The sequence below is a fragment of the Rhinolophus ferrumequinum genome, chromosome 6 (assembly GCF_004115265.2).
Source record: "Rhinolophus ferrumequinum isolate MPI-CBG mRhiFer1 chromosome 6, mRhiFer1_v1.p, whole genome shotgun sequence".
NCBI classification, from domain to species: Eukaryota; Metazoa; Chordata; class Mammalia; order Chiroptera; family Rhinolophidae; genus Rhinolophus; species Rhinolophus ferrumequinum.
The window spans coordinates 82760758-82828258 of record NC_046289.1 but is presented as its reverse complement, the minus strand read 5'-3'; the positions used below and the strand labels follow the sequence as shown (position 1 = coordinate 82828258).

Below are 67501 nucleotides of genomic sequence, written 5' to 3'. Positions count from 1 at the left end.
AATGCATGAACATAGAAGGATTTATTGGGATTGCTTATAATCTAGCTGAGAAAAGATAATTTTTCACATGCAACAGATGTTTACAAAGCACCGTTGACAAGGAAGTGGTTAGACTCCGTGACTTCTAAAGTCCTATCCAACCCCGAGACTCTGTGATTCTCAACCTCACCTCCAAGCTAACATACAGCAGCACTCTGTACATTCTGAGGTATCGCAAAGCGAAGGCATGATCAGACTTGGGTATGGTTAATTCCAGAATATTTCCTAATCCAAATAGATGAACTTAAACTCCACTTAAAGCAAAGTCTCTCAATCTGAGTGCTGTTGACATTTTGGAGCTAGATGATTCTTTCTGTAGGGGGGCTGTCCTGTGCATTGTAGGATATTTAGTATCCATGGCCTCTGCCCTCTAGATGCCAGTAGCATCCCTCAGTTCTGACAACCCAAAATGCCTCCAGATATTGACAAATATTCCCTGGGGAGCAAAATCACCCCTGAATGAGAACCACTGACTCGTAGGAGGAGAATAAATTTCATTGCCTGAGGAAGAAGCTTGCTAGAGGATGCTATTAACAAAGGCACTAAGTCCGGAATGAGCATAGGAAATGCCAAGACTCTCCTGATTGAAATGGGAAGAGCTGGGATGGATAGTTGGTCAAGCTAGGGAAGAGACCTGACTTCTGTTTATAAAAGGTGGTTTGGGGGCATCAATATATATTTGAAAAATGCAAGTTCTGTGCAAGTAAAAAGTATGAAAATCAAGGGCAGCCTACTGACGAAAGAAAGTGACAAAATGAGCTCCTTGGGGAATGGGTGGTGTTCCTTGCTGGGCTGGGTGTCTCCTTGTCTGGGCTCCAGTGGCCCCCACATGACATTTCACCAGAGCAGTTACATCCAGGAAACCACCCCTCAGACGAGACCCAGCGCTCTTCAGGGCCCAGGGGAAGCTTACCCAGCAGAGCGTCTGCCCAGCACATTGACGAAGTTCATTAAATGAGCTCTTAGCTGCGCAGACCTGGGATGGATGAAGGAAAAAGCCAACAGGAAAGGCAAAAATCTAGTTTGTTGGTTTGATGTCTGTCCTATTAAGTACATAGAATGATATCAGTAAATCAGACACTTGCTTTTTTTTTTAAACAACAGTTAGTCATCGGATTTTCATACCTTCCAATATCTATCTTTATCCTAGGCTGGAACAGGAAGGAGAAGGTGATTATTTCCGGCTTAATTAGTCATGACTCTTAAGTGTGTAAGTATGACACATTTTATTGTTTTTTTTTAATCAGGGGATGATATCACTAAAATGTTCATATTTTTAAAATGACTTTCCCCCTGCAACCTCCAATATAAGTATAACATGCCACTATTTTAAAAATATTTTTAAAAAAATTTTATTCCTAATAGCAGTGACTTTGGGAAGCTGTGTGCTTATATTTTCTGATGTGATTGTTGCTAAAGTATTCTTAGAGCACTTCATTCTTTTATTTATTCCTTCAACAAACATTTGTTGAGAATTTGTTTTGTCCAGGCACTGCTGGGGACACAAAGATGAGAAGTCCTAGGGCTTGTCCTCCAGGAGCTCAATGAATGGTGACAGTGCAGTGACAGTGACAAGGCAGGTAGCAGGTGCTCTGGGGGAGAGGTGAACCAGGTGCTGTGTCCTTGTTGGGGGAGGGAGGACTGCTTGGGGTCTGAAGGAGATGGTGAAGGGAGCATGACGGAGGAGGCTGGCGAGCTGACTCTTGAAAGGTGAGCTGGAAGCCCCAGGAGGATCAGGAGTGGGGGCTCAGGTGCTTCCCAGCAGAGGGAATAACAGTTCTTTTATGTAGAGAGAAGGGAGTGAGAGAGAGTGTGTTCCACAGAGAATAGTGAATTGTTCAGGGTGTGTGGGGGAGAGACGGCAGAGCAGAAGTATGAGGAACCTTGCTCATCATGCTGAGATGACGAAAAATCATAAGAAGATTCTTAGGAAGTTCATTTTGGCATTAGTGAGGAAGGATTGTGTTTGGGGACTGATAGGTCGGCTGATAAAGGAACGTGCATGATCATGCAAGTTACGAAAGTTTATTAAGAGAAAGTCTATTGGGCTGAGCAAAAGATGGCTACAGCCTGGGCTGCACGTCTAAAGGAGACTTGCAGCCCTGAGGGAGGGGGTGAGGAGGGTTTTATTTATAAGCGCTGTGCTGACAGGGTAGCCTCGTTTGAACAGAAAATGTTGAGTGTCTGTAAGCCAGTAGCTGTGTTGTGGCGTTTTCTTTATCACAAGTTTGGCTCTGTCTGCAGGTGCAGGCCAACAGACATTTTGTTGTTTTCTTGCAGACATGGCTCTGTCTGTACGTCAAGGTCTCTGACATTCAGAGACCTAACTGGGGCACGTCAGCAAGATGAGGTAGGAAGTCAATACTGCTCATCTGCACAACCTGGGGTGGGGGGCACCGTGGGAGGTGCCTGGGAGAACAGGCACACCCCTTCCCAAATATCTAGAGGGAGTGGAAAAGCTTTTTTAACTCTCAGAAATGTGATAGAACTATCCAGTTTGTGAACCGTATGTGTACGTGGTGAAACATAGCCCGCATTTCCACATGTTCTGCCAGAACATAACAATTGAACATTTTCTATCAGGATAGAAAATGACAACCTGGTTTTCCCCACCGTCCCCCTAACCAAAACCATGTTAGCCATGCTGCACCTTTCATTCATCCAGGTGAGAATCAATAGTTAACCTGAGTGAGTGGCCAGGACAATGGAGTCATTCAGTGGCTAGGGAAACAATTGTAGACGTTGGCCAATATTTTAAGGTGAAGGTAGGGGCTGATGGAGTAGTCTGAGATCATTTTTATATTTCCAGCTTGGTCATTAACTCTTTTATTTTTAAACTTGTATTTATTTTAAGTGTGTTTTTCCAGGACCCATCGGCTCCAAATCAATAGTTGTTTCAATCTTGTTGTGCTGGGCGCAGCTCACATTGGCCCATGAGGGGATTGAACTGGCAACTCTGGTGTTACGAGCATTGTGCTGTGACCAACAGAGCTAACCAGTCACCTGGTCATTAACTTTTTTTTTTTTTTTTTACTTTATTGGGGAACAGTGTGTACTTCCAAGTGTGTGACTTGGCTTTTTTTTCCAAGTCAAGTTGTTGTCCTCTCACTCCCAGCTGTGGAGGGCGCAGCTCAGCTCCAGGTCCAGCTGCCGTTGCTAGTTGCAGGGGGCATAGCTCACCATCCCTTGTGGGAGTCGGAACCAGCAACCTTGTGGTTGAGAGGACGCGCTCCAACCAACTGAGCCATCTGGGAGCTCAGCGGCAGCTCAGCGGCAGCTCAGCTCGAGGAGCCGTGTTCAATCTTAGTTGCAGGGGGCGCTGCCCACCATCCCTTGCGGGACTCGAGGAATTGGACTGGCAACCTTGTGGTTGAGAGCCCATTGGCCCATGTGGGAATCGAACCGGCAGCCTTCGGAGTTAGGAGCATGGAGCTCCAACCGCCTGAGCCATTGGGCCGGCCCTGGTCATTAACTTTTAATATTGCCTTCTGAGTGCCTTTATAGGTCAACAAGATCAGTCCCATTATTTTTTTACTTATTCCATAGAACATGAAGGATGATTAATTTAGCTGTCCTTTTTACTTATCCTACAGAGCATGAACGAGTGTAGGAACCTACAGGAATCACTAGATTCTCCTCCAATTGCCTTTGGGATATTTACAAAAAGTGACCTACTTTCAAAGGATAAGGTGATAAGGTTTACCCCAGTAAGGATTTGCAAGAGTATATGCCCAAGCTCTGTCCTCATCTTTAAGATGTTTTCTTCTTTTCTCTGGAACTGGGAAAACATTTCGTAACGGGAAAAATTTGGTGACAGCTCTGTCTTTAACTGAGCTCGTGTGCTTGCTGTTCTGAAGAGGTCCTCCATGCCGCTGGCTCAGGCAGTGTCCTGTCTGGAATGTCTCCACCTGGCCTGCTCCTCCCCAACTCCGACTTCAACCTGGGCAATCACACACACCCTTTGAGTCCCAGGTCAAATGTCACCTCTTTAGTCTTCCTGACACCCTCACATCGCAGGCAGGAAAAATCCTGCCTCTTCCAGACTGTTTTCTCCAGTGGACTGTGTACTGTTTTCCTGCAGGCCCTGCATGCCCATCTTCGAGTCACCGTCCATCACACATCTGGACACAGCATAAGTCTGATTCATTTGGTTGAGTAGTAGAGGATTCAGAAATGTGGTCACCAATGTTCATTCTGCCTGGGAAGGCTGGCACTCAGTCCATCATGAGGAGGCTACATGGGCTGCCCAGCCAGGGGGCAGATGTCCTGGCACCTGGCAGCAGCATAGGTGGGCATCAAATGGAAGCGGGTTCAGGGCGAGGATTACATCCTGTGGCAGGTCTAGCGGGAAGAGCTAGACAGGGACTAAGACAGAGACTTGGCGTGGATTTGGTGGTGGGGAAGGAAAGGGGCTACGGGGGGGGGGGCTTAGGAGGGGTCTTAGGGACCAGAGCCAAGGTGTTACCCAAACTGTGAGAGGAAAAAAAAATCAAGCGGTGAGCCACACTGTTGGCATAGAGAGGCTGTCACTACATCTTGGAAGAGAAGGGAATCATTAAATTTGAGAAGGAAAACTTAAGCTGGGTCTGGAAGAATATGATTTGGACATTTAGAAGCAAGTGGGAAAGAAATTCCAGGCACAAAGGTGGGAGCAAGCCTGTAGCTGTTTACGAATGGAGAGGCCATTTGTGAGTGTGCGGCCAATCGCAGGTATGAGGCTTACAGCAACCAGGAGGGCTCAGTCCAACTGTGAATATTCCAGAAAGGATGCCAAAGGAGCCTGTACCAAATGTAGAAGGAAATAGGGGACGCCTATGCTTGTTGAGCAGAAGCAAGGGTGAAAAGGACAGCCCTGTGTTGGGGAGATGGTGTGAGCAGTTGATTGAAACCTGTGGATCCCGGAGTCCTAGGATTTCCAGGAGACTTTGATAATCAAGTCTGAGCAGAAGGGGAGGCTGTGGCCAGGTTTTCCAACTCGAATCTCAACTGGTGTGTGTGCTGGGGATACCTGAAACCAACATACGCAGAATTGCCATCTTCCTGGAACACTGGATTAATTTTGGGAGATTTGGGGAAAAAAATACTTACATATTGAAAGAAATGCAGATATATATTTTTGTAGTAGAATGCAAATTTAGAATGAAGTTTTAAATAAATGTTGTACCTGGGCTTCTGGCTGGCCCCTTCAGGTTATACCCGGCTCCTCGCTTCAAGGGAGAACTCACTCCCTTGTCTCTTGGGGTAACTTAATGGCAAAGGGTGAGAGGACTGGTGGAGATATTCTTCGTGGGGGTGATGGGATAAGTAAGGAGACTCACAGACTTGTCACGGCAGCAGCTGAAGGTGAGGGGCTGGCACTGACTGGGGCAGCAGAGCCAGGAAATCCCCATCTATTTTGTGCTAACTTTCCTCCCAGGGTCATTGGGTCAGGACTCCCCTAAAAGAAAAAAAGGAAACTCAACTTTGGATATCACCCACTAGTGTCGTTTTCATACCATATCTGAATGTTAATTTATGCCGCATTAAAAGCTTTCCCTACTTTATGTGTTGGAGGAATGGAAGTTTTTAGGAATCAAAAATTCCTGTTACTTAGAAGTCACACTTGTGGACCTAGAAATAGATGGGGAAAGGATTGTTGTTAATGCAAGCAGATGTAGTCAGGCACTTTTAGAGAAGCTAATTTAAAGTTTTCCCTGGATTACTTACAGACTTAGGCTGGAGTGAAGTAGTTAAAATGAGAACAATTTAAAGGGTGATACTGCAGGGCATATACTTTGTCGATGAAAGAAATTCCAAACCTAAAGAAAGAGTTTATTATGAGCCAAGGGATTTGAGGCTAGTCCCAGAAGCAAAATCTCAAGAGACTGAGAAAATGCTCTGGAGAATAGCAGTTTTACAGTTTACTTTATACATGAGAATCAAAGGAGAAGATGTAAGAAAGGTTACATGAAATCCATTGATGGTGGCAGACTAAGGAGATGGGAGAAAGCAAAGCGATGAAATCTCTAGGGTTGGATAAAAAGTAAAATCAAGACATACTTCTTCTACACTGGTGGGTGCAGGATAGTTAACGTTTCATATACTAAGTTCACAGATGTGTGGACCAAAAAAAAGGGTTTTATGGAAAGTAACCTCACAGGGTGATCTGATCATAAATTCCTAAATGGGCAGGTCGTGGTGGGTAGTCATGCCCCAGTTCTATAACTTATTTAGTGAAAGGTCTGAAGCCAGCCCTGTCCATTGTTCTTGTGCATCTAGGTTGGCACACCTTTGAAACACCAGAAGTAATAACCCTCGAAGGGAGTATTAACCTTCAAGAGAGCACATCGTCCTTTCGATCGTAGTTGTGGAGGGCACAGCTCAGCTCCAGGTCCAGTTGCCATTGTCAGTTGCAGGAGGCACGGCCCACCATCCCTTGTGGGAGTCAAACCACAAATATTTGGAAAAAGTCTTGGAAGTACACACTGTTCTCCAATAAAGTCCTGTTCCCCTTCCCCAAAAATAAAATAAAAAAAAGAAAAGAAAATCTAACCCTTATTAAAAAAAAAAGTATTAAAAAAAAACACACAAAAAAACAGAGCACATGGTCTTGTTAACTAACCTGTAATCCAATTCCCACCTTGCTTCCTCCCATCTTCCTTACTGTCCTGTCCCCTCCTTAATTTCAAATACATAAAAGAAGCTTCAAAATAGTTATTCTCCTGAGCATTCGAGGTCTTGTTCCCTGGCATATGTTGTCAGTTTGGCTCAAATAAACTGTTACAAAAATTCTTTACAGGTTTGGACATTTCTTATATTGACAGAGGTATGCAGATAAAAGATAATAATACAGAATGTTGAGGTTGTCTTGCCCTGTGCCAGGTATGGAGAACAGACCACTTTGACATTGTAAGTATGTTATTCTACTGTGTTTCCCTGAAAATAAAACCTAGTTGGACCATCAGCTCTAGTGCGTCTTTTGGAGCAAAAATTAATATAAGATCCGGTTTTACATTATATTATATTATATAAGACCTGGTCTTATATTATAGTAAAATAAGACCGGGTCATATATTAATTTTTGTTCCAAAAGACGCATTAGAACTGATGGTCTGGCTAGGTCTGATGTTTGGTGAAACACGGCTAGATGCACAAAAAAGTGGACAGGGCTTGTTCACAGTAGAGATTAATCTATCACATACACCTTAGGATGTGACTCCCCACCATAAGTCAGTTAGGATTTTTTTTCTAATGATCAAAATATTCTGGGTCGTTACTTTTAGTTATTGAGCTTGTCAAGCTTGCCAAGGTAGTCCCTTTCTGTTCACAACTTATTTTACCCATATTTTTCTAGGAACTTCAAGCTTTCTGCTCCTCTCCACTACTATTATGAATGATCACAACGGTATTGCATGTTTATAAGAAAAGCTAAAGAATGTAGAATTATGTAAAATAAAAAGTGGTCTCTTATCTTCTTCCTTCAGTCTCCCTCCCCTCAGGGTTAGTAGCTGTAACTGTTTTGTATTTTTTAAGGACACACTGGGATTATCTGAGTCACCAGATAATTTTCCAGCTTCTGGAAGACAACAGAGAACATAGTAATGTTATAAGCCTTCTAGATCTTTCTCTTTACAAACATCATCCATTCAACATATATCTGAGCATCTACTGTGACCTCCATGCACAGACCAGACAATGATATCATGGCCTATATACTGTTAAAAAAAGAAACAAGGGGCTGACTGGGTGACTCAGGTGGTTGGAGTTCCGTGCTCCTAACGCCGAGGTCGCGGGTTCCATTCCCACATTGGCCTGTGAGCTGCGCCCTCTACAGCTAAGATTGTGAACAACGGCTCTTCCTGTAGCTGGGCTGCTGCAGGCTGCTGCAGGCTGCTGTGCTGCCCTGTGCTGCCAGGAGCAGCCTGTAGCCAGCGAGAGCTGCAGTGAGCTGCTGTAAGCAGCAAACCGATGACTGACAACCGACTGCCTCAGCGGGGCTGAGGGTGTGGGGGAGGGGAGCTCAAGGCTCAAGGCTCATAATACCAGCATGGGCCAGGGAGCTGCGACCTACACAACTAGACTGAGAAACAACAGCTTGAACCAAAGTGGGGTGGGGGGAGGCAGAAGAAAGGGGAAAAAAAAAGAAACAAGAGGCCAAAATGGAGTCACTTTTGCTAAGCCGAATCACCAAATCAAAACTTAATAGCTAACCTAATTGCAGTTTCAGCCTCTCCCAGGAGTGGAATTTTAAACCAATCAATCTGGAATTTCCTAATCAACTCTAGTAAACTAATTTGCTTGATAAGACTCCCTGCCTTCCCCAAAGGAAGATGTCCTTGGGGGGTGGGGTGGGGTTGGGGTGGTGGTGGGGTGAGAGGGAGTGGGGGTGCGGGGGTGGGGAGGAGTGTCCGCGGGAATAATTCACTCTATAGTTATTCAAGTTCTTAGTTCCACCTTCTTTCTGCTTATAAAAACCTTCCTTTTTGTACATCTCACGGGACCGCCCTTCTAGCTGCTACATGGAATGCTGGCTGATTTATGAATTACTGAAAAACTAATTATATCTTCAAATATACTCAGTTGAATTTTGTTTTTCAACAAGTCTTTTCCCTGCAGCTGCACCTCTTAGACATCATTCCATTTTAGTCCAAAATGGACCTGACTCAACTCATTTCTTTCAAAAGCTAGTCCGTATGAGTGTATCTTGATTTGTCTTATCCCCTATATGTGTACCTTTATGTGGCCTGGCTTTTCACCACTACAAATGTAATAATAACGGGGGCATTTCACATTCTCAGCCGCCAATAGGAGGCGTCCTGCCTCCTAGGAAGAGCTGGTCTGGTAAAAGCCAGGCCCAGAGGGTGGATGCCAGCCTCTGGGCCTGGCTTTTTAAGATGAGCCACGAGATTTCCTAAGTAGCCACCTGGGAGGAGCCACAGTGTTGGCCAGAGGCCCAAGTGAAGAGGCAGATCTTTGGAGGATTTGCCAGTAAATGTCAGAAATGTGACGTCCCACTTCTCTTCTTGCCCACCTCAGATGAGCTGCAAAAATCCCAGTGTTCTCCCTGTGCCTGGATTCCTGGTGGAAGCCCCACAAAGGGGCGGTCTTGTGTTGAGATGGGTGCTGGTAGAACCTAAGTCAGTCTGCACGGGTGGGCCGCTTGCTGGGTCCTGTAAACAATGCTTATGGACATCTGCCTCTTGGCACGGCTTTATTTCCTTATGGCAAATTCCCACAAGTGAAATTTCTGGTTCTCAAATAGGTTGCCAAATCACCTTTTGGCAGCTATAGCAATTTATACCCCCATTAACAGTGATTCAAGTCGTTCTCCGATCCCCACCCCACCTAGGACAACAATGACTATTAGTCTTTTTTACCTTTGCCAATCTGATAGGGGGAAAATGTTATCTAATAATTGCTTTAATTTGAATTTCTTTAATTATTGCTGATGTCTAGCATCTTTTCATGTTTACAGGTTGTATTTCTTTGAAACATTTGTTCATTTCTTTTGCCCATTTGAAAACAAGTTTGTCTTTTTTCTTTTTTAGTAGTAAAGTGGGTTTTACTAAAGATTCTGTACTTTAGTAAAGTACAGAGTCAGGAGGATTTATGTCACTAGTTTACCTTTTTACCTTTTTTAGTAGTAAAGTGGGTTTTACTAAAGATTCTGTACTTTAGTAAAGTACAAAGTCAGGAGGATTTATGTCACTAGTTTACCTTTTTTATTGTTGGCTAGTAAGACTTCTTTATATATTATTAGGCATATTGGCTCTTTGTCATATATGCTGTAAGCTTGATGAAGGCAAATTATATACGGCTAAACCAGATTATTTTAATGAGTATTCTCGAGTTTCTTTTCCTTTTCTACAGCCTCTTCCACTTTCTATGTAACATAATCATGTTTAATATAGTTTTCAATAATTTAAATTTGAAATAGAGCATTATAAAGGTATTAAGTCACACTTTTCCAAGCAAAGTGTGAAACCATGAAAATCTTTCCAAATTACAGATAATCAAGAATCCCGTATTCTAACACTAGTGGGGTTAGCAAATTTACCTGCATTTAAGTTTTGCTACATGGCATTTCTTCTTTAGCAGATAAGCAAAAATAAAGGCTGCACTTTGTCAGGCTCTGTCTTGAATTCATGTGTTAAGTTATAGAAAGTCTTTAGGAACACATCCTTTGCTCAAAATGCAACAGTCCTGTATCCGAAATAAAATCTTTTAAAAAGAATTTCTTAGGAATTTCTGAAGCTTTTCTTATTTTTGAGTTTTGGGCAAAAGATTTATTTGTTTTCTTGTCTTTAGATGTATTGACACTGGTTTAATTTCAGTATTAGTAGTCAACTAGCATAAAGATTTATTTTGGGAGAGTATCAGATAGACCAATTCCTAGAACTGGTTAGGGCAATGTCAGATATTCCAGCTTTTCTTGTACGTATAATTTATAAAATTCTAATGGGATGACATAGTGTGTGACATAATGATACAGGGCCTGTGGGGCATCTGTTCCAGGTGGGGTTGGAATTCAGCTCCAGGAAGCTCAGCTTACTAGCATTAATGACAGAAAACACTAATTAGCGTTAAAAAGCAGATGTGCAATCTAAGCAAAGAGTTAGAAACCACCTTCATCTTAAGTTCTGAACGAGCCCTTCTGAGACCTTAAATAGATTTAATTTTGTGTAGATTAAGTAGTATGGATGAAAAAAGGGATTCTATGGAAAGTAACCTCACTGGGTCATAAATTCCTAACTGGGCAACTCATGGCGGGTGGTCATGCCCCAGGCATGTAAGATTTTAGTAGAAGGTTTATCTTTGCCTTAAGCAAACCCTGTCCATTGTTTCTGTGCACCTGGGTTAACATACCTTTGAAATCAGTAACCACTGTCAAGAGTGCACATCATCTTGTTAACTATCCTCTAATCCAATCTCCTATCTTCCTTACTGTCCTGTCTCCTCCTGAATTTCAAATACATAAAAAGCTGCAAAACTTATTTTCTGGAGCATTTGAGATCTTGCTCCCCGGTATATGTTGTCAGTTTGGCTCAAATAAACTCTTCTGGAAATTCTCCACAGATTTGGACATTTCTTATGTTGACAATACTCGTGACTCAGTCCAAAACCTACCTGATAGAATTTTCAGAGTCAGAAAAGTTATTTTACTTTACCAAATGATTATTTTGTAGAAATCTGCCTCATAGGTGAACTGCTAATTAGTTTAAATATCTCTCTTAGGTATCCAAATCGCCTGCATGTGAATTTTAGACTTTAAAAGTTCAGCACCTAAATGATTACCTGTCAAAATGATTCACCTTTCACAGCAAAGTTTTAAGATAGATTATTTTATATTCTAAACCTCTGCTCCCTCAGAGGTTATTATAGAAGCCACAATTATAGAAGACACAATGGGGTGTGGCCTGCTATTTATTTGTAACATAAGGGAGACTAAACATGAAAATCACTACTGTATTTGTACTTGGAAATTAGATAGAATGAGTTACAGGAAGCCGGAGCTGTTAATGTGAGGTGTGTTTGAATGGGGCCTGTTGTTTACATTCATTTGCTAGAGACAGGCAGGTTTGCAACTGATGGCATCCGAAAGGGGACATTTGGCCCTTCCTCTTGGATCTACCTGCAAGACCCCACCCTTCCAGCCAGACACGGCTCCCCACCTTCCAGTTCTCATCAGAGCCTCTGCCTCTTCAGCCTCCTCAGCCTTTTCCACCTCCCCAGCCTCCTTGCATCTTCAGCCTTGGACTTTTTAAGCCTCAAGCTCCCCGGTGTCATCTTTCACAGTCTGGATTTCCTTCCCTCAGCCTCCCTTTTTGGTTGTCCTTGGGTATTTGAATGAACTCTCTTCATTTACTTCTCGCGAGAGGGCAAGATCGTGCCACCCTTCTAGTCAGTCCCCCAGATTTGTGGACTGTGTGTGTGTGTGTGTGTGTGTGTGTGTGTGTGTGTGAGTGTGTGTGCACTCATGCATCTTTTGCAAGGGGGAGCAGGTTTTCAGTTCCTTGTACACCTGAGGTCAGAGTGGGGACTGATGGTGCTAACGGTAGGACCTTGTTTGTTGGGGAAAGCTCCCGTCTTGCTGCTGCTCATCTTCTGGGAAATCACAGAGAACACTGACATCTGGACTCCATGTCAGCTGACATCAGGTCCCGGAGGCCCCTCATCTGCTTCTTGCAGTTCTCGGAAGTCGTTGGTAGTAACCTGGTGCCAAAGAAAATGGGAGTATTACAAAGCAGGCCTCTGCCTGGCAGGTAGTAAGGGTTCAATAAGGATCTGCTAAATGCATGTAGGGATGAAGGAATTCTTGTAGCTCCTTTGTTTTGACTCTAATTTCTTGCCATATTTAGACATCTTTTAACCAAGTGTTAGTGCGTAGGTACCTTTACACAACATTGCTGAGGGAAACTCCAAAGTTGATTCTACCCCCATTTGGAAGCACATACATTTGCTGAACTGTTCTTATTCCACAGCAACAATCCATTTGAATACATTATTTATGAAGGATATGTTGGTAGTTATTATGTTTTCTTCTTGGTGCGATTCTGTATTTTTTATATTAAAAAATGCACAACATTTTTACCAAGCATTTACTGTGCTTTGAGACATCGTGCAATACATTTGGAGGGTTTTCCTTAGTTGATTCGCATGTTGACTAGCCTGGAGTGACCCCATACCTCCCCACACCAGGCCACCAGACTAGCAGCTCCTCTACCCTGGGAATCAGCTCTCACTCATGCTGTCCCCAGAGCCTCTGCTTCTCACCTTCTCCTTGTTTTTCTACTTTCACTCACAAATGGTCCCTTCATTGCTTCTGGACCAGCTCAGCCCGTGTAGGAGGGGCTGGGCCTAGAACTTGGAGGTTGCTATGGTTACTGGCCCAGGAATATCCTGAAAACCTTGTGGGCAGGATGAACCCCATGTTTGGTTGCCCATATGTGTATTCATGGCTCTCCTGGGCCATTAACCCTTTAAGGGCTGACTCTGTGTGACTGGCCCTACCACTTCCACAGCCCCTGGCAAAAGGAGGCACTCACTACAGTTTTAAAGCGCATTATAACATTCTTTCCATGGGACACACAGACATGTTTCTTAGCAGACCATAACCTCTGAGGGCAGAAGATATGCTGCACTGGTCTTCCTGTAACCCGTTACTAGCCAGCTGGCATATTGTGAGCACACAGCAGTGGGTGTTGAATGGATTGGTGAACTACTAGGTCATTTTAACTGAGAAGAGGCAAACAACATGGTATAGTTTTTTTTGAAAACCTGTCATTCTTTTCTCATCTGCTAAAAGTATTTTCAGGGTGAAAGTTTTCAGGGTTAACCAATAGCAATAGCTAATGGTAGCAAGTAAGCCAAGTTTGGGTGACAATAGCCAGCTCATTGTCTTGATAAATGTTTGTTTGCAAACATATAAAATGGCAGGTCCTACCTACCAAAGAAGGCAAACCTGAGATACTGGGAGGAATGCCTCTATATCACTCAGGGACAGAAATCAGGGGTAGGGAGGAGAGTTAAAACTGGTACAAGATTTCTGACCTGGAGATCAAGGTACTTTTGTCCGTCAACAGAGATAAGAAAAGTGAGTTTTGGGTGCAAGATTAGTTTGGAGTTGACTATGTCTCTGAACTCCAGTGTCCATAGTTATTAAATAGGGGTTGTACTTGCTCTTTCTGAGGAGATGAGATGATGGATGTAAAGTACTTTAAAATTTGAAAGCTGGGAAAGACTAGACAATTATGGTAATGATAGCCTTTATTATTCTTTTAATTGTGCTTAGATATATTCTGCCAGCAGTTAGAATAAACACGTGAAGTGACATCTGGGATCCAAAGGAAGGGATGAGACAACTGAGGAAACAGGTGTGAATGGAGAGAGAGAGGGGCCAGCAAGGCTTTCGGGATGGGGAAGAAAGTAAGAGTAGTGAGAAGTCTCAAGAGAAGGCTGGGACGTGCAGAGTGGTGGAAACCAAGACGAGAATTTTTAGAAGGTGTACTATTCAGCAGTGTCAAATGCTGCCGAAAGGCTGAGTGAGAAGAGGGAGTGATTAAACACTGAAAGTGGGAAACGAGTAGGTGGTTTCAGTTGGGTGTAGAGGAAGAACCCAGACTTCCTATATTTTGGAGGGGTGGGCGGGACCAGGTGTTAAGGTTCTGGAAGAGAGGAGGTGGCACCCACAACTGTAGGTGCTTAACAGCAAAGGAAGACAGCTTGACAATTTTTTTAAAAAAATGCTTTTATTCCAAAAAGGATTTGAAGGGGAAAAAAGGGGCAGAAAGAATGGCCGAGAATGTTTGGAGAGTACAGAGAAGTGTAGGGGGAGAGAGAGAAGACTCTTGAGGTGTTGTGAAAAAGGGGGACATTCAGTCTAAGGGGAGGGAGTAGCTTTACAGATTAGAGAGAACTCTTGAGGCATGGGGGTGGGTATTGGCAGAGCAACAGGGAGGGCGAGCAGGAGGGGGGCCACCCATGAGCACGGAGGGAGAGAGAACTGCATAGAAGTTGGGCAGTTAAGAGAAGCTCTGAAACTGCTGGTGTGGTATAAAAAACACACACAAACTTGCAAATACAAATGTTCATTTGTCGTACTCAACTAAGAACCATTAATTTTCACACAAATCTAAAAATATATAGAAACTAGATTCTTAATAAATGCTGGTTGAATTAAGTTATTTTTATTATTTGTAAGGCGCCCTGATCTTAGTTGTGAGTACAGCTATGTGGTTGGGCATGGATGTGTGTGTTTTATAGAAAATTTTTTTTTATTGGGGAACAGTGTGTTTCTCCAGGGCCCATCAGCTCCAAATTGTTGTCCTTCAATCTGGTTGTGGAGGGTACAGCTCAGCTCCAAGTCCAGTTGCCATTTTCAATCTTAGTTGCAGGGTGCGCAACCTACCATCCCATGCGGGAATTGAACCAGCAACCTTGTTGTTGAGAGCTCACACTCTAACCAACTGAGACATCCTAGAGCTTGTGCTCTAACCAACTGAGCCATCTGGCCGCCCCTCTGGCAGCTCCGTGGCAGCTTGTTGTGTTCAATCTAGTTGTGGAGCGCTCAGCTAACTGGCACATGTGGGAATCGAACCGGTGACCTTGTTGTTAAGAGCTTGCACTCTAACCAACCGAGCCATCGGCCACCTGTGTGTGTGTGTGTGTGTGTGTGTGTGTGTGTGTGTGTGTGTGTCTTTTAAAGATTCTGCAGTGTGCACAGTTTTCTTTCACACCCGACTCAGACCTAATTGTGCCACCAGCTTTTACCCAACTGCTTTTCAGAAGCTGGAATGCTTGGGCTGACATGCTTTCCTACTCCCGCTCTCCTCTCTGGACAAAGGCCTGAGGTCAGGCCTGGGCAATAGGTTACTTCCATCACCTGCATGACCTGCTACCCCAGGGCTCAGCGTTGCTGAAGCACAAAATTACTTCTTATAACATGTAATTAAAAGACTGAGAATGAGCAAAGGTCCTGGCTTGTGGATTGGACTGCAATCAGCGGTCGCCTTTTAGCCCTAGACACCACTTGGGGCCTGCTGGTGTCCGCCCTGATGCCCGTCTGAGCGAGACCTGGAGGTCCGCCTGGCCCGCGTTGCCATCCACAGTACCTGCCTCAGGTACCAACATCCCACCTTCTCACTCTGCTCTGGGATTTCCTTCTTCCAGACACATCCTTGCACTGAGCCCTCCCTGCCAACCCTATCTTGTGCCAGATTCTTTTTTTCCTCTACTGCCAATCTTTTTGTGAACACGTCACCTCATTCCCCTCCCCTGAGAAATAACCTACCCCCCCACCCCCCAACCAAGGGACTGGGGGTGAGTGGGGTTGGCCTTCTTCTTGCTCCCCGTTATGGCCTCCTAACCAAAACCACACACCTCTGGGCTTTACCCCTCTCTGTTCCTCTTCTCTCCTGAGCTTTTCCCCACGTTCCCTGAAGACGCTGACATTTGATCTGCAGACTTTTCCTCTCAGCTCCTAGTCTTGCCATCCTCCTGGACAAGTTCAGCTTTCAAGTGGTCAGCCTGTCTTTTACTTTCCTTCCACTCTACTTTGGCTGCCCGTCCCATGGTCACAGCCTATGCATGTCATTGCGGAGGTCCGGCGCATCTCTGTAATCTTGAACTTCAGACGCACATCCGTGGTTACATCCTCCAGGATGGAAGCTCTCCCACTTATCTACTCCTAGTTTCCAACCTCACACAGCTCTTGACTGCTCCATTTTCTCTCTTCTAGCATTTACTTCCTTCTCTGACCCAGTTCTCGCAGCCCTTATTTCAGTTTTTCTCTCCCTATCAACCTCCTTGCTTCTTTGTGTCTCCCTTGTACTCAGCCAGCAAGACTCCACTTTGGAGCAAGCCCCTTAATTCATCCTCTCCAGTTCTACCTATGGGTCCTTGTGGATTGCTGGTGAAAATTGTATAATTTTTCTGCCTGACAACACCTAAAGCAGCTTCAGGGAGCTTCTCTCACTACCCTTTTTTCTTTCCAAACCCTCTACCTCAACATCTTGCTCATTCTCAACAGAAGGCCTAACTTTAGAGAGGCCTTTCTTTTTCACTAAGGAAACTGAGGCTGTGAAGCAGGGAGTTCCTTAACTTACTCTTCCGTGTTTTTGTCCATCTGATTCCCACCTTTTCCATCCTCCCCTTCTTAGGAAAAGAGCTACTGGCTCCTGTTTATTAAGGCTTTAGGTCTGATGCCACCATTTTCACCCGTATCTTTACTCTAAGCCCATAAACTTGATCACATCTTTCCCATCCGAAAACCAAACCAAATAAAAACCTTTGCTACCATCCTCTCTCTCTTTCCCTTCAAAGGCAAGCTTCCGGCAAAGATAAGTCTCTTCTCACTTCCCACTTGCTCTTGAATCGGGTTTCTGCCCTTATCACGCCGCAGTGAGTGCGTCATCACTTGAGCCTCAGGTGGACGAGACAAACTGGCACTTCCCTTCCCCTTGCTTGTCCTCCCTGAACCGTTTGATCTGCTGGCCATTCCTTCCTCCCTTGGCTTCTCCCATACATCTCTCCTCTTTGCTATCAAATCTCAGTTCCTTCTGAGTGCACTTTATTGGCTCCCTTTAGATTCTCATCCCTTAAAAGCCAGTCTCTGGGTTTGTTCTGTACTCTGCCCATTCTGTGCTTTCCTGAGGTGACCTCATCTGCAATCAGGGCTTTAATTACCAGGGGCTTATTGAAAACTCATGCCTTTGGCTTCTGTTCAGCTTTCTCTTCTAAATTCTAGACCCCTATGACCAACTGTCCCCTGGACACCGCCACTTAAATGTCCTTCAGGTACCTCAAACTCAGCCTTTTCCTAACTGAATTTGTATCTTTTCAGCCAGACTTCTTCCCCTGGATTCTTCGTGAATATTGTCACGATCCAAGATCCCAGCCTCTTTCCCCCACCATTTTTCAGTCAGTTGCCAAGTCTAGCAAGATGGATTTTTGTTCACTAGAATCCCAGAGCAGCTGAGGGATGCAAATTGGTACGGCTGCTCTCCCAAAGAGATGCAGTGGACAGTGGGGGCCGTGTACCGTGGGATGGCCTAGTGAGCTGCCCGGGGACAGCAGGGTAGCTGTGCGTGATGCTTCCAATCTTGGGTTAACTTAACTAAGTATCACCAGGTGCTCAGGTACTTGAAGTTCTTGAATATAAAGGAGCAGAGCTTGCCTGTTCCTGAACAGATCTGAACAGAGATAGCTCAGTGAGGAACAGCGACATGGAGAAGCCTCACACAGTAAGATGCAGAAGTGGGAGGGCCAAGTGTACCTGGATCTCTCAAGGGTGAGGAGATCTTGAGTAAGTGTGGGTTACACATGTCCCACTGACAGGTTCTACCTGTGTCATGTCTTCTACCGGATCCTGTTTTCCTCAGTGGCCTCCAGGCTACTGCCTATCCCCAAGTCTTGTCCAAAATGCAAATCTTATTAAGCCATGGGCTCTTTTAACTTCTGGATTTCAAGTTAAAAATTCCTTAGCTCCTCACACAAGGTTCTTTAAGAAGCGGTCCCTCTTTACTATCTAGCCCCACCTCTTGCTACTGCCTACACATTCTTTTTTTTTTTTCAAGGAGAGCACAGCTCACAGTGGCCCATGCGGGGATCAAACTGGCAACCTTGGTGCTCCCTGGTGTCCCAGCACCATGCTCTAACCAACTGAGCTAACTGGCCACCCCTGTCTACACTTTCTTTACCTTCTTTTTGCTTCAGCCGTGAGGAAGTTCTTCCAGCCCTTTAAATGCATCAGGCCTTCATGCTCCTGTGCTTGGAATATCTGCGTCCCTCCTACCCCCACCTATTCATTCTGCCATTTCTACTTTTCCTTCAATATTCAATTTAAGATCACTTTCCAGAAGCCTTTTACAACCCCAATCTGATTTTCTCTGGGCTATTGTGGCATCCTACATATAACGTAAAAATACTTTTTACCACATCTCATTGAAATCTGTTAACTTGCCTCTCTTCCCTAGTAGACTGGGTACTTATAAAGACAGATCTTAGTCTGGCTTTCTATATCCAATGTTTAACTCATGAACAGCACTTGATATTTCTAAATGAATAAATAAAACATCAACCATGACAGTTTTTTTTTTCCACAGTTTTTTTTGGGGAGTATTGGGGAACAGTGTGTTTTTCCAGGACTCAGCAGCTCCATGTCAAGTTGTTGTTTGCAATCTAGTTGTGGAAGGCACAGCTCATTGGCTCATGTGGGAATCCAACCCACCACCCTGAGGTTATGAGCACTGCGCTCTAACCACTTAACCAACCAGCCGCCCCACCATGCAAGTTTTAAAGTTTAAACAGTAAGCTGTTTAACCTAGAAACCTTTCAACATTTAAACAGCAGGCCATTTAGTCGTGTCATTTCACATGCTAATCATGCATCTCATTCCTGAAGGTGAGTGCAATGTTGCTGGCCCACTTGCCAGTGGGAAAATCTGGACATTCCAGAATGCATGTCCAGGAATTATCAGCCCACAGACAGGTCTCAAGCATCCTGTCATCTGCAGAACCCACCAGCTCAGTACCCTTCTCCTGGCCTTGACCTTACGTAGTGCCTATAGCCACTAAAAGAGGTGGGCAGAGAGACATATTCATGGTCATCTCTGTTATGTCTTTAGGTTAAGGAGTGTATGTTGGTCTACTCGTATGTGGTGTTTGTGTGCCCGCGCGTGGGGGAGGGAGGGAGTGAGGGAGGAAGGAGGCAGCGTGTGCATCCCTTCAGAGACGCCTTTCCTTGACTAGGTGACATTCTCCTGTCCACCCTCTCTGAGCACCTTATTCTCCCCCTCTGGGCCCATCACAGCTTTACTTGAATTCGTGTCATTAATACCTGTCTCGCCGGTAGATTGTAAACTGCACGAGGATAGGTACCTCACACGTTCCTGTTCACTCCTGTGTTCCCTCTGCCCAGCAGGATGCCCGAGGCATCACAGGTATTCCACAAACACCTTCTCCCACCAGCGTTTCTGGGCCAGACTGGGTGGACCCCAGGCGGCACCACCGCCCGGCTCACCAACGGCCGGCGGAGGCAGGGCGGGGCGTGCTGCGCGCGGCGGGTGCTCTCGCGGGGACAGTTCTCTGGCTCGCGTGGGCGCGGCCCGGGGAGGGGGAAGTGTGGAGGGGGCGGGTACGACGCGGGGCCGCGGGCTGGCCAATGAACTCCGGCCGGGCGGGGCTCGGGCCCGGCTGCCCGGGCCATCTCCGGGCTAGGCGTGCCCGCCGGTGACGCACCGGGCGGTGCGGGCCAATGGGCGCGGGCTGGCGGGCTGGCAGGCGGGCCTCGCGGGCGGGGGCATTAGGACACCAACGGGAGGCCTGCCGGACAGACTGACATTCGGCTGCAACGCAGGAGGCACGCGGCCGCGATGGCGCTGGCGCGGGCCTGGAAACAAATGTCCTGGCTGTACTACCAGTACCTGCTGGTCACGGCGCTCTACATGCTGGAGCCCTGGGAGCGGACTGTGTTCAGTATCCTGCCCGGGCCGTGGGCGCGGGGGTCGGGGTGGGGGGTTGGGGGCCTGAGCGGCATCCTTCCGGGCCCAGGGCCTGGGGGGCGGGGAACCGAAGGCGGAGAGGCGGACCGGCGGGAACCGCGCGCGCGGACTCGCTTTTCGCGGCGGGCACGCGTGGCAGAGGTCTCGTGGGCCGAGGGCGCGCTCCCGCGGTTGGGAAGGCCGTCAGGGGGCGAGGACTCTTGAGATCCCAGGTCGCCTTTGAGTCCTTTGGCCCAAGGTAGAAGCGTCTTTATTGCTGGAAGAAATCCCCTAGAGCGATGTCTAACGTGGCATGCCGTCGCTTGCACTTTGGCCGCGCCTGCCTTTGGTTCAGTCCCCTGTTTTCTGTGGGAGGCAGGGACCGTGTAAGGGGAGCAAATCGCTACCGGCTTGGATGCCTTTGACCTTTAACTGTCCCTGATTTAGCTGGCTCCGGTCCTAAAGAGAATGCTAAGTTTTCCAGCTTTTTAATTAGGTTGTGAATTTGTGTTCATGACAGCCCAATTCAATTTTTGAAAAGAGCCTGTTATTGTACCTATTGTATCTTCAAGATGGGTAGTTTAAAAGTGGTTTGTTTTTTTTTTACCCCCATTAATTTGCTGTCCGTGAAATCGATCCTGAAGAGGAATTTGTGGTTAATTGTAGATGGTGTTTGCAATTTTTCGTAGATAACTAGTACTTGTTAATGACTATTACGTGTGTGCTATGAGCCAAGCCAACTGTGCTAAGCATTTTCCCTGTATCTTAACTCATCTAACTTTCATAACGACTGAAATTAATAACTCAAGGTTGTGAAAATGGGATGCCTGAAGTCTGTGATGTTTGTCTCTCCATTTGTCTATGTAGACATCTCTTGATATTCTTGCAAAATAAATACTAGTCATGAGATGTAACTTTTTTTTTTTTTTTTTTTTTTTTAACTTGGGGGCCAGTGTGAAACAAGTATTTCACACAGCATACTTACTTCATACAAGATCTCTCCTTTTCAGTTCGGTTTAATTTGGAGTAGCTTCAGAACAGCTTTGCAAATGCGTAGTTGCATTCTGGTGGAGTGACTGAGGTAATTCATTTCAAGCCTTCAAAGTGTGTTTATTTGTGCTGAACTAGCATGAGATTGTACCTACAGCTGAGTCTTGTGTTTCAACACTGGAAGAATCTTAGCTGCTTACAAGGAAAGTTATTTTTGTTGTAAGCATTTCTTTCCAAACCTGGAATTTAAGAACCAGGATGCACATTTTGGATTTAAAATCTGAATGTAAAATATTCTCTGATTTCCTGCACCAGTTATTTGTAGCTGCAGTTTAGTCTTACGCTAAGTTCTGTAGGTGAGAGCTCATGAGGTCATCCTTGTGAAATGGATACTGAAATACAGAAGCACATACTTCTTGATTTAGTTAATTTAAACTCATCTTAAAAGTGACTTTAAACAATGTTGTGCTAAATTGAAACTCTTTAAATCAGAAGTTGAGCGCAGAGCCCACTGTCAGGGTCTACTACAGTAGTCGCTCCTTTTATCGGTGGTTTCGCTTTGTACCGTGTCAGTTACCTGTGGTCAACCATAATTCAAAAATACTAAATGGTAAATTTCAGAAGTAAAGAATTCATAAGTTTTAAATTGCCCACTGTAATGATATCTCACCTTGTCCCACTTGGGATGTCACTCATCCCTTTGTCCAGTGTATCCACTCATCTCTTATCAGAGAGAGAGAAAAACCACATTCACAGAACTTATTACAGTATATTGTTATGATTGTTTTATTTTATTATTGTTGTTAATCTCTTACTGTGCCTAATTTACAAGTTAAACTTTTTCATCGGTATGAATGTACAGGAAAAAACATAGTATATATATGGTTCCGTACTATCTGCGGTTTCCCGCATCCACTGGGGGTCTTGGAACAAATCCCCCACAGATAAAGGGGGGCTGCTGTATAGATTTTACACTTAAAAGCTTTTATTGGCATGTAGATGTATGCTATAGAATCACTGGTGTTATGGTTTTTATGTATTATGTTGCAGTAGTAATAGTGTCCCATAAATACTAGGTAATGGCTTTTTTTGGATTGGAGAAATAAGTTATGAAATGAAACGTAGTGCCTTTGTAGATTTTTGCCTTTGAAGCTTTTGACTTCTCATTGCGTTACATGACCAAAAGATTTCAGTTTTTAAAAAAACTAGTGAGAACTGCAGCCAGCTAGCATTGGGTACTATAGAATCCTATGGTTTTAAACCTAAGATTAAAAAAAAATTATTTCAAAGTTCATATCATTGAATTAACTCGGTAGAAATGCAATCCTTTGACATAAGCCAGTCTTAAATTACTATCAGCTATTGTATTTATATTATTTCAACTCAACTTACAGAGTTATTTTGAAGTCAGACATTTAATTCTATGGTTTGAAACATCAATTTGAGATTGAATCCTCATTCTAGCTTGGCGGAAAGAACTGAATGAGAAAGCTGGATTTAAAAAATTTTCTTTTCTACTTAATGGGGAGCTTTAATTACTGCTAAGTAGTTTGAATTTCATAAATTCATTAATAATTAGTAAGCTTCACCCAGAACTAGCTTGCGGCCAGTTACATGGTTTTAGAAAGACACATTCTTAAAAATTACATTGAACATAATCATCACTGCTAGAAACCTAAAATTTATTGTAGGAGAAATGTGTCTGGCTGTCTGAAAAATGGTCTTTGATTTAGAAGTCCTGGACAGAGAAAGACTCTGGAAGATAAATGCATTAATTTGCATTTCACTGCTCTAATTCCTTTAATAATTTGAGGTTGTCCCTATTTTAGGGAAAACTGATAGCTATAACTTTTTGCACACTTACTAGGGGCATCCTTGAACATCTGAGTTTGCTTTTCTATTTCTTCAGATACCAAATAGCTAGAAGTGAATTTATAGCTGTTGTAAATTGAAAGGTCAATCCCAATTGATTATGAGGATTTTTGAAGTTATCTAAGTAAAGAAATTGTGACTCACAAAAAATAATTTAAAATGTTTTTAAAGAAATGCATGTGTGTCAAGTCAGACACATTGTAAATAGTTCTTGAAACAACATTTATAAATGCTATTTTGTAAATTCTTCCGTGCTAGTACCTGCATCCTAAATTTTCTCTTATTTGTCATATGATATTGCATTTGAAACCATAATGAACTTTTGGTTTGTTAGCCAGTATTTAAACTTTCTTCATGTGCACACACGGTTTCTGTCTTACAAAAAAATATGTGATACATGCATTAAGACAGAAGGTAATACTTAAAATGAATCACGTAAGTGCTAAGTTGTATTACAATGAATACCACAGAAGGAGACCTGTGCAGACTGAGAACCATTGACCTTCATCTCAGAGCGAAGTTTTTAACAGGGTTCAAAAGCTCCTTTCCCTATTGGCAGCCATCACTGCTAAAGAAAAAGACTAGGTTTTGTAACAGATAGGTTTTGTAACCAGTGAGACACTCCCTGTAGTGCCTCATTAAATAACATTGTAGCCAGGCTGTGGGGGGCAGGTGGAAAAATTAAAAATACCTTGTTGAAATAATTTGAAGCATAATAAGTAAGTCATTTTAGGCTTGCTACTTAAAAAAAATAAAGTTTTATTCTGTAACCACTGGGTTATACAGAGGGTGCCAAAAAATGTATACAAATTTTAAGAAAGGAAAAAAAACTGTATTAAAATTGTAATACTCAGTATATACCGGTAACAAAAGATGAATACAAGTCATGTGTATACACTTTTTTGGCACCCCTGGTATTTGCCATCTCTCTACAGCTTCTATTTATTTTAAACAAAATGTGGGCAGTTTTGGGGTTATGTTAGGAATTAGATTCCCCCTGAAAGACAGTCTATGTTTTAAACCACAGTGCTGGGCATAAAAATAATGCTTTAGAAACATTTGTTTATATATTGATGTGTCATTTCAAAGCAATTGCATAAGTATTTGGGAATGGTAAAAGAGACCTGATTTAAAACCACATTTAGAGTAGCTTTGGAGCTTGGCTGTTTCTGATCAACAGAATTTAGTTCTTGGAGAGAATTCAAATTTAAAGAAGTAGAAAATGCTATAGATTGAAAGAACTTCTTCCATTTAGTTTAGAGATGTTAAATTTGCATTGCTCTGTCTACTCTCTTGTATTATGTATACATTTGCTGAGTTCTGTGTTCCTAAAGTATTATGTACTTTTCTTTTTTTTTTTAAGGAGGGCACAGCTCACAGTGGCCCATGTGGGGATGGAACCGGCAACCTTGGTGCTACCAGCACCACGCTCTAACCAACTGAGCTAACGGGCCACCCCTATTATATACTTTCTAATTGCCAGATAGTATTCTAGATAGTGGGACTATAACTGTGAGTAAAACAAATAAAAATATTTATCCTAATGCCACTAGATAAATAATGTTAAAAAATAGATGATTAGATTGTAATAGCTGTTATGCAGAAAAATACAACAGAAGAGGTTAGGAAGTAAGGAAGAGGGAGTGTCCTTCAGCTTTAGCTGGAGTGGTCAGGAGGGGGACATTTGGAAAGATTTAAGCGGGGCAAGCATTCCAGGGGCAAGAGCATTGCAGGCAGAAGGAACAGTAAGTACTAACGCCTCAAGGCACCAGCGTGTCTGGCAGGTTTCAGGGATGGAGTGAAGGGGGGTGTGAGTGGCAGGGCAGGAGAGGAGGTCAGTTCCTATAGGGCCTCCTGGGCGTTGGAGTGAGAGTGCGGTGAAGGGAAGTGCCTCATGTTTTGAGTAGAATCACTCAAACCCAGTAATAATTTTCTCACTGACATTTTAATATTTAATAAGATAGGAAAATAAGCCACAAGAATATGCATTTCTTTTCTCCATGAAACTCAAGCTCTTTTCATTTTGAATGGAAAAAAAAGAATAACTTATGAACCATCTTCCCCCTCATTTTTAATGTACTGAAATGGACTTCATTTCTTCCTTCAAAGAAATTAGAGACACGTTTTAGGAAAAATTCGAATTTCTACCCGTTCCCGGATGCCCCCTGTCAGTTCAGCTCCAGGAGCTGGGCAGTGAGTGCTCTGGGAGCAGGGCGGGAAGAACTTATGGGAGTGCTCGGAGCACTTTCAGGGAGGTATCTGAGTGTGTGGTTTTGTTTTTCCCAGATTGGAAGAAGGTATGGACTGGGGTACAGAGGTGTGCTGGGGTGGCGAGTCCGCCAGGCTGACTGGCTGAAGCAGGGATTCTTTAAGGCAGAATAAGTGGGAAGTAGCATTGAAAAAGCAGGTTAGGGCTATTGATTAATTCAACATACTTCTGTGTGCATAACTTGTGTCAGATGCTGCTCTGGGAGCTTGTGATACATCAATGAGCCTATGAAACTAAGATTCCTGTCCTTGCAGAAATTTTATTGTGAGTGAATTATATAGTATGTTAGGTGGTAAGCATTACGGAAAACAGGAAAGTGTGTTGGGGGATAAGAAATATGCGGATGGGTAAGAGTTGCTGTTTTGAAAGAGGAGAGGCTTAATTGAGAAGAGATATTTGAGTAAAGACATAAAAGGAGGTGAGGGAGTTAGCAGGTTAGACTGACGGGAGAGCGTAGCTGGCAGAGGGAACAGCCAGTGCAAAGTCCCTGAGTCCAAAGCCTGCCTGGCAGGTGTGAAGGCCACCACGGAGGCAGGTATGGCCAGAGCTGAGGGAGCTTGGGGAGAGGAGTAGGCGGTGGTGTCAGAGTCAGTGGAGATCCTGGATGTCACTGTAAGAAGTTTGGTTTTTAATATTGGTGGAAAAGGGTGCTCTTGAAAAGTTTTGAGAGAGGAGTGATCAATCTGACTTTAAGTTTGAATAGGTTTACTTTGGTTGCAGGGTTTGGAATAGATTAAGGGGGGTGAGAGGAGGCAGCGTAGAAGCAAAGTAGGTGTTTTGGATTGAGGAAGTCTTTGAATGATAATGAAAGAAGAGAGCAGTAAACATTTTAATCTGTATGTTATTTTCAGTAGCAACTAAGTGAATTTAGCTTCTGACATTTTTGCTGTATCTTCAAATGCTTACAGCTAGAATTGAGAAGGATTTTTCTTTTCATCTCAACATACTAAAGTATTTGAGAGTTTAGAAAATATGAATTCTTAAATTATAAATAAAAAATAGTTTACACATCCTCATGGTTCAAAACTCAAAAGGTACAAAAACGTAGATGGTGAAATTCTTTCCACCCCTGCCCCAGCCACCCTGAGGCAACCGGTGTCAGCAATCTCCTGGGCATTTCTTCTGAGAGATTCTGTGAATTCCTAGAACATACTCTTAGTAGTTGTTTGATAGTGCATGGCTTGGTGAAATCAGAGTTTTTAGAAGCCAATAGAGAAGTGTTTCAGGAACGCATTTTGCCATGACTCTTTTGGAGGTACTAATGATTGACATGCTTCCCTGCAATTAAGTATCTCTGATTTTTGTATATTTTTATGCAAGGTATATTTTGTAACTAAAACACAACAAACCAAACAAAATTAACCAAGAAAAACACTATATTTTGGCCAGTGGGCCCTTTAGATCACTGTCTGTCTCTGTCTTTGGGAGAACTTCCCCTGAGCTGTTCAATGAAGGCAATTATCATTAAAAGCCCAATTCACTGGAGGCTTCCACTAGGATTTTTTTTAATGCGTTCCTTTTTTGAAGAAAATGTACATATAAAATCACCTGACCCTTTAAATAGATTTCCAGTAAAAATCTGCATGTGATTTGCTAATTAGGCAAAATTCTTAATATCAGAGGTTACTTCTAGAAAAATATTCTTAGTAAATAAGCTTAATGCCTTTTAGAAAGATTTTCTCAAGGCACTTTCAAACAAAATGTGATTTCAGAATAACCTTCAAATAACCTGAATATTTTGCAGTATCTTCAGACTTATGTAGAAAATGAATTTCTTCTTGACAATCTTTAGTATTTCTTTTATATTTTGTGCCATTTCCTTTTGACCTCCCTTTACATAGAAATGAATGCAGCTTTCTGTTACCAGGGACGACTAACTGGGGAAAGCAGAGGTAGGAATAATTGTAACTGATAAATTAATTCTTCCGATCTGTATTCAGACTTTTTGTTTGTGTAGCCCCTAAAAGAACAAAAAGCACATGTGTGTTGCTCATTTAGTTGACATCTGACATCTTTCATAGTAAATTGAGACAGTTATAAAAGGATTTAATTTCTCGCTTTTCACACATGTATTTTATTATTGTATATTTTTGTTAAAACCTTAAAAGTATTTCTCTTATACAATTCATAGAAAATGTTCATCACATAACCTAATTGCCAAGGCCAGCCCTCATTGTGAAGCCAAATAGGCAAAATTAGCCTAAATTTGTGTCAGAAAAAGCTCAGTGCCATTTTTCTGTTCAAATAATTATGTAAACACGCCTTCACTCCTATCTCACTTTTTTTTTTTGTGTGTGTGGTTTTATAACTTTATTTGACAATGTGTGGCGGTTAGTTCTTATCCACATTGACTCTGTAGAATTTTGAAAGTGGTGACAGGTAACCAACATACAGAGCTTGTTTGGTTTATCTTTATCCTCAGTGCATTTTCTGGACAGTAGCAAGTGGATATGGTGTGGGACATTCTTTATTCCTTTGGCCCAGATGGCTTTGTTGAACCTGGTGTCAGTGGGTACATCCGGAGTTTCCATCTCTCTCCTGGCAAATTCCCAGATCTCTGAGTGGGCGCGGGGCACGCTTCTGGAAGTCCACTTCCAGATGAGCTGTGAATGTCGACTATATCTGGGCACGGCTGCACCCATGGCACAATGGCTCTTCTTGCCATACTTCTTTGCGGGATCTATTCTGCTGGGCCCAGGTTGGAAAGGTGGCTCACTTCTGAATTCAGATTATTAGATGGATAGATAGATAGGTGAGGCTTGGAGCTCTGGCACAGCTCCAAGAGTTTGTTCCCTGAATGAAATAAAGTACAACCCAAGTTAGTTATTATTCTTTTGTGTGCTGTCCCAGAGGTTCTTTTATACCCCAGGGCAATGCCGAATGGCAAGATTCAGGAAGTAAAGTGGGAGAAGTGCAGTTGTAAAGGGGGGGGGGTGGGAAGGAGAGCTAGCAGCAGATCTCTACAATTCTCAGGTCCCCTTTAGGAGACAGTAAGTACAGTGGAAGCTGAAGACCTGTCAACTGGTTCCCTTTGCCTGCTCCTAACCTTCTGGAAAGGCTTCTTGTACCACCAGGGCTTCGGAGCTTTAGTTTGAAGACTGCTCTAACACATTTTGCCTTGATATTTGGCTGCCCAAGTCAGCATGTTAGAATATACCTGATCTATACTCCTTAGGATACTATAACTTTCTCTTTAGTAGTTTTCGGGAAAGGTGGAAGATGAAGAAAACCATACCACACAAGGGCTCAATGGTCTGGACCAGGATGGGCAGGGAAAGTTATGGGCGGCTGATGGCGGTTGGGACAGAGCACACAGATATCCTACGGTGTTTCAGCATATGATACCAGTGATTTATCAGGAGAGGTGACTGTGGGTCATGTCTTCCCTGTTTCATATTCTTAAAGACTTTGTCGGTGTCCCCCCCCCACCCCCCACCCCATCCCCAGGCTTTGAGTGTTGTAACTTTTACGGTACTTAGGGGCAAAGATAAGATAAATTCTTTTGATTAAAACAAACAAACCCTCAGTGCTCAAATTTAATAATTAAGACTATACGTCCCAGAAGATTTACTTAATAGAGTATATATATACTTTTTATACATTGGAATGCTTAAAAAATAGTAGTGATGGAATGATAGAAAGATAGTATTTATGATCAATAATTATAAAAAGTAGAATTACTACTAATATAGAAATTTCGGCTACTGTCTTATATGTGTTCCTGAAAAATTCCCCCAAAGTAGGGTTTATGGGAAAATAGCACTGAGGCAGACCACTCAAAATTCATGCAGCTTAGTAAGCAGGAACTGACAAAAAAACAGTTGGCATCTAGGGGATAGTAACTTGGAGAGCCTGGAGGCTGGAGGCTGACCCAGGGGACATTAAAAATGCATGAACAGAATTGACCGGAAATGCGGACGTGGTGCGGATGGTGTGGGCTGCCACTGAAGAGGTTTAGAAGGCAGTGGAACCTGCCGCAGGCAGAGCTGTGCTCGCCTGGAGGTGCCCCTTTCTGGAGAGGGAGCCCAGGTGCAGATGCTAATTTTGCATTTTCTTAAAATAGAGCTAAACGGACTCCTACCTGTGCAGTCAGCGGCTGCGCTGAGGGATGTTTCTTATAATTCTTTTCCCACAAATGTGGCTCCCCTAATTTATGAAATATCCCATATGAGACAATGCAGACAAATTCCTATGCTTTACTAGTCATGTGTGAGCTCACTGCGTTCTGGAAATGTATTGTAGCAGAATAGATATTTCAGAGCAGACTGGGAATTTTTTTTCCTCCGACCTTAGGACTTCACATCTTCATGAAGTTAATAGGAGCTCTAATTATAAAGGTACAGAGCTTTGGTGTCTCTGGGCTCAGAGCAAGAAACCATTTCCAGGATTTCAGCGCAGAGTGGAACATGGTCATTGCTTTTTTTGTTTATTTAGTTTTTAAAGAGTTTGTCATCAAGTTGTGGTTTCTAAAATCAATATCCAAACGTAGGTATAATCAGCACTACAGAAAGCTTAGAGAATGGGTTTTGCTTGCTAAACACCAACTTCTGATGCTGATGTAATATCCTTTAATATGCCCCGAGAACATCAAATTGGCTAACATAGAAATGACTGTAACAGTATGGCTTCCCCTTATTTTCATTTTAAGGCAACTAGAAAAGTATCAAGGGATAGTTAATGTATTTGATAAAAATAAACTTTCTTGACATTTCTGTTGGTGCTGATCTCCAAGTTTTCAAGGTCAAGAGGAAAAAAACCCACCATAATGAGGACGATTTCCTTCTTGGAGCTTCATTCGGTAGCTGATGACAGCTTTCACTTAGGGCTTTGGTTGGTTTTTCACCAAACAGCCGACAGTAATACTTTGAGAAATGCTTTATTATTTTCAGTAAGCTGCTTCCTTAAAATAAATTAGATTTATCAGAACTTTTGAGTGCTACGCATAAAAGTAGCATTTTAGAACTGATTTTAAAAAAGGAGTTTGACTAACAGAAAATTGGATTGTTTTCGATGACATTTGAAGTTTGTTTTTTGATGTGACCAGTGTAGAGACTTAAAGCATTGAAGAAAGGTGTAAGTCATACCCACTGGAACAAAGGTCCCTGGCCTTTTCCCAGTGAGAAATTACTTTTGATTTCTCCAAAGTCTTATGAATCGGTTACTAAGGTGATTGTGCAGTTATTGGTTGGGACAAGAGGTGTTAGTTTCTGTGGTCTTCCTTCTGATTACTGTATTTATCTTTAAAGAATTTCCTCTCTTTGTTATTGGGCTTTTGTTGTTGTTGTTGCTGGGAAAACGGTTGGGGACAGCCCTTGTATGGGCAAAAAGATTTTTATTTTTTTCATATCTAGAAACTTACCAGCTCCTGATTAGTTGGGGATACCTGTTAAAGAAACAGCAAACAATGCAGATATATGGTTTCACATCTATTTGCTTTTAAGTCCATTGAACCCATAAAATATTTATGTTATGTCCAGGTTATAAATAATCTCTGATTGTTCATTCAGCCCTTGAACAAACATTTATCTTCAGCGCCTGCACATATCCTGGTACGTTCTCTGTCAGTTCTTGAATGATTTACGCAGTGCCTGCTTTCTCTCGCAAGGCACTACAGATGGAAGCGAGGGGGCTGCTGAGCTGAGCTACTGCTGCTGCTCTCAGCTCTTAAAATTCAGTGGTAGTGACAGTTATAAACACACAAACCAGAAAAGCCTATTTTTTAGTTTTTGAGGTTTTTTTTTTTGTTTGTTATAATCTAGATTTCACTAACTTTATTCTGTATGTCTTGAATCATGTAGCCCCTTTAGAATGTAGACCCAATTATTAATTTGTGTACAGCTACTGATACTTGTATTATACAAACAACAATAAGAGTTTGACAAATAGAAAGATTATCATTTTTTAAATTGCATTCCAATATATGTGTGTTTCATAGCATCGATTATTTTTACCTATTTTGCCTCTCTCTCTCCTCTCTGTCTCCCTCCCTTGGAGAGAAAGAGAGAAATTTATGTTAAAGATGATGGAGAGGTGGTGTCTAAATGCTCTCTCCCAGGAAGTGGGATCCTAAAATGTTAATGCAGGAAGCAGCTTCATTTTATGGAGAAGCAGCTCAGGTCCAGAGAGACTGTGATGTCCCAGGATTGTACTATAAATTAATAGCAAATTAGTAGCAGGGTGACCTTGCATGGTTCCCAAACATTGGTGAGTCATGATGTTAAATGCCCAGGCCCTCAAACAATAGTTTTAATAAGGATTATATTGCCTTTTGTTGCAGAATAGATTTGATTCCAAATTCTCACATCAACTTGGAGAGGCAGTTGATGTGCGTCCGTCCCCATTTTAAGGAGACTGGTGATGAAAGAGGTTTTGATACACGCAGGGATTGGCAGAGTCACAACTCAAACCTAGGTCGCCTCCAGTGCCATGGTGTTTCCAGTATCCCTTTCTTGTACTTTATAGTGTGTCAAGGATACTTTAAACTTTGAGATGTGTGTTAAAGAATGCAGTGGATTGAGAAATCCACTCAAATACCAGACAGCAAATTATATAATAGCTGGTGTACTCTAAATGGTATATGTTTAGCTGTGTTTGTGAGCACACGTCTAAGGAGATGAATATCATCTGTTCCCTAACCTTACAAATGTCACAATAAAACCTATTTCTAAGAGTGAACATAAAACTACCATTTTAAATGATGCCAAGCATAATCTCGGGGAATATTCAACTCAGTACTCTGGAGCTATTTCCACTATGTTGCTTAAATTGCATTTGTAGAAAGCTGCTTATAAGAGGTGCCTTCTTTGTAAGGTGGTTACTAAGGCTAGTAGAAGTTCCTCATGGTCCCGTTGCCTGCTGTTCCCTTAGTGTGAATGTTACTGTATAGTTAAATCAGTTTGAAATATTCTCTTATGGTCGAGAGCTTAAAGATCATTTTGGGGAATAATTGTGAAATTTAACTGTATAGAAAACTTGCTTTTAGCAGCTTATTTAATTATTGATTCTGGAAATAATTAGGAGAAATGAGATCAGAATATAGGAACATTTTTTTTTGAGGGGGACACAGGATGAAAGTTAAATTTAATAAGTAGCTCTGGGTAAAAGGTTAGGTTAAGTTTTTCTTGTTTGTTTGTTTTGATCAGCTTATAAATTGGCATTTGCATCTAGGTTTAATTGATTTTGGGTCATTTTCTGTTTATCGGTTGTTTTTTTTTTTTTTTTTTTTTTTTTTTAAGGAGGGCAGTGCTCACAGTGGCCCATGCAGGGATCAAACCGGCAACCTTGGTGCTACCAGCACCACGCTCTAACCAACTGAGCTAACTGGCCACCCCTTTTCTGTTCATCTTGGCCCGAATTGAGAGTTGTTTATTCTATTTCTGGGAGCAAAGTCTTTCTATTTATTTCCTAGTAACAAATTAGATCCAGTGATGCCTAACCCAAACTTTGTAAAGGAGGAAGATCTTTCACACAGAACAGTTTTTAGTCTAGTCCTATGTGTGGTTTCATTTTCCTTGACAGTTCTCATTTATTAAAAAAACTTACTGACTATTCAGGCACACAAAAACCTTGTAAAGAATAATACAATGAATGTGGACATACTACCAACTAGCTGCAGAAAAGCATCACTCATACATTTGAAGCCCCCTTTGTGCTCCTCCTCAGTTGCTTCTCCCTTCTTCCTGTCCCCCTTTCACCCGACCGAGGAACCATCATCCTGAATCGCGTATATAGAATTACCGTTTATTTCTTGCTCTTTTTACTCCACATGTGTGCATCCCAACATAGTGCTATGTAAAGTCATACGCTCTAGTATCTTATGTTTTAATCAAGCAAGCAATCTATTTAAGTTTCCTTAAGTTCTTGTTCACTTAGAAAAACATCATGATTTTATATGCATATAAAAATTTAGAAGTTGGACCATTTAGTGTTCACAAAATTGAGCTCAAGTTTTAGAGTCTTGTCTTATAGTGGAGTAATCTCTGTTAAGCTAATTTAACTGGTATGTTCTCCATACTAAATTGGAGAATTATAGTGCCATAAAGACTATATAATATAATCAATCAAATGGCTGTTTTCAGTAGTCACTTCTTACTTGAATTTGAGCCAATGACGTGAAAATTATTACTATATCATTTCGTTTGCTTGATGTATACGTTTATAAGACTTACATAAAAGCTGTATAAAACCAAAAAGCATTCTGAAAATACAGTGTTGCTTAGAAATGGATTTTGTTTTTCTTTTTTGTGCTCACTATAAATTTTGTCAGCATAGTAATGTGTGAAATATGTAGAAAGCACCATGGTGTCTAGAGTCAAATAATGTTTCTTGAGCCATTCCTTTATTCATCAAATATTTATTGACTAGATGTTATGTTAGACGTAGGAGATACGAAAATAGTAAGGCATTGTTCCTGTGTTCAAGGGGTTGATAATCTGGATGAGATAAATATATCTTCAAATAGCTAATGTTAGGTGGTAAGTGCTGTATTGTATGAATATAGAGCTTTATGAGCAGTAAAGAGTAATTAATTCTGCCAGGAGGTTGGGGTAAGAATGGGGAAAATAATGAGTGCTAGGGAAGGCCTAATACAAGAGGAAATAACTAACTGAGCTCTCAGAAGGATTAGGTTTTTTCTATGAGGAATAGGACTCTTCATATACAGGAAGGTATTATAGTATAGTGGTTAAAAACACATATTTTTGGAGTTCACTAGTTTGGTTTGGAGTTGGCTCCATTGTTTACTCTGATGCTGAGGGTATTTTTGAACTTGCTGAACTGCCTAACACTGCTGGGACCGTGCTAGACATTCACAAAATGAAAGCTCCTACTCCTGCTGTTTTTCTTAATTACTATTAAACCATAAGAAAAGGGAGAGCAGTATGAAAAGATAGAGCGTTGTTTCCTACGTTACTCCTGGAACATGGCTGTGAGTAGGGTGTGTTTGTTGAGGGGATGATTCGAGCGTTGGGAGGTACAGTGGAAAAGTAGCATAGGAGATGCTCTTGGTCCCCGCTTCGATCCCCCAGCTGCTTTGAGCGTTGCCTGCTGATGCTGTCTAGCTGCCCCCTTTTCCAGAGTATTGCCCTCAGCCAGGGCAGCTGTCTTGCTCAGGTGGTTTTTCTTCAGCCCATCCTGCAGCCGATGTTGGACAGATAAAGGGATACAAAGGTCAGGGCCCTGCCTCAAAGCAGCACCATCTCTGTGGTACAATTCGTGCTCTAGAGTCCCCTTGGGAGCGGAGTCCCTAAACCTTCCCCCCCCCACCCGCCACCCCCTTGCCCCATTTTGTTCTGCTCTACTCACTCCACTTCTAATAAAACGCTCTCAAGAGTAACTTATACAAGAATCCCTGTCCCAGGCGCTCAGTTCCTGTCTACTTCTATGGACTCCAACCTAAAACAGGTATTTTGGACAAGATTGCATACTTGGCTTAGAATTTCAGGTGCTATCCTATGGGCACTGGGAAACCTAATGCATTTGAAAAGGATCACTCTAGTAAAGAGATGCCTGGGCAGGGGCTAGAGGCCTCAAATGGGACCTTGACATGGTTAAGTAAGGAATGATACATACCTCAGTCATTTATCATTGATGAGGGTAGGGGACATGAGCTATAAGAGTCCTTTGTAGGGGTTGGGAAGAACTGAGAAGTTTTAGATAATTTGAATGTGGGGAGAAGGAATCAAAGAAGTTTCTAGATTGGATGACTAGGCAAATAGTTAATCAATAGTTATATGAAATAGTTCACATCAAAGAGCTATATCAACTACTTTCAAGTAGAAAAAACAGGACTCATTGGAGAGTTTTTTTTGGAGAAAATGAGTTCAGTTTTGGCTCTGTTGAATTCGAGGTGCCTTATGGAATGTCAGGTGGAAATGTTCAGTGGTGGGAAATAATTTGCAACAACAACATGTCATGTCAACAACATGAAGGTAATTGTTTACATTATACGAATATATAGGGCCCAATGCAAAACGCCGGCAACCCCATTTTTATCATTTAGAATGCTTTCAGCTACAAGTAAGAAAGAAAATCTAACTCACACTCAAAATCTGAGCGTGAAGGGAATTTATTGGTTTATGTATCAGAAAATCCAGTGGTGGTGTGTGCTTCAGGGTGGTGTGATCAGGGCGTGTGGCTGCATTTTTCTGAGATCATTGTTGTTCCATCGCCTTCGTGAGTCAGCTGTGTTCTGAGTCTCGCTTTCCTCCTGGAGGCAAAGTGATGCCAGTGATTCCAGGAATCCTCAGCAAATTGCATATTCAAGGTGGAAAGAGAGAATTTAATTTGCATTTCTGGATTCCTGGCAGAAGTCCTAAGCTTGGAGCTGGTGGATCACTTTTGGGGGTGAGCATTGTTACAAAGGGGGAAGCATTTACTAATTGGTTAAGGTCAGTTAGGGCTTGTCCCTGGAGATGGGAGAGGGCGAGGCACTCCAGGAGCACGGCTGCTATACTGGGAGGAGGCGTGGAGTGGAGGTCTGCGGGACAAGCACAGCATTCACATAAGGGACAGACAAAGAGCCAGTAAAACTGGAAAACGGTGAGAGAGAGGAGAGGCGAGCCCTAGACAATACCTCAGCCTAGGGAGAAAAGAGTTTTGAAGAGGAAAGACTAACATAGTGTCAGTTCGACTGGATTTGATAAGGAGACCGTTGGTAAGCGGAGAGCGGTGTGTGTCGCCTGCAGGGGAGAAGTCAGACAGCAGTGTGGGTGCTGAGCGGTGGGTGACGCGGGAGCAGGGAGCTTTTTTAAAGAAGAAATCAAGTGTGAAATAGGTGCTAGTTTAAGAAAGAACTGGATTAAGGGAGGCTAAAAAGGAAATAAAAAAAAAATGATGGGAGAGTTTTTACCTGTATTTGCTGGATGAGAGGAATGAATTTAGAATTGGAGTCAGACAGCTTTGGTTTGCTCTCTGGCTCTAAAGACAGCCTGTATGGCCCGGGACAAGTCCCTCAGTGTTTTATCAGCCTCTGAGGAGTAATAGGTATAACAAACATTTCACAGTCACTCTGTAAGAGTCAAGCAAGATAATAGATAAAAGAGGTTTGTCAACTACACTGTTATACAAATGTTAGTTAGTAGTAAGCACATTGTTTATATAAACCCTATCTTCTCATAAAAGAATGTAAAGTATTATAGGACTAACTACTAGTATGTAGACCTGAAAAGTATGAAAGACAGGAGGGAGGGGGCAGGGGTAGAGAGAGAAAGAATATGAATGAATTAATGAGTGAATAAATGAATAAAACATAGTCCTAGTTCAGAAGCAGTCATTCCTCTCAGCATGGCCACATCATTGCAAAAGGAAAAGCTCTTAGATTTTATATAATATTCGTTAGCAGTATTTTGTGCGGCCCTAGAGGAGGGCCCCTTGTTGATTTGCATATATACACTTTCAGTTCCTTTTGGAATGAGAAGGAAGGCTGTACAGAATGTTTATTGTTTTGGTTATTGAGATGACCTTTATTTCCTGTTGTGAAGTTTAATCATCATAATAATAAATGTTTAATAGCAGGTGCTGTCAGTTTATGTGTCACTAGTATATGATTGATTTTAGCTTTAGCCTCAAAGCCAATGCTTTTAGCCACATTCTAATCTAAATCTGCAATTCTTGGATCATACATTCTTATTACTTAATCAAGTCGGTAGACCTTCTGCAGTCATTATATACAATTTTATTCCTATACATTTCTGTTTCTTTGGTTGAACAGTGTCACTTTCGATGTTTAATTTGAAGCAGCCTGATACTTTGAAGTATAATGGGGAGAATAACAGTACCTACCTTGGAAAGTGATGGTGAGGAAAGCATCAAGCAAATGGGTCCTTCAACCTAACACAGTTGTTGAAAAGTGTTGGGATTTAGTTTTGAGTAAATTAAGAAAGATACTGATTTTCCTTAACTACCACTCAGATTCCATGCTGGTTTCCTTCGTGGGGATGGCACTGTACACAGGCTACGTCTTCATGCCTCAGCACATTATGGCGATACTACACTACTTTGAAATTGTACAATGACGAAGATGTGACCAGAATCGAGAGGTTCCTTAGTGAAGAACCAACCTCTGAAGTTGGAATGAGACTTCATCAGATGTCCTAAGAACTTCTAGATGTCAACATAACCAACCCTATGAATATAAAGACTGAAATTCATGAGTAGAACAGGAAAACAATCCTGACTCATGTGTTGTGTTCTTTATTTTTAATTTTGAAAGAAGCTCTTGTACAGCTGTTTTTGTCTATTTTAACATTGTAGTCATTTGTACTTTGATATCAGTATTTTCTTAACCTTTGTGACTGTTTAAATATTACCCAGTGAAAGCTTTTCTTAATGTAACTTTGAGTACATTTTAATTGCCTTCTATTTCTAAAACTCAAAGTCATTAGTTAGGCTTTATTGTTCTTGCTGTTGTATGGCATATACGTCTGCCTGGATATATTTCTACTCTTGACCAAAGTTTTGTAAGAACTGGGGCTGGGGGCTGGGGAGGGGAGGATATTTTATTGAGAACTATTTACAAAAGACTTTTCTGTAAGTTCGAACTCAGGAGTACAGTTTTAGCTATCTAGACTCTAACAGCTCTGCTTTAAAACTATTACAGTGTTTCTTAACAATGAAAAAGGAAGATCTTGCTAAAGTTAAAAATAAGGAACATTTCACCTTTTAAATATTTAATTCTTTTTTATCTTTATCAAGATGTTTATTACAGCGTGTTTATCAAAACAACAAATAAAGGACTATAATTTCGTTCACTATTTCCCAAAATAGGGTACTAGGGTAATAATGAGGAAAGAAAATAGGACCTTTTACTTAATGAAATATTATGAAATCATGGCAGTGATGCTTTAGAAGGCTGGTGCCATGGAAAGTCTGACGTTGTTTTCATGATATGATACAGTTACATTCTAAATATTTAATTCTTATGTGGACTCATTTCCAGAAAACTTTGGTGATGACTCTTGTGATAAAAGGTGGCTAAGTAGCGTTATTGTGTAATGCTTATACACCATAGAGTTTTTAATAGAAAGTAAATCAGTTTCCTCTGAGGGCCATTATTAATGATGTATTTTCTTATGTTTAATTTCATGATTGTAATGGGTACTGCAAATGCATTTGCGCATTGCAGTAAGATATGATGAGATGAATTGTTAAAAACCATAGCAAAAAGAAACGCAAACTTGGTTAAACTGCTTTCACTCTTTGTATTTTTTTAAAATATTTTTATTCCTTAAATGTAAAATGACTGCCTAATTTTTTGATGTAAACTCATTAAATTCAAAGAGAAAAATAATCTGATGTAGTAGTATATTTTTTCCCCTCAATTGTTAAATATTGATCTAGTATTTATATTTCTGAATTGATTGTTATGGACAGATAAGCAGTAAGTATAACTTAACATGTCTCTCAACATAAAAATATTACTAATTTAAAAAATTAGACATACAAGGTGTGATCAAACAATACAGTGAATGTTTAAATAAAAAAATTATTACAGTAAGAGACACATTGCCATTAATCCCCCTCAAAATACTCCCCCTCACTTTGAACACACCCTATCGTTCTTGTCACTTTCTGAAGCAGTTCTGGAAGTCCTCTCTCATGAGTGTCTTTAGTTGCGCTGTCATGGCTGCCTCGATGTCCTGAATCATTTTGACTTTGGGGAAGAGCCAGAAGTCACACGGTGCCAGTGAATAAGGTGGATGAGAATAGACCGTAATGTTTTTATTTGACAGAAGTTGCCATATACCAGAAGCCATGTGTGACACGGAGCGTTGTCATGATGGAGGATGAAACCGTTTGCCCATTTCATGTTAATGCGTTGTTCGTGATCCATGATTTATGGCTCACTTTAAAACACACCTCTCAACTGTAGCTCATGCCCGACCGACTGCATCAAACAAGTTGAAACTTGTCACACACTGTTACTAAAGTTCCACATGCTGCTTTCCGTATTGAAGATCCCTGCCTTTCTGTTGGCTGGCACTTGGCAGCAGCATTCAGTGTATTTTGTGATCACAATGGAAGAGCTGTGTGTCACACATTGCTTCTGGTATGGCAATGTCTGTCAAATAAAAACGTTACTGTGTGTCCTCATCCACCTTATTCAGCAGATCTGGCACCGTGCGACTTCTGGCTCTTCCCCAAAGTCAAAATGACTGTGAAAGGTAAATGTTTTGAATTGATTCAGGACATCGAGGCAACCACGACAGCACAACTAAAGACACTCATGAAAGAGGACTTCCAGAACTGCTTCAGAAAGTGGCAAGAAGGATGGAATAAGTGTGTCTGAAGCAAGGGGGACTATTTTGAGACAGATTAATAACAATGTGCCTTTTACTGTAATACTTTTTTTAATTTAAGCATACACTGTATTTTTTGATCACACCTCGTATTATATTTTAGTATGCTTTCCAGAATAAGTTGTGCTGTTTTTTAAAAATGTAAGTATTTATGGTCCTAAATTTTAGGACTAGATTTGTGATGTTTTCTAGTCTGGAGGTAATAATACCGGGGTACCCCCAAAAAATGTATGCAAGTGTACGCTTTGGTCAACATTGCTCAAGCAGTAGTTTGTCGTAATCAGAGTGTCTGGACGCTGATGGTAACCACTTTGAGCACCTCTTGTAATTGCAGAAGTCAAACATGACTTGTATTCCTTTTTTGTTATTGGTAGATATTGAGTATTACAATTTAAATAGTTATTTCCTTTCTTAAAATGTGTATACATTTTTTTGGCACTCTATAGAAATATTTGGTATTTTTAAAGAGTCAATTTCTGTCACTATAGGTAGGGATGGTGAGGTTAATATATAATTTAGTCTTGAAGTTAAAAGTAGTTGGATATGGTTATGTTTGAGCTGTATTCATATTCTCTCAAGCAAAATAATGAATACATAAATACAAATAATAAATCAGGGAGGCATATTCTCACCAACTGATTTAAGTGTCTAGCCTATTTATTAGTAAATAACAAATGGGGAGATCATTGCACTTCATCTGTTTATAAAAAAAGTATTAAGACAATTCTGTATGGGTCTCATGTTCCTGTATGTCTGGCAAGCAGAGGTACTGATTGCCTTTATTTGGAATATTTTTCAGGGATGTTTGTATGATAGAGAATATAGAGAAGAGACAGTGTCGTCCCCCAGAACAAAGGGCAGGTTTGCTTGGAGCCTTGCGAGATAGTGTCTCCTTCTGGAGCAAAGGGCACTAGAAAAGATGTGGGTTCCCTCTGCATGTACTGGTATCACCTGGCCCTCTTTGCATTGTCATGTGGGAACTGGGGACCAGAACAAGAAGATGAGACTGTCACTGTAATAAAGGCCTTTGCGTGTGACCCTGGAATCGCATGTCTTCTGCCAGCATCCCGGAAGTTGTGCCGGACTAACTTGTTAGCTTGCAAGTAAAGTCTCAGACCCCTCACAGTTATTGAGAGTTTTGGTGATGAGGATGGGATGCTGACAGACGTGGTCTGCTGGAAGATGAAGGGTAATAAATGGCCCCCCTGTCCAGACTGAGAGATGAGACAGCTCGCTGGTATTCAGTGGTATGTGCTCTTGCCCAAGTATTGTTTGGTTAGGGGAATAAGGCCCCCCAGTAACCTACTTGTTAATTATTAGAGGCTGGGCAGTGAGAGGTAGGATTGAAACAAGCTGCCTAAATGGTGCCTTAGTTGTTCACTCTCTGGCCAGGTGGAAGCAGGAATCTTAGGCTAATGGGACAGCTCTAAAGATAATGTGACTGTGGCTGCTAAGCCAAAGAATCCCCCAAACTGAAATAAATGGTGTCAGCAGTGAGGGGTGTGTTATTCAATATAGACCGTTGGGTGACCTGGAAACAATAGAAGTTTATTAGGGTGAACTGTGCGTGAGTGGCCACTGACACTGAATACAAAGCCCTGCTTATTAGCTCAGAGCTGCTCTCTCCCTTTGTGCCCCCTTCTCTCTCCTCTTCACTCTGACTTCAGTCTCATTAAAGAGAAAGGTGATTAATGGTGAGATCCAATACACACATGCTCGAGTATACCGGGGAACTTGGCAGAGGGGAGAGATTCAAACTTTTATGGCTGTACTGGATGTAGCCAACCAAGTTATTATTATGTCCAGTCCTGGGGAGGAGCGGGCACCAGAATTCAACTGATGGAGTTTGGGCAATTTTTTTTTTTTTACAGTGAAAAAATTTTATGTTTAGAATTAGCCAGCTGGACTCAGTATAGATGATCCCAATTTTGTTGGCAACATCCAAAGCATCATAGTCAGGAGCCGGTCGAGTTTGGGCAATGTTTGCAATGGAGAAAGGACATTAATATGACCCTGTTGGTTGGGGCCCTTTGGGCCTATTCGATGTACTCTTGTAGCTTCCACGGATTGTATATAGTGGGTCTTTGAATAATGGCATTTTGTTCAACATTGTTTCACTACAGTGATGAGAAGAAAACCCAGGATTTTTGGCCGGGGCCACTGTCTGTGTGGAGTTAGCACATGCTGCACATGTCTGTGTGGGTTTTCTCTATGGACTCCTGTTTCCTCCCACATCCCAAAGATGTGCACGTGAGGTGAACTGGTGTGTCTGAATGGTCCCAATCTGAGTGAGTGTGTGTGTGTGGCCCCTCAGTGGAAGGGCTCGGGTCCCAAGTGGGGTCCTATCTTGTATCCCTGAGCTGCCAAGATAGGCTTCAGCCACCCGACCCTGACCTGGAATAAGCAGGGTGGAAAAAAATTACGTTATGTGTTTTTACGCATCTTTCTTAAATGTGTATATAACTCACATCTATGTAATGTTTAATATTAGAAGTGTTTGGGTCTTTATTTAGGAGTTTGATGACCAGAAATATGCCGTAGAAAATTAACTCTTGTTTATATCAATTAGCCTATGATAAAATCGGTTTCCTTCTTATTCTGCTGCCTGAAGCAAAACTGCTGGTTCAAAGGGAACCTCGATTCACAGAGATTACCCTAAGTGCTGGCCCAAGTTCACTGATGGTTTGGCTAAGCTTACACCTGGTGCTATTGTTCGGCCTCAGTACCAGCTCTGCAGAACCAAACATGGGCACGGTTGCTTCATTTACTGTGTTCTCACAGCCCTGACCAATACTCCTCTCGATACACCTTGTTATATTTTTACTGACCCCTGGGCTATAGCTAATGGTCTAGCAGTTTGGTCTGTCACTCGGAAAACTACAGGCTAGTGGGTTAATGGCACCCCTCTTTAGGCCTGCAAAATGTGATCCATCACAGCTGCTGATCAGATTGTCTGGGTCACTCATGTCGAAGCCCTTAATAAGGGCCAGGTCTGCTGTTCACATCGAGCCTGTCCCGCCCATGACTGCCTGGGTGTATTGTCCTACTGGACACGGCAACACATGCAGCATCATAGGCTCAGCATGTAGGAAAGGACCCTGTTTCTGATGCAGAGGCTACCACTGCAAGTCAGACTCGTGACTGCTGCCAAGGCAGTTTCAGTGAGGGCGGCCACACTGCGCGGCCTTCTCCACCTCCTTGCTCTTGGCGGATTGAATACATCAGACCCTTGGCATCCTCTCGGGGCTATCTGTTGTGCCTTACTGCTGTTGACACAGTATTGCTGTTCCAGTCCAATCGGCTGATTTCAGCCACGCTATTGTGGCCCTTGAAACTAATCTCTGTCATGTTTTCAGCTTTCTGGGCCATTTACAGCTTGACGATAGTGTGCTTTTTATTACAAAATCTACTCAACAATGTGTTGGTAGTCAAGGTATTTGATGGACGTATCCTGCTCCTTTTCATTCACCGGCATCCGAGTGTTGGAATGGCCTCCTCAAAATCAAATAGAGTTTTGAGTCTGGCTTCCTCATCTCTTCTTGGTCTGCACACTCCTCTGAGGCAGTTTGGTCACTGAATGTCGCTATGCTCAGAAACGCATCATCTCTCTCAGCCACTTCCTGGTTGATGATCAGAATGATGTATTATTTTAAAATTTGGGATTTCTCCCTGACTGACTGTTCCCTGACCATGATTTTCTGTTCGCTCATGGCACCCACAGGCTGGTAGGTTGGCAGCCCAGCCAAAAGGGGGCCTAGGGCTTTCAAACTGGCTCAGCCACCTGGATTCTCTTGTTGGATTGATAAAGCCCCATGTCATAAGGCTGATCACCTCTTGGTGAGGACACCGCCTCTGAGTCAGTCGGTGGTTCATGCCAGCCAACGTGGGTGGCATAATGAGTTTCTGTAAGTTTTATAAAATGCCTTACCCCTTTTACACCTGACTTCGCTGAATGAAGGTCTGGGTGTGAGTAGAGATTATTGGGAAAAAAAGGTGAAGCTATAGCTACTGGAAGGGGACAGTGATTTTGTAGTGATAGAGGGCAACAACTCTAGTACCTGAGGTGGGAACACCTTAGACCCTGGGATGGGGAGGATGGAACTCTAATGATATTTTGTCTTTCAGAGCCACCCTGGATCCTTTCTCAGGAAGGAAAGTGCCTGGTGTGGCTCTTCCAGACTGTTGCAAGCACCTTAAAAGGAACTGACTGCTGCGTCGGCCATCTGCCTCCCCTACTTCCAGAAGGTTCTGACCATGATTTTGATTGCTATTCCCTTTGAGCTTACCAAGAAATCTATCAGATAAAGCAGAGGATAGCTCCACCTTCTGCATCTCCCATGCGAAACACTGGTTACACCTCTGATGTCTTCCATTCCCGTAACCATTGCTCAGTCATTCCATGGGAGGAGAGGTGAATGAATGCCACTTTCTAGTGGTGTGGAAAGACAGGACAGTAGTTTGGACTGACAGCCTTCAGGCAAGCCCTCCAAAAATAGGAACTGGATTCAATTATTCAAACTGAATTGAGAACCCTAACTAAGGCTTACCAGCTTGCCAGGAGCCCCCATTGGAGGAACTGTCAACGTATGCCCTTTGAATGATATAGGTCCCCTTGAGGAGAACAATAATTTTCTTTCCAGGGATATCATGTGTGCCCTCTGGACTTTATTTCTTTTGTGGAAGCTGGGAGTTAACTTACCTCTCCTGAAAACACTTTAGGGACAATCATAAGAGACCTTTGAGTGTTTAAGGAAGCACCACTGATAGATCATGAGGCCCTCAGATGACCACAGAGATCTCTCCAAAATGAGGCTTTCTAGAAAGGTCATAATTTATGCACACCTTGTGGGCAGTTGTCCCTATAACAGGAGTTATCCAATTAGAAAAGGTAGTACAAACTTTAGTAATAATTTTAGCCGAAGTGATGAATGACACCGCACTGCCTTAGCCCTGGAAGGAATTCAGGTGGGCTTCAGCTCATTAGCCGAAGTTGTTACGGATGAGAGAATTGCTCTAGACCTCTTCCTTCTGGGCCGAGGTGGAGTCTGCAATCTCTGTAACATCTTGCTGTGCCTGGATTAATGCCTGGGGTCAAGTGGAAAGATCAGTACAGAAACTTAAAGAAAAAGCCACTTGGCTTTCTACGGTAGACCCTGATGGTTTATGGGATTTGTGAAGCTGGTTGGTTCTGGGGGCCATGGATGCGATCACTGAGAGGATGGCCTCATCCTGCTGTATGGAGTTCTGCTGATACTAACCTTAATTAAATGCTGTGTTAGACAATGTAATTTAATTCCAGCCGCTGTTGGTTAGATTAATTAGAGTGGCTGATGGAGTGGCATAATCCTGTCTAGAAATGAGTGTGTTTGGGGAGTGGACATTATTGGGAAATAGTTCTCTGTGGGCCTGTCGCATTTCTGCATGTCTTGTAAACAGTGGTTCTGATTGTCTTTGTTCCAGACTATTTTTTCAAGGATGTTTGTAAAGGGAACAGCCTTGGAAGGTGCAGTATCTCTTTGAGCGAAGGGTTGGTTTGCTTAGAACCTTGGAAGATATAGTGTTTACCTTGGAAGATATAGTGTTTACCTCGGGAGCAAAGGGCAGACATGCTTACTGTCCAGTTGGAAAAGATTCGGGTTCTCTAAGCTCAGGGGTTCTCACCTGTAATAAAAACCCATTGTATATGTAGGTGTCACCTAGGCCCTCTTCGTGTCTCCCTGTGGGAATTAGAGCTTGAGGAACCAGAACAAGAAAATGCTAATACTCTCGCTACTGCTGCTGTTGTGGGCATAAGGACCTTTGTCTCTAACCTAGAGTCTCATGTCTTCTGTCAGCATCCATGAAACTTGTCAGCAGGATAAAATCTCGGCCCCTTTATATTTCTTTACCAAATTTACCTTGAACAATAAAATAGTACCGTGGTTTAACTGAAGCATAATTTTTTTCCTTGGTACTTGTTTTCCTGCTCTGTCAGCTTTCAGTCTTCTGAATACATACAGTTTACATGAAAACTCTAGTTTCCATGATTCTTAAAAATTCACCAGGGTTTTTAAAGAGCATAGCATATCTTCTTACACAAACATTTTTACGGTACGAAATTAAACTCTAATAAGCCTAGTTGGTCAAGTTTTTTCATGAGAACTATCTGTTGGACTCCTTCCTCAATGAGGGCAGGCTAATTAATTTAGTCGTCCAGGTGAGAAAAAGATTGTTAACGTGTAATGTGGTGTAATGTGGTGATAGCACCAGAGGTAGAAACAACAGGGTATTGTCGCTAATTAGATTTAGAGGGTGAGATGGGGGAGAGAATCCAGTTTTTTGTTTTGAGCAACTTGGTAAGTGGTGACATTCACTGATACAGGGGCTTGGGGAAAGCATCAGGTATAGACGTGACATGCAGGAATTAAGTGGGTTGTAGATGATAAAGGACTTTGTAAGCCACATTAAGGAGTCTGGACTTTATCCCGAGAGCAGTGGGGCCTCATCAAAGAGTTTTAAGTGAGGGAGTAATATCAGATTTGCATTTTAGAAAGATCAGCCTGGTTACAATGTTGAACATGGATTGGAGGGGATAAAAATTCTGTAGGAAAACTATTTAGGAGGCTGTTAGAGGAATTCAAGCAATGCGTGGGGGCCAAACTAAGTTTGTTGCAGTGGAGATGAGAAGTGGCTAGCAATGAGAGACATCAAGGGTAGCACAGGTGGAAGTCACGGTTGCTGGCCAGATTTTTGGCTAACTCGTTTGAGTGGTTAGTGTTTGCATTTGTTAAAAATTAATATAAAGAGTTGAATGGGTTTGGCGTAGGAGGACATGATTTCAATTTTTAATATGTTGAGTTTGATATTAGTGAAATATTTGAGTGGAGATGTTTAGTAGTCTGATAAATATGGAAATATAATCAAGAAATGGATCTGGGCTGAAGATATATATATACATATCACACACATACATATATATATAGATATAGATATGTAGATAGATATAGATATGTAAAATATATATTTGGGAGTCATAGATAGATGATAATTGAAGTCAAAGGAAAGGATGAAAAGCATAAAGCAGAGCATAGAAAGCAGAGGTTCTTCATCTGGTGTCTAAGCCTCTAAAGCTCCTGAAATCATAAGCAAAATTATATGTAAATTTCTTGAGGAGATTTCCTACTATTTTAATCAGATTTTCAGTCATCATTGACTTGAAAGGATCAAGAACCACTGTGATAATCTATATTTGAATTTTTTTGCAATGAACATGAATTAATTAGTAATTTAAAAAACATATGGTACTGCTATAAAAAGATCGGAACATGACAAAATGGGGAGAAACTGGTACTGTTCACTTTCCTAGTCTAAAAAACGTTTTGAAAATCAATAAGAAATAGAGTTCCATAACTTCTATCAAAAACCCTTGGGAGTATAAATACTTTAGAATTCTATTTTTTGGGGGTCTTTATAAAGGTAAATGATGTATATTACTTAGTATGCCTAGTGAAGTCTAGGGAAGTATGCAATTAATCAAATATATTTCTAGTTCTGCATTGAGATAATATGAATATTCACGCTAAATGAGATAAATAAAACTATAAATTGCTTTGCATCAGTCCAGAGAACGTTTTGCTGACATATGAGTTTAGCACATGCCTGATTATGCTACCAAATGGGTTGTGAACAATTTAAGATTTTTAAAATTTTTGAAAAATTTTTTGAGTTGCAGATAACAGATTGCTGATTTATGCTAACATTTCAATAAAACATTGGGCAAAGGACAGGAACGTCACAAAAGAAGAAATAGGAAATATCCAGTAAACATATAAAAAGGTATTTAGCTTCAGTGGTAATCAAAGAATGCCAATAAAAACAAGATCGCTTTTGTTCCCTAGGAATGGCACGGGGAGCTGGGCACCCTCACTGTGGTAAGCAGAATTCTAAGATGGCTCCATGACCTCTGCCCCCTGGTGTTATATTCTCTCCAACCCCCTCCCCTTGAATGTGGGTAGGACATCTGATTTGCTTCTGTGACAACAGTGATGGGATGTCACTTCCATGATTATGCTACATTTTATAAGACTGCCTTGGCAGACTGAAGAGAGAGATTCTTTTGCTGGCCTTGAACAAGCAAAGAGCCATGCTGTGAACTTACTGCGGAGGGGGCAGGGAGCTGTGGGTGGCCTCTGGGAGCTGTGGGCAGCTTCTAGCTGACATCTAGTAAGAAGCCAGACCCTCGTTCACACAGCGATAAGGAAGAGAATCCTTCTGTACGGTTATTGAGTGTCCAGGTGGGAACACAGCCCAGTTGGCACCTTGATTGCCACCTTGTGAGACCCTGAGTGGGGGACACAGCGGAGTTGTACTTGCACTCCTGAACCACAGAAACTTCTATATGCTTTTAACTTTGTGGTAATTTATTAGGCAGCAATCAAAGACTAATACATTTATGCTGGTCGACATGTATGTTGCTTCAATCAAGCTGTTTAATCAATATTTAAAAAACAAAAAATATACAACAAGCAAACAAAAAACATATATGCCCTTTGACCCAGCAGTTCTACTCTTAGACCACAGAGAGTTGTATAAAATTGTATGTTCAAGAATATAACTGAGATGAGACTTAAAATAGTAGAAATGTGGTAACCAGATAAATGGCTGTTCATAGCAGACTGGTTAAACTATGGTGTATCATACTGAAGACTGTGAAGCAACCCTTAAAAATGATGTATACATCTAGTTTTTGTTATGGAGAGTCAGCAAATAGTAATTTGATGTGTTATTACCACAATGGGCCAAAACAGCAGCTTTTTACTGTCAAAGGGCATGATTTATTTTAGGTCTGTTATTTAAATGGGCTTGTTTACCTCAAAGCCCAGAATTAAGCAGAATTTCTCTCTCAGCCACAGGTAGGGCTGGACCGGGGCATAGGGGTGAGAGCCAGCCGGATTGGTGCTCCCTATGGAGGTAGGTGAATATGGGTCTTGCACTCCTGGTTCTTCCCAAATTTCCAAGCAAGTAAGTCACTTTACTCCCCAGGTGGAGAGAGGCCAGGAGTGCATTCAAACAGTTTTTCTACTGGTGGCAACACTCGCCTCTGATTCTGCCCTCCAGGGAGCAGGTACTGGAGGCAGTCTGTAGGTCTGGCCACAGAGTCAGTGGTGGTGGAGACATGCCTAGAGGGACGCATCTGAGTCCTCTGCCCTCGCTGTGGTGGCAGCAAAGACATATAGGAGTCGGGAGAGCTGGGCCAGTGTGAGCAGCTCTGAGAGTCTTTGGGTATTTCTGGAGGAGAACCCTGGGAAAGGATAGAGCCATTTAGATGTTCAGGGAGATACGGTCTTTCTTTGCAGTTAGAGGAGGTGGTGTCTGGGGACACACTGATTACACATCTCTGGGCTGAGCACTCCCAAATGTATAATGTAGTTCAGGCCTTGTTTCTGAGCACCCTGTCTTGTATTTCCTCCTATATATTGGACACTCCAATTTTCTTTTTTTTTTTTGCTTTAGAAAATTATCACTTATTTTTACAGACATTAATAAAAAGCTTAACATATTTACTAAGAAAGTTACAATATACAAATACCGCTCAAATGCGATATTTCAGACTGACTTTTCTGCACTATATGTGACCTTGAGTTTCTTTTAATCACTCACATTTCCATTGTTCAGTGATTCACACTGATTATTCCCTAGAAATATAGAAATACCTGGCTGATTATTTAAGCATGAGTCGCATGTGACAAGGGGAATGCAAATGATTGTGCCACTCAACCAAGTGTTCATGAAGAAAATGATGAAAATTTTGTTCACCATCGACCAGGGCACATCAAAATACTCTTCTCCTTGGGAGAGAGCTGCACCTGTTAAAGAATACTGTATGAAACACTACTTAATTAAAATGTGAGCATCTTCCTTCTTTCTGATTTTGTTTGAAACCCATATAGTAACCAGCTTAGTAACCATTCATATACTAAGAGATTAACGTACTTCCCAAAGCATCAGCATCATCAATAGAATCTGGACATAATAGGAGGTGGTGGGGGAATTATTGGTTGTTCAGAAGGAAAAGGAGGCAACCAGCACGATAGGAAGTGTGGTGGTGGTGGTGCTGGTGGTGGTGGTGGTGCTGGTGGTGGTGATCGTGGTGTTGGTGGTGGGCCGTTGAATTTTAGACCTGGCTTTCCTGGTCCCCGTCCTGATCCTGGCATCGGGGGTGGTGGAGGGAGAAAAGAGTTCCATGGAGCCACTTTTGACTTGATATTATTTGGTTTATTTCCAGAAGACCTGGAGGAGCTCTTACTTTCTTCTGTTGAAATTTGACTTTCATTTTCATTCTCTTGGGCATTCTCTTCTATATTGTTAGTTACTTCAGACGTTGGGGAAAGTAGATGGGACAGATTTTGCTCCTCTCTATTTCTATATCCAGTGTAAACCACCACACAGGTTTCTCTCTTAAAATCAATTGAAACAATGGTTGCGGGGTAAATGCATCCATCTTCTGATCAAATGGCGGAACATTGTCACCAATTTTCTACTGCTTCAAGGGAATTGTGGTCTTCTTTTTTTGGCTTTTATTCTTCTTAGTAGGTTTTCCTTTAGGTATGCCTTTTGGTTTATCTGAACCTTCAGAGATGTCATCATTGTTTAGAGCAGGCTTAAATGAAGTCACAGCTTTATTGTAAGCTTTTATCAGTGCTGCATCTTCCCAGATGTCAGAATCATCACTCCGGCCTATGCCGCGATGGGACAGCACCGAGTCCTCCTGCCCCGGGGACACCACTTTCTCAGCTACTGAGGGGTGCGTGGCCTCTAATTTCCTCTTCTTGGTCCCTAAGACCTGATCTTGCTTCAGGGTTCCCCTCTCACAAAGTGGAATTCCCAAGCTCGGTTACCCAAATCAGAAACCTAGGATTTACCCTTATTGCTCCCCTTTTCCTCATTGCCATTTCCAACCAACCATCAAGTTTTGTTGGTTCCACCTGCTAAATCTAAAATGTCCACTATTTTAATTTATTATGTTTTTACCTACATTGCTATTACTCCATTCATTCTTACTTCCCCTGAATCCATTCTTAAATAAAACTCTTTTTCTGTGTGCACAATACTTCTGATACCAAATGTGTGTGTGTGTTTTTCCCACACCGAAACCAAATCCCTGAGGCTAGCTGAGTGTCCTACAATTCAATTCAGTTCTGACACTCATTATTGGAGGTTCCCATGACCCCTTTCTCAGGGTTGATAGTTTGCAAAAACTCAGGAAAAAACTTTTCTTACTGGTTTATTATAAAGAATAATCAGAAATAGCTAAATGGAAGAGGTATGTGGGGAGGGGCAGGGAGCTCCCACGCCCTCGCCGGGTGTGCCACCTTCCCAGCACCTCAGTGTGTCCAACCCAGAAGCTCTCCCAACCCCGTCATTTAGGGTTTTTAATGGAGATTTCAGTATGTAGACATGATTGGCTAAATCATTGGCCAATTGGTAATTAAACTCAATCTCCAGCCTCTCTCATCTCCCTGGAGGTGAGGGGGTGGGGTGGGGCTGAAAGTTCCAACAATCTAATCACATGGTTGGTTCCTCCAGCCCCAGTCTTGAAATATCTAGGGCCCCATCAAGAGTCCCTCTTTAACTTAAACCCAGGAATGGTTGAAAGGGACCTTTTTATGAATAATGAAAAACACTCTTCTCACCTCTATCACTCAGGAAATTCCAAGGGTTTTAGGAGCTCTATGCCAGAAACCTAGGATGAAGACCAAATACGTATTTCTTATTCTATCACAACTCAATTCTTCATGAAGCACCCAGACTGACCTGTGAAAGAGTAGATCAGATTATATCACTTCCACCTGAAACCCATCCATGGCTTTCTACTGCATTTGGAATCAGTTCCAAATTCTTAACATTTCCACAAGACCTAGGTGATCTGACCCTCTGTGCTTCAGAAGTTTTGGTCTGACTCTCAACCTACTTCCCTTCCCTCGCTGGCCTCCTTTCCACCTAGAGTGTAAACCCAGGCTCTTTCCTCTGTCCTTCAAATGCTTCTACACTTTCCTTCTTGATTTTTCCTTTGTCTACCAGCACAGGTGTGTCTTCCTCAGGAAACCTCTGTGACCCTCCAGACCAGGGGAGGGGCCTGTGACATGGTTTCACTTAGTACAATTCTGCTGATGCCTGTTGTAAGTTGTCTCCTAGTAGTCTACAAAAACTTTAGAGTAGATCTTGTGTCTGTCTTGTTCATTTCCATTTCATTATCTGTAGATATAACCGGGCTGAAAAAACTTACATTTTTAAGAGATGAAAGTTACTTTTTTACCCCTAGTTCCTATTCCGTGAAACAGACCCACATTTTTCTTCCTCTTAAAAATTTTAATAGCAGATTTCTATAATGGATATTTAAAGGGTATACTCTTGAAAAAGCACCACCCATTAAAAATAGAAGTAGCTTTATTTTTTCCTTTAAGTATAAAAATCATATGAGCTTATTGTAAAAAGTCTCAGGAAAATTGGTTAGCACTTACCACATTTTGTTAAAATCATCTTATTATTTTAATAAGTACGTACTTGTTCTTAAGGGCCTATTACGTGCAAGTGCTTTACACACAGAATCCTTAAACTAGCCCTGCATGGTAAGCATCATCTCTAGCTTACAAATAAGGAAAACAAGATTCATAGAAACTTTCAAAGATCACATACGAATAAGTGATTGGCGTGTGTGTGTTTGTGTGTGTGAGTGATTTACGCCCAGGACTATTAAAATGGAAGCTCCATGTGCTTCCTTCTGTTAAGTGGTTCCTAACCAGGGTGATCATCCTTGATGATTCTGATTCAGGAGATCTGCAATGGAGCCTGGATATCCTTACCAATAAGTTATGTTGTTCTCCAGTTATACTTCTACAATACCAGACAGTTTCCTTTTTTTGACTTAGAGAAAAGTATAAGCAGTTCTGATCATTTTACTTAGGAAGCCAAGTTGTGCCTATGTGATTGACTTTTGACAGCAAATCAGCCCCAAACATGGAAGCCCTTTCTGCATAGACCTGCTTGCTAAGCTCAAGGCAAATCCTTCTGTGGATAGGGTCGCAATTTGCCTCCAGGGTCCCTCATTTCTCTGCTGCCTACATTTTGGTCCTGGGGCATCTTGCCTGTGGACTGCGAGGCCCTGGGATCCTCAGGCTGTGGGCTCAAGTTGAAGAGCAAGGAAGGAGAGATCAAGACTAAGCTAAGCAATGTGGGGAAATAAAAGAGAGAGGGAAGAGGAAAGGGAAGGAGGAAAAAGAAGGAGAGGGAAAGAGAGAAGAACCTGACAAATAAATAAATAAATAAATAAAAATTACTCTAGAATAATTTTTAGAGTTATGAGACTCATGTTTCTTGTGTGGCTGATAATCCATCTCTGATGGCAGTTTTAATAGGGGAGTCCCAAACATATATTTTAAACATTTAGAAATGTCACGTTAAAGGAAACAGGATTGTAATGACACTTTAGAGAAGAAAGGTTGGACTAATGCTAAGATGGAAAGATTTTTTTCATTTTGTGGATCAAGGTCATCATTGGTTTTGAAGTCTTGTATTTGGCTACCCCTCAAGACAAAGCTTGACAGCATGAACAGCCCTGAGGCTAAATCATGCAGTCAGAATGGAGGTTGGTGTACGCACTTTCAAGGGAAGGCTGTTTCAAATACTATCTACCTGCAGGAGGAAATTGCTGATGCAGGGGATGGCAGCTCAAGAATGCGGGTGCCCATCGGTTTCAGAGGCACCTGTAAGACCTACAACCTGATTTTTATGCCAAAGGAGAACTTGTGCTGAATTGAATAGTTTATAATTCCTTTAAATAGTCATTGAGTGACCCTAGCTATTCAAATATCTTCTTACACATAACTGTGAAAAATGTCCTAAAATTGATAAAACCCAGTGTTGGTAAGTATGTAGAGAAATGGGAGTTTTCACTCATTGGTAGGAGTAGGAATTGGTACAAGCATTTGGAAGGTCATTTAGTACTACTAAATGTTTTAATGTTTGTATCGTTTGATTTAGTAATACACTTCTATAAATTTATCCTTCAGAAATACTTGCTTAAGTTTATAATGATACATGTACAAGGATATACATTTATAGTATCTTTAAAACATTTTTTTGATGGAACAAAACACATTAAAAAAAAGTTTACGCTGTAGACACATGGTTAAATGAATAATTATGAAGTGAACATTTATGTCACCAATACTCACATCAAGAAAGATAACAATGCCAGTTCCCCAGAAATCCCTACGTGTCCTTCTCAGTTATAATCCTACTTCTCTCCTGTAGAGATAACCTCTTTCCTGACTCATATTTGCTCGAACTGAGCCACCTAGTGTAGTGTCCACTAGCCACATGTGACTAAAAGCACTTGAAATGTGGCCAGTTGGAATTCAGATGTGCTCTAAGTGTAAAATTCACACTGGATTATGAAGACTTAGTATAAAAATAAGAATGTAAAGCACTTAATTAAAAATTTGTAATATTGATGACATATTGAAATAATATTTTAAATATGTTGGGTTAAATAAAATATATATTAATGTCACCTGTTTTTCCCCTTGGTTGAATGTAACTACTAGAAAATTTAAAATTACATTTAGAGCTTGCTTTTGTGGCTCACATTATATTTATATTGGGCAGCACAGCTCTACAAGTAACCACTATCTTTACTTTCGATAATAATTTTCTTTCTTTTCTTTAGACTTTTTCCACCTGTGTATGCATCTATAAAATAATATAGTTTAGTTTTGCCTAACTTTGAAACTTATATTAATGGAAAATGCTTTATATAGTGCATTTTGCTTTTTTTGCTTATGTTTGTGCTATTAATCCTGTTCTTACATGTAACTGTAACTTATTCATTTTCATTGCTTTATATAGTATTCCATTTTATAAATATACACTACAATTTGTTTATCTACTTTATTAAGGATTGTTGTCTTTTATCAATTTTGAAAACTTCTTGGCCAGTGGATCTTCAAATATTTCTTTTGCTTCAATTTCTCTCTTCTCTGCTTCTGGGATTCCAAATTACAGGTGTGTTAGACCATTTGATATTTTTTCCCACAGACCTGCTGTTTCTTCCCCCCTCTTTGTTTTCCTCTTTTTGTTTCAGTTTTGATACTTATATTGATCTATTTTTGGCTCTGTGAGCTTATCCCCTGCTTTTCTAATCTGTGGTTACACCCATCTAGTGAATTCCTTACTTCTGGTATCATATTTTTCATTTCTAGCATTTCCATTAGATTCTTTTTAAAAAATAGTTTCCATTGAAATCCTTCATCTCTTCAGACATGTTTTTATCTTTCCCACTACATACTTTAGTATGTTTATCATAGTTATCTTAAAGACCTAGTCTGATAAATTCAACATTTGAGACATCTCTGTGTCTGTTTCTATTGACTGTTTACTTTTATGACCATGGATCACATTTTCTTGTTTTTACATATGTCTTGCAATTCTTAATTGCATTCTAGGAATTTAGTATAATAGTAGAGGCTGAAGTAAATAATATTTACTTTCAGAAAGGTGCACACCCTTTTGCATATCAAGCTACTAGAGTGGGGCTGATCTGCCATTGAGCTTGGTGTGCACTTTTTTGCAGTTTGGTTTAATCACCACTGGCCTCAAATGTTTGGGGTGGGATCTGGACTGTCTCTTTAGCGGGGCCTGTATCTGAGTACTGCTGAGACTCCAGGGATCTTCTTGTACTTCATAGCTTATCTATCAGCTTGTGGAGTTATTGGATATCTCTCCTTGCTTTACAGATCAGCTAGCTACCTTTTGGGATGCTGGGGATTTGTCTTGGCTCTTCATTCCTGCCATCTCTCATACTATTTTTTTTTTTTTTGAAAGAAGCTTCTCTGAAACACCAGTCTTTTAGTTAGAAGCCTGGAAAGTAATAGCCTACTTTATTACTTACCATTAAATTTAGCTAGCAGAAGAAACTACATTTCCAGGACAATTTTTCCCTTTGAGATACTTATCTGTTTTCACTAAATCCTCAGCATAAATAATATAAAAATGTAATTAAATCTAAGAAGTTTTTATACCTTACCAACATCTTCTAAAACTTATTACAATTAGCAGTGCAGCCAGAATTTTGTTTATTTTTAATTGACATGGTAGCGGAGGATCATAATATTTTAAATAAAAAATTCTGGTTAAAAAGTATACTTACAACTGAAATAATACCAGAACAGGTATAAATTGTCACTGAATAATTAGGAATACATATAAGGTAGTGAGACTTTGAAGTATAGGAACATGATAAATCTAGCATTTCTAATGGATCATTTTAGCAGATAATAGTGTCCAATAATAGTGGGAAAAGCAGTGGGAGAATGTAAAGTAAAACATTTTGAACGCTTGAAAGTTTTTATGCCCATGTGCTTCTGAAGCTCCCTATTTTTGCCACTAGGGAAGCCTATAGAAAAATTCAATTTTGATTTAAGAAACATTTAATTTAGTGTTAAGATTTTTTCAACTAGCTGAGACTCCAGAGACAACACTGGATTTACATTTTCTTGTTTCCCTTTCTGCGACTGGAGAATTTATCAGATTCAATCTCATTATCCATTGATTTTTAAGAATAATCTCTAATTTCTGACATTTCTAAATGAGGCTCATTTGAGAAATATCTGTTATTTTTCATGGAATTAATAAAACTTTATGCTTTTTCATGGAATTAATAAAACTTATGCTTTTTCAGTTGTGTAAAGTTTAGAAAATTGATTCATTATTTTTCTTGCTTGATTCAACTGTCAAGTCAAAAAACTATCAGAGACAACATTAGTTTCTTGACTTTTTGTCTTATCTTCTTCAGAGTTTTTTGAAATTGCCAAACAAGACACAGGTGTCTTCATTGACTGACTATTTGTTGTGATCAATATGAAATGCCGATTTATAAATATTTCTAGTTGGTACAATGCTAGGTCTAAAAACTTCAGTATACATAAACATAGAAGCCGTTTGTTATGCCTATAAAAATGCAAGTAACTATCCTATAAAAAATATAAATGCAAGGAATATACAAAACTATTTTCATGAATTAAACCACAGCTACTTTTGCTTTAGTACCAACTATGACAAGATTTTATTCCAACTTTTTAATGGGAATATTTTCAGTCATTCAGAAAAATTGAAGGAATAGTACAAGTAACACTATATACCCTTTCCTTAAGTTTACAAATTGTTAATATTTTCTGACGATTCTAAAAAGTTACAAGACATCTTTTATTTGGGCACTTGAGAATTATATTTTCTTTCTTTCTTTTTTTTTTCTTTGTAGTTTGCTTCTTGGTGATTAGTTACAGAGACAAAAAAAACACACACTATGACAGAATTATCCCCTCACATGATATCTGCCACCTGTGACCCATTCACTTAGGGCATGGGTTCTCTTGGATCATAGCAAGAGAAGACGAGGAGGAGAAATAAATGACTCTTTCCTCTATCAAGTGTCTACCCCCCTATTTTGACGAGTACTTGCTGGTCTGAAGAATTAACCATGTGCATCAAGGCAAGGTGAATTCAATTTTCTTATTTTTTTAGAAGGTGAAGAAAGTTCAATCTTTCTAGGTCTTTCTGGTAGACTGTATTATCCATCAGAAAGTTCTCTATAATTTTGGATTCTGTTATATTTCCCACAAACCTGTTTTCAGGGTTAATAGTTTATAGCACTCTCATTCAGATAAGAAGGATTGGCACTGGAGGATTTATGATATCTCACCTAATTTTCCATCACCATATCTTGACCTTGGCCTTACAAGTTATAGCCCATACAAAACAATCGATTGCTACCGGATAGAGGCAATGACCCTCTTTAACTCTAGGGCAATAGCTAATAAGGTCTTGATAATTGTGATTTATCCACTGTGAGCTATGATTGCATATGACTCTCTGAAGCTCCCCTGCATTGATGGATGCAACTTGTATGAAAGGAAGCCAGTTTCAGAGGCTTTCTTTTTTTATCCTTAGCTTCACCAGGGCTCCTAGCATGGGATTGATGAAGTCATTTTTCTTTCATTGTGGTCTTCTATAATGAAATATGGTAAAAATTCATCGTCTCTTGAGCATGCCATTTTTTGCTTGTCAGATCTGCAGCCTTTCCTTGACTGAAACAATTTATCTACAAAAGCAGTGGCCTTGAACTTCCTCGTTGATTCAAGGAGCTCTGGATTAGCCAAGAGGAGTTTTCATCTATAAATTTTGTAGAGGGTCAACTCTTTCCTTAGCTAAGACATTTGGTTTCCCTTTTAATGAGTTTGAGAGAAAAAGAAATGTCTGTTATGGAATACTTCAAATTGTCTCATCCTTCAAGCATAGTTGACAAAAATTCTACGTATGTTATGTTAGGAGAAATCAAAACTAATTTTTCTGCATGTTCCAGGATTGAAGGATACTGTAGTCATTAGCAGACATAAGGATGCAATAGATTCCCTTCATTTAAAGAAGTCATCACTTATGGATTTGAGGAACCCTCAGAGTCAAGTGAAGTTGCTTCTGATTTGTCTGAAGTGAAAGCCTATTGGCATGTCCTTTAAAGTATTGAATTGTGGATAGTACTAGATTTACTATTAATATGTGAAAGTAGCTGGGGCAAAAGGGAAGAACCTATATCTTGATGTCTAGCCCTGCCACAGCGATACATACGTACATACATACATACATACATACGTATTTAAATATAATTTTCACTGGCTTTTCTTGGTAGTACTTGATTTCAATTCAATTTGTATCTGAACTCCTATTTGTTTTTTGTGTTTGTACAGTTTTATTGCCTAAATAAAAGTATATTAAACATTTCTTGGGCAAAGGAAAATGAAGGCTCCCTATATTTAAAGAAGGCAACACGGAGTGGTTGTCATATTAAATGTGGGGCCTCTTATTGTCAAAGATGATATTGTCAAAGATGATTGCAACATGATTATGATTGATTCTTAGGCAATATTTCACATGTGACCCAAGATAACTGCCTATCAGTACAAATGGAATCCCATCAATCGTAATGACCCAAATGATACTGGTTCTTATCCCACCCACCGCAGCAGGACTTCACCCTGTGAAGTATTCTCTTGTCGCTCCAGGAGGCTTCTTCCCTGTGCACAGAAATGAATGCCCTCTAGCTTGGCACTGCTGCTGCTTTGCCACCCCCTTAGGGTCTTGCCATCACCTGCTGTGTCCCAGTGCTATGTGTCTGAGTGCCGAGTCCTGATATCGTCCCTGATGCCTCAGGTGTTTCACAGAGGCACTTGTGTGGCATCTGTGAGGCAGGGAAGAATGCCCTCGCCCTTGGAGCTTGGTGTTGCTCTCAGCTAGTGGGCTTGTAAAGCATTCCTTGCCCAAACATACTACCTGAAATTTTCCATTTTTTTGCCACCTGTATTCCACAGAACTCAGGTCTGGGTCCGTTGGGGATGGGCCTGGGGAGTATCCTTTTTTTTTTCAAAATTAATATCTTGCCAGTGGGGAGAGAGAGGAGCTCAGCACATCACAGCAGATACCTCGGCCAGGTCCGTGTGTTGTTGCCTTAGGCCATTCCATTGCGCTGTCCTTGAATTGGGCCAGCTAGTGGGGTCCAGAATCTGGAAAGAATTCGAGCAGTTGGGTTAGGCAGCCTACTGTCATCAAGCTGGCCAGGCATTTAGAAGTTGGGCTACACAATCACATTAAGGGCGGCCATACACTCATTAGCTGGGGCTTCCCAGGCAAAGAGGACTCATTAAGCCTATAAAATATATGGATCCAGGCCGATTATATGCTTACATTAAAAATGTCCTGTACCGTCATTGTTTAGTCCAGTCAGTTCAAATCAACTGCAGGAAGCAGGTAGTACTCACAGGGCCTGGGGAACAAAGACTGGATTATTACAATTTAAAAATTTGGAGAAGGGGTCCTGTGGAGTGGAGCCCAGACCTCTGAGGAGGAGACACAGCTCTGCTGGCACCCGTGTCTGTAAGCTTGGAGAAGAGGAGCTGTGGGCCTGAGAACCACACCTCTAGGATGTAGGAAGGAGGCACCTTCATCCCCTACAATAGTGGAGATGAAGCTAATACAAAAGCATTGGAAAAACTGCAAACTGGATTTAAATTCTGCTATTGGTGGTGGGGAAGCAACATTGCTGGTGTGATGCTCACAGGACTTGCGAGCACACAGGAAGGAGTCTCTTCTCTCTCTTACAGCCTCTCAGTCTCTGTCTAGCACCTCTTCTTGGCAAAGCTTAAAAGGGAAACTGCTGGCCAAAAGGAAATGTGGTTTGCAGAGCTCCAACCCCAGCACCACAGGGCGTAGAGAGAGGGGTTTGGAGCTGAGAGATTATAGCTTAGTAACTGGCACACACCTCAGTGGTATCTAAATTCAGATTTTTTCAAGTTGTGTCAGCCAGCATTATAGATAAGGCTTACAGGTTTCAACTGCTTAAGGAACAATCTGGTGACTAAAGAAAGAAATACTTATTGCAAGATGACATTTGAATTGCTCAATGGAGATGAGACAGATAAAATATCACAGAGCTGGTGATAGGAAATAAGCCTTGTAGGATGAAAAGATGTTCCTTAGGCAAACCAGTGGAAGAAGGTTATTCCAGGCAGAAGGAACAATCAGTACAGAGGCCAAAAAGTAGGCCTAAATCCTTATGTAGGCCAAGTCACATGAAAACTCTCAGGTAAAGCCTGAGCTCCCCAAGACTTTGGGCTTCCAAGGACAAGGCAGGAGCGGGGGCATGGGTGACTCAGGAGAGTAGAAGCTTCCCCAGGACGCGTGGCCTCCTGGAGATCTCACCCTCAGATCTAAATTAAGACCCATTATCTGTTCTTTCTTTCTGTTTAAGGATAACGCTTTATGCTGGGCAGACTTGGACAAGTTAATTAAAATCTCTGAGAAGAGAATATTGTGCCCATTTGACAAATAAGGAGACTGAGGCCCTAAGAAGTTAAGGAACATGCCCATGACCACAGAATCAGTGACTCCCGTGACCTAATTTCCTACTGGCCATCTCCACCTGAATGTCGCTAGGGATTCTGCAACTGAGCTCATTCCAACACGCACTCCTTCCCTTCCCCCACACCTAGCTCCAGACCTTTCTGGATTCCTGAAAGTCCATTGGTAACTGTATGGCCTGGGTTCCTTCCTTCTTCCTGCCTCCACACCCTCACCTCACCCTGTAGGATCAATTGATCAATCACTAAGTCTTGTAGATTTCACCTGCTAAATATTCGTTCTCTGTTCTCCGTCATTACCGGCTTGTCTTCGTTTAAGCAGTCACCTGACTATTTCTAAACTGTTCCTCTAGTCTCCCTCCTCTCAGCTTTGCCCTCCTCCAATGCAGGCACAATTCTGAGGCCAGAGAAAGCTTTCAGAACTGCAAAAATCACGTAATTCCCCTTCTTAGAACTTTTTGATGGCTCTTGTGGCTTACTGGAGAAAATCCAAGCTCCTTTATATCTCACAGTGAGGCCACTGTAATCGGGTCCCTACCAGCTTCTCCAGCTTTGCTGGTTTCTGTCTCCATATTTTGAGGTGCGGTGGGGGGATAACTCCGGTCGGAGAAACAAGATCAGGGGTCACCTTCCTTCCTCTACCTGACCAAGCTGTGGGCAAGTAATCGCAGTGATGCCACATTGTTTTCTGTTCCTTTCAGCAAGCAGGTCGCCTGCCTCTGATGCCACTTCAGCTTCTGCTCACTTCTGTGGAGCAGTGACGCAGACCCTGCTGGCTTCCGTTTTCAGTGCTGGAGTGAGTGTGTAAGGACAACTCTGGGTATGGCTTCTGTGATCTTTTCTAGTCCTTCTCCTCTCTCTCTTTAAAAAAAAAAGTATATTTCTATTAGACAGGAATCTTTTAATGCAAAGGGCAAGAACTCAATTCAAATTAGCCTAAGCCTCAAAAGGGAATTAATTTGTGGACTTATTTAACTGGTAAATCTAGGGGTGGAGCTGGATCCAGGGATATAAATATTATTTTCTCTGTCTCCCAGCTTCTGTTGCTAATCTCTGTGTTGGTCACACTCTCGCCTGTTTGAACACATGTTCCCTGTTGTGTAGAAGGTGAAGGGCAGTGTGACCACAGACAGCTCTGAGCTTGTTATCCCAGCCCAGCCGCCCCGGAAGAATGAGAGGTTCTCTCTTTCAACGTCTGTCTACAGAATCCTGAGGATAGATTCTGATTGGTTCTGCTTTATTCATTTGTCCTCTCTGCACCCTGCCAGCCCTAATCCGTGGGGCCAGGAGGAAGGAAAACATGGATGACAAAAATCTGGATCAGAAGCTCATTCCTATGGTCAAGGGGGGGGGTACTGTGATTGGCAGTTCCTCCAGAACCACAGAGTTGGGAGGGCAGTTCCCCAAAGAAAATGGGGATGTTATTGTTAGAATATGGAGGAAAGGCATGGTGGGAAGACCAAAAAAAAAGGCAACCAGAGATAGCTATACTACTACCCCCGTCACAACTAACTACTACTGCTATCACCACCATCACTGTTTATTGAGCAACTACTGTGTTCTAGGCATAGGGCCAGGCCTTTACGTACACAGCCTCTTTCTGAAAATTAAATAGGCTATTTTCCATTTTATAGAAGAGGAAACTGACATGTAGAACATTTAACACAGTTGCTCGAAGTCACAGAGCTAGTCTGTCTGGCTTCAGGTCATGCACTTTACACTATTCTAAACGTCTCCTGGCTGGGGCGACCTCTGTCCTCTGGGGCGTCCATTGCGTGTTAACTGCAGCTCGCAGAGGATCTTATGAGGGACTGACTGGAAGACTGCGTGGCTTTTTAAATTGTCCTTGAGTCACATTGGCTGACTTATGTTTTTATAATGCTGAAGAGGTGCATTTTTATGACCCACGCTGTGGAATGAGGTTAATGAAGCAGCACTTTCCTCCCATGGGCTGAATTTGACTGTTGAGATGACGATGAGGAGGGCTGAGCTGTTTAATAGGTACAGGGCTGCAGAAACACATGCCAGGAAGATCAAAGCACACCTACGGACATTTTAAATTCAGTCACGCAAGAATGCATTTTTAAAAAACAGAAGCCTACCAAACATGTTGTACATCTATCCTTTTACTTTAGATTGTTTAAGTTAAAAAATTATGTACTCTTAGTTTGCTGCTAGCTGTTAAAGACTTTAAGCATATGGGTAAATAGCAAAACAAACAAACAAACAAACAAACAACCCCACAGAAATATAATTTAGCCTTGACATATGAGCTACATAGTAGAGTAAGTGAAGAAGTCAATGTCACATACTTAAATATATACTATATATACTTAAGACATACTATATATCTCATATAGTACTTAAAAGTACTCTGTATACACTTAAATACACTATATAGCCTAGATAGTACTTAAATAGTAATTAAGACCCATTATCTGGGTCTTAAATAGACTATCTCTATTTAAAATGCTATATAGCCTTAAAATGCACCTCACTTTTTCAGTGAAGAAACTTACAGGAGTTAATATGGAGTCTCATTTTTGGCCACAGTATATATACTTCCCTAGGCCAGAGGACTTTCAAGTCAGTTGAAGAACATTTATTTAACTTAAGTCTCCCAGTTACAAGTACTTCTTCAGTTAGTGGCTGGTTGTCACTGGGGTTAGAGAGGCTGTGGTGTTTATACAATGGTCAATTATGCTGCTGCCTCCTTTGTGGTCTCCGGCTAAAGGGGGGAGGTCATACTTCCTTCCACTCCTGGTCAGGGGTGGGCACCCAGGCCAAGGTGAGTCAGGCCGTGGGTTGGCCAATGGCCTAGAAGATGACTTGATACCAAGGATCCGCCCCAACTCTTCTGATGGTGACTACACTGGAATAAGCAATTTCTTTGTCTTTAAGAGCATTGAGACACAGAGAGAGCTGGTTGGTTTTTGGAGCAAGGGCTGAAAATACAGACAGGGCAGTCTGCAGATGCCACATGGCACCAGGGCCATGAGTAAGCCAGTCAAGAGGTAGAGGAAGGGTATGTATAGCTCCCAGCCACGTAACCTGAGCTGGTCTTGCAGCCGGTAATAGGTGTTCCTGAAATGGGGTTTCCTAGGCCTATGCATTTGGGAAACCCCCCTCTATATCCCCCTCTTAGAGAGTCACACGGTGCTTTAGCATTTTAAAGACTCTGAGAATTCCACAGTGACAAGCTTGTCTTATGTTAACTCAGTGTTTTTCAGACTTATTTGACAACAGGACTCTCACCTGTCAACCTCTGTTGTAACACCATGTTCCAGTTTAGAGTAGGAGCTGGCATGTGGGTGGCAGCACAAGGAGACATGGCAGCCGAAACAGAGAGGCAGCCGTGTCCCTGTGCCACGGCAGCCCCGGCACTCATTGTTAAGGGGACGATGAGAGTTCCTGGTCATTAGATCTGTGTAACACTCTGAACTGCTTTCCGGTCATTGTGAGGTCTGGGTACAGCTGCCTCGGGCTCTGTAGCATGTGTGTGTTCCTTACGTCCATCAGTATTCTTATCTCAGACCTCCACTAATTAAGACGAATTGAGGGAGTCTTTTTTCTTGTAACTGAGAGTCTGACTAATGTAACAGATGTTAAATGTGGCTCTTTGGTTGTCTCCCTAGATACTACGACAGGTGACAAATGTCTCTGCTTCCTCGTGAGATGTTGGACCACCTATGCGGGATCCGCTGAGAGACTGTGGCACTCGTGTTGCCAGCATTCATGCCTCATGTGCTCCAGGTGAGCGTGAAGATTCATCATGGGGGTGGGCAGTGAGAATCCTTTGGAGAGACACAGGTCAGCGTGCCTTCTTGGGGGAGGGGAGAGAGGTCCCATAGGGCAGTAAGCCAAATGGAGGGGGCTTGGGAGTTTCAGGTGAAGGGACCGCGATCTGCTTCTTCCTGGCCATAGCTGGCAGAATGTGGTGAGAAGGCAATGATGGACAAACTGTACTCCCAACTGGTGGAAGAACTAAGGTGGGAACAGATGAGGACCCACGGCCAAGAGAGTGGGACTTGGATTATCTTAATAAAGAGGGTCTCCTGGAGCGGCAAAGTGAACCCAGTGCCAAGGGGCTGGAGGTAGACAGTAAGGGAGACTAGATCTGAGAGCGCGGCATTAGTGGCCGGTTGGAGGAAGCAACTCTCCATACTGGGAACTACATCAGGGTTTTCAGAGGGGAGGAGGGCTCCCCCATGAGGAAGAGGAGCCAGTAATTGTGCATCTGCTGCCCTGAGGCCTACTTTCAGATCACAACCCCACCAGCATAAGAAGACGTCCATGTCCTGCCTCTTTCCCCTCCCAGCGCACCCCCAAGCCCCCCACAGAAGGACCAGAGTCAGCAGAAGGCATGGGGGAGGAGGCACAGAAGGAGCTGACTGTGCCCCACTCATGCCATCCTCCGCAGCTTTCCCAGCAGAGGCAGGTCCCAACTGAGAGAACAGAAGAGTATTCATTGAATGAGAGTTTGGAGATTGGCTGTTTGACGAGATTAGGATTTTTGCCTAAAAGTGACCAAAAGACTTTTGTTTTCTGAGTGATTGGAGAATCTCTGAGCCTCAGCCAGGGATGGCGCCGGTCTACACAGTAAGTTTTGCAGAGGTAGTCGTGCCTTTGGCTGATTCAACTCTGGACTCCACACACACACTGGGAAAAGCTAAAAATCAGCTTAAAGGGTTTATAAGTGTTTACATCGCTTCCTAAGTAACTGTGCATGAACCAACTCTAACATAAAAGATTCCGGACGCATATAATGCACATCCGATCAATACAGCCAATTCATATGCATTTAATCATTGAGCATTATTAATCCCTCAGCTGGACACTGGGGCTATGAGGATGAATAAGAGCTGCTTCCTGCCCTCCAGAAGCATGTGGTCTAGTTTGAGAAGTCCCGGTCAAGCGTGGGGCTTTCTTACTTTAGACTGGGTAAGAATCACAGTGGTGTTGGTTTAAATGCATGGTCACCTTTACATCTGATTTTGTAGGTCTGGGTTGGGACCCAAGAATCTGTATTTTAGCAAGCCACTGATGGAGAAATCATAATCTAGCCATCTAATCAGCACCACTCACCAAAGCAGCTTTTACTGCATGAAGTTATGCATTATTGACAGCCACAGAGTTTGGCAGCGTCAGTTGTTCAGGGTCCAGGACAGTATCACGCACTTAGAGAAAACAAAATTACCGCCTGCTCTTTATTACCTCAGATGAAACAGCTGGATAGATTTTCACCAAATGAGAAGAACATGTTTGGGCTTGTCTGACTTAAAGGGTAACAGAAATTCGGAAGTTCCCGAGGGGGAGGTCCTTCTAAGAGAGACCCCCTCAGCCGTCTTCAGAACAGTGTCAGGCACTGAATTCTGACAACGCTGCTTGTTCCAAGAGAGGCGGGGCTTAGGGTGGAATTTTATTGATTTAACAGTGGTTAACGATTGATGTGCGCAGCTCAGGGGAAGCCAGGTACCTAATAACAGAATTTTCACAAAAAATGTGCAGAAGAAAATGGACTCGAAGCATGTGAACAGAGAGTTTTAATCCCCATTCAGCTATTTGTCATGGAAGTTTGGACAAGGGTCTTGCCTTCTCTGTTTCCCGGATTATATAATTAGAGAGTACAGAGTTTTTTCATCAGAGTGTAGTAAGGAATAATGAATGAAACCCCATGTTAGCACTTGGAAAGTTTATAAAGATGAGGTTTTTTTTTTTTTTTTGAGATGAATTTTGTTGTATTTTAAAAATGCAGAATAAGTGGGATAAGCTAGATTTTATTGCAAGATCTTGGTTTAATACGGCCTTCTCTTATAGTATATTCTTTTATTTCCTTTATTGTTGTTTTGATGACTCAGTTTACAAGTGTGATGTGACTTTAAAAGCACCTGTGAATAGATGTTAAAAATCTAACGTAGAAGCCAGGGCAATTAACAAACAGAGGCTAGGCATATTTTTAGAAAGCTGAATAGTTTTTTAAGGATGAAACAAATGTGGAGAAGTGTGCTGTGCAACTGACTAGGGATTTACAGAGTCTATACTCTTCTGGTTATTAATTTGCTAAGTGGCCTTGAGACATGAATATAGATAAAAATCTATGAAAAATTGACATGTGCTCTCAAATTGGGGCAATATATCACCACACCCAAGATATAGTGCAATATGAAAGTCTTAAATATTTAACATGATGGTATGCCATATAATTACATGTATGGCATTATCTTTAATAGGAGCTGATTAATGCGGGCGACATAAAGCAAGGATGAATATTAGCTATTCAGACGGTGATGTTCAGATAGCCACCTGAAAAGTCATTTTTTCCCCTCCAAGTCCTATTCCTTAAGGATTATAGAAATGTCAATTGTTTTTGCAGGATTTCCATTTCAAGAAGCAGTTATTTATAATCCCCAGAGAACTCTTCTCTAACAGACTACAATAAAACTTAGAATTAATGGTGGTGACATTTTAGATCTAAATTACTGCCTTCATGGTTTAAATAATTATCCTGCTATGTCTATGCAAGGGACTTTCAAATTTTTCACTTCATTCCTGGCTTATCTCTCATCTCCACTGCTTGACTAATTTCTTGTCCCTTACAACTGAATACAGGAGGCTGAATGTTTAATTTCCCACTTAAAATTCTTCTGCTTGTTAACAGTACTTTTACGGTCATTCCTCTAACGCAGTTTTTCAGTAAACTCTTTTCAAAGGTCATCTCTAGCTCTCCATTTCTTCTTTCATTTTGGCACTGAATAGCTGTTATTCACTGGTCCACCCTGGTCTTTACTTATATATGTTTCCTCATCTCTTTTTCTCTGTTTCTTTATTCCTCAAAGGTGACTGTATATAATATAATTTATTCCTTTAGAGCAGTTTCAGGTTTACAGCAAAACTGAACAGAATGTACAAAAATTCCCCATACGTCCCCTGCCCCCACACAAGCATAGCTTCCCCGGTTATCAACATCCCCACTGGTACTTGTGGTGCAATTGGTGGATCTACACTGACACGTCATAATCACCCGGAGTCTAATTTGCATTAGGGTTCACCCTTGGTGTTGTAAGTTGGATGGGTTTGGACAAATGTACGATGTATCTTCTATTATTATGATGTATGATGATGTGTCATACCA

At 41.7% G+C, this 67501-nt stretch overlaps 1 protein-coding gene and 1 pseudogene across 2 annotated transcripts; one reads left to right on the top strand and one right to left on the bottom strand.

The window, feature by feature from the left end:
• The first annotated feature begins 19809 nt into the window (after positions 1–19809).
• SPTSSA (serine palmitoyltransferase small subunit A) lies at positions 19810–37735 on the top strand. The gene is made up of 2 exons (XM_033109598.1): positions 19810–19991; positions 37038–37735. The coding sequence occupies exons 1-2, from the start codon at positions 19889–19891 to the stop codon at positions 37139–37141; spliced, it is 207 nt and encodes a 68-aa protein (XP_032965489.1). The 5' UTR covers positions 19810–19888; the 3' UTR covers positions 37142–37735.
• Positions 37736–49298: 11563 nt separating this feature from the next.
• Positions 49299–53151, bottom strand: LOC117023202 (survival motor neuron protein-like; annotated as a pseudogene). Its single transcript, XR_004423169.1, has 4 exons — positions 53096–53151; positions 49584–50292; positions 49518–49535; positions 49299–49435 (listed from the first exon to the last, which is right to left on the bottom strand). The product of XR_004423169.1 is annotated as a survival motor neuron protein-like (transcript).
• Positions 53152–67501: the final 14350 nt, after the last annotated feature.

What these genes read in the sequence shown, in the direction of transcription:
- SPTSSA (XM_033109598.1), top strand. Translation starts at nt 19,889, where the DNA reads ATGGCGCTGGCGCGGGCCTGGAAACAAATGTCCTGGCTGTACTACCAG. An exon ending in CTGGGAGCGGACTGTGTTCA is followed by an intron (nt 19,992 to 37,037) that starts GTATCCTGCCCG and finishes ACTACCACTCAG; the next exon opens with ATTCCATGCTGGTTTCCTTC.